General features: G+C 34.4%; 4 protein-coding genes across 5 annotated transcripts; 3 read left to right on the top strand and 1 right to left on the bottom strand.

Moving 5' to 3' along the window:
* Window positions 1-13,954: 13,954 nt before the first annotated feature.
* Window positions 13,955-25,862, top strand: LOC132183347 (kinesin-like protein KIN-7D, mitochondrial). Its single transcript, XM_059596778.2, has 25 exons — window positions 13,955-14,585; window positions 14,721-14,818; window positions 14,956-15,045; window positions 15,303-15,355; window positions 16,167-16,232; window positions 16,774-16,827; window positions 16,991-17,050; window positions 17,140-17,218; window positions 17,355-17,422; window positions 18,094-18,150; window positions 18,244-18,348; window positions 18,709-18,813; window positions 19,034-19,141; window positions 19,232-19,363; window positions 19,477-19,659; window positions 20,050-20,265; window positions 21,378-21,518; window positions 22,052-22,171; window positions 22,297-22,347; window positions 22,557-22,604; window positions 22,800-22,946; window positions 23,234-23,971; window positions 24,477-24,606; window positions 24,697-24,811; window positions 25,519-25,862. Exons 1-24 carry the CDS (start codon window positions 14,242-14,244, stop codon window positions 24,780-24,782), a joined length of 3,279 nt encoding a protein of 1,092 aa, XP_059452761.2. The 5' UTR covers window positions 13,955-14,241; the 3' UTR covers window positions 24,783-24,811; window positions 25,519-25,862.
* A 3,284-nt stretch (window positions 25,863-29,146) lies between these two features.
* LOC132166921 (B-box zinc finger protein 20) lies at window positions 29,147-30,688 on the bottom strand. The gene is made up of 3 exons (XM_059577779.2): window positions 30,160-30,688; window positions 29,626-30,051; window positions 29,147-29,524 (listed from the first exon to the last, which is right to left on the bottom strand). The coding sequence occupies exons 1-3, from the start codon at window positions 30,343-30,345 to the stop codon at window positions 29,252-29,254; spliced, it is 885 nt and encodes a 294-aa protein (XP_059433762.2). The 5' UTR covers window positions 30,346-30,688; the 3' UTR covers window positions 29,147-29,251.
* A 7,197-nt stretch (window positions 30,689-37,885) lies between these two features.
* Window positions 37,886-42,360, top strand: LOC132189725 (uncharacterized). 2 transcript variants are annotated; one of them, XM_059604514.1, is made up of 11 exons: window positions 37,886-38,046; window positions 38,179-38,270; window positions 38,738-38,843; window positions 39,290-39,388; window positions 39,500-39,565; window positions 39,716-39,832; window positions 40,344-40,418; window positions 40,801-40,903; window positions 41,536-41,583; window positions 41,707-41,828; window positions 41,952-42,360. In XM_059604514.1, exons 1-11 carry the CDS (start codon window positions 37,966-37,968, stop codon window positions 42,048-42,050), a joined length of 1,008 nt encoding a protein of 335 aa, XP_059460497.1. In that variant the 5' UTR covers window positions 37,886-37,965; the 3' UTR covers window positions 42,051-42,360. The 2 variants fall into 2 exon arrangements, with proteins under 2 accessions (XP_059460497.1, XP_059460489.1); XM_059604506.1 differs by having other exon boundaries at window positions 41,512-41,583.
* A 2,464-nt stretch (window positions 42,361-44,824) lies between these two features.
* On the top strand, window positions 44,825-53,862 carry LOC132179675 (coatomer subunit alpha-1). Its single transcript, XM_059592432.2, has 5 exons — window positions 44,825-45,040; window positions 45,363-45,579; window positions 48,584-49,078; window positions 49,354-52,409; window positions 53,499-53,862. The coding sequence occupies exons 2-4, from the start codon at window positions 45,372-45,374 to the stop codon at window positions 52,305-52,307; spliced, it is 3,657 nt and encodes a 1,218-aa protein (XP_059448415.2). The 5' UTR covers window positions 44,825-45,040; window positions 45,363-45,371; the 3' UTR covers window positions 52,308-52,409; window positions 53,499-53,862.
* Window positions 53,863-54,259: the final 397 nt, after the last annotated feature.

Below are 54,259 nucleotides of genomic sequence, written 5' to 3'. Positions count from 1 at the left end.
CCCCTCTTGTGCGGACATGTCAAACAATGAATGAAACAGAAATGAGTTTAACATTGATGAGGAGCCTCTTTAAAACACTACTTTTACAGCCCTAATCCCTAATTGACACCTAAGCAAAAAACTCAAAAAATGGACCAAAATAACATAAGTATGGACCAAAATAACATAAGTCCTAATGCACTGGATTGCTTTGAGGAGGGAAAAAAAATAAATAAATAAATAAAAATGGAAGAGCTGGTGAAGGGGTCTGGCAAGACCCACACACTGTGAGTCTGCCGTGGGTCTCACCTATCTCCTACCCTGGTTTTCGGCCTTTAGGTGATAAAATCTTTAAAGGGTTAACTTTTCACTTCTAGGTTTTAGTTTTGAATACAAAATCAAGTTTTGAGACATTATAAACAAGTTTTGAAGCATTATAAACGGATTTTGGACATTAGAAACGAGTTTTTAGGCGGATTTGAGGCGGGTCAGACCCGTGGGTCACGCCCTATGCCGTGGGTCACAGGGGTCGTGGCATGGGTTTTCCTTGGTTCGCCAGGTATTTCTCATTTTGATTTGGTGTGGGTGAGTTCATTTTCATTTTTTGCATGTTTGTTAAATGGATGATGTGACAAATGGTGATTGGGTGCTGTAAAAGGACTGATTTGCAGACCAACCGGACCATAGGGGCTCTCAACAGAAATATGAGTTGATAGCATATTTTTTCAAATTATCAATTGTTTTTAAATTTTATATATTTAATTATTTAATTAACATTGGAACACCTCTCATGTAAAGTATTTTAACTAAAATAAAAGATAAATTAAGGAGTTAATGTTTAAATTATGAATCTTTGATCTAATATATATTTTCGGTGATGGCTTGATAGCTAACTCGTTTGTCCAAGATATGCAATCATGGAGCCCATAGGAAAGGTTTGAAAAAAATTTATGCTGAGTCTATGACCCAAAAATACATGAATGCGTCATTTTGTGCTTATACTCGTTTGGTAGAGTTTCTTTATTGGCCCACAAAGTGTTGGCCCATACAAGCTTAGGGACAAGCTCGAGTCTGCATATTTGGAACAGAGTAACTATTATCTTAATGTTATCTCACCTCATTAATGTGACAGTGTCAATTAGTCTTTAATTTTTAATTATTATTTTTTAAATAATAACTGATCCAATAACCAATTAACACTATCACGCCAGTACGATAAGATAAAAGTGTAATTTTTAAAGACAAAGAGCCCAACAATTTTGTTGTCTGAATTGCTAACAATTCGAGTAATAATTGTGAGACAGTTTCTATAGAACCCACCCATTCAAAAAAGTTTTAAGCAGTTAGTCCACTTACTAAAACAGGCCGACCTCACATAAACTATTTCGTATTTGCTATTCAAATAGCTAACGAGGGAGATGATATTTAGGAGTACTCATTTGTGACATAAAAAAACTAGGCAGAGTGTGTATGATTGGAATGGAACCCACCTGAGAACTGGCACATTGCACCTGAGCCACTAGCACAACACAAATGGGAGGTGACAGCTAAGTAGCTTCTCCTTTGAGTTACAAGAATCACTGCCCACTAGGGCCATGTAAATAAAGGTCACATGTGCCAATCAAACCCTCCAACAAGTCAGTGAGAATATCTATTCTTTACTTGTACTCTTCCAAGCAGCAAAAGGCATTTGCATTATTATCTGTTTTCCCATAGGTTTCATTCTTATGGCTGTTGATCAATTAAACCAAAACTATATTTAGGATTATGCTGTTTTAAGACCCACAACAGTCCTTCATGCATCTTTTCTTTCCTTTATTAGGACGACAGAATAATTTCTTTCATTTTTCACTTCAAAATGATTGATTTGAAATATTCGAATTTTTTAAAATTAAGTTGTCCAAATTTTTTTGTGAGAAGAGTTGTAAGGTTCATGATCTCTTTGAATAAGTGAGCTTGAATCCTTAAACTATATATATATATATATATATATATATATATATATATATATATTGTGAAATTATCCAATATATCCTTCTAATCAATTAATTTAATCTCATAATGACTTCTGTATGAGAAGGTCCAGAGTCAAATATTTATAAAAAAAAATTGTGAAGATATTATGTAGTTGTCTAAGGTAATTTTGTCAAATGATGTGCATTGTTTTATAGTTGTCCATTTTAAGGTCTTGAATCTCCATCATTTTGGTTGGAGTTTGGACAACTACCGGTCGTTTCACTGGTTTATAAATATCATTAATTAAGGGATTGAACAAAAAGGTGAAAAGGAGGTCGTACGTGCACCATTTCATTTTTTTGTTCATGTTTTTTTTTTAAAAAATATTTTTTGGCCATGTACTTTACGAAGGTAGTTTTTTAAAATTTAAAAAAAAAAAATTAATAATTATTTTAAAAATAAAAATAAAAATAAATAAATCGGTTTTTTGGGCACTTGACTATGATATACCAACTGAAGGGACCAAAAAGAACATTAATGAGGCAATCGAATAGGCGACATAGAAACACTAGCAATCCCTGTCCACAGAAAAACAAACGATTGAATTATTCTCAGTTTTTGTAGAATTGAAGAGACGGGTGCTTTGTTGCTGTTCATTAAATTTTGCTAACTAAAATCCTTCGATACTGCTTTGACCGCTAAACCATTAAGAGAATGTCATTTTCATGAAATAACTAATCCTTGAATTGAAAAATAATAATTTCTTTTTTTTAAAAAAAAAGAAGAGAAAAATAGCTATTCATTTAAGAATAAACTATGTTTTCTATAAAAATAAAAAAAATTCGCAATATTTTTTAGTTTTTTTAAACCCAGTTTTTATTTATTTATTTATTTATTTATTTAAATCACTTTAATTTGTCACTAGAGTTCTTTGGAATTAACTGCAGATCACTAGATTTGCCGAATTCGTTGTCGGAATACGCTGCTGAAGTTCGCTAGACAATATTTTAGAAGCCTGTCTTCTTAAAGTAGGTATTTTTATAATTTTGGTTTCATTATAGTGAGATTATATGCGTTGTCACCAAACCGAAAAATAAGAATAACTATTCAATTTCACATTCTTTCATTCCTAGTAAAAAATATTTATTTTCTTAATAGAATAACTATTTCACGTACTCTAAATTAATTAAATTTGATTATGATTGTTGTGATAAGTATCACGTAAACTATCACATCAATATGTAACTTATCATATCATTCACTAAATAATTAAATTTAATTGTGATTATTGTAATAAGTGTCATATAAATAGTCACATTAATTTTTAAAGAATCGTAGTAAAAACTATAATACTCCGTATTTTTTATTTTTTATTTTTAACTTCTATTTCTTTTAGTAAGTGCTAGCTAAATGATGAGTTCCAAATACGAATACGTTACACTCTAATTATAACATGGAAACGTTAATTGCAAACAACCCCTTCGCGTGAGAACTATGGAGTTTAATTTCTTGTAGGACGAGCAATGTATGGAAGAGGCACGCACTTTTCCAACACAACGGTAAATGGTGGGGCAATTGTAAACGAGTGAATATTAAGCTAGAAAAAGGACCACAAATAATGGTCCATATGTAAGGAAGATTATTTTTTTTCACAAGAGTCCCTACGTACGTTGTTAGTAATTTGACTCTTTGAGTAGCAAATGTGAGTAAATTCTTGTAGAGTTTTTTTCTGTCCAAACAGATTTCGAGCAATCTACTCTGAAGTAAATCCTATAAGTATTTGTTGTCCGCATATTCGGATTGGTAGCAAATGTAGTCATAGATGTCATTCAAATAAGAGGGGGGCCATAATTCAACATGAATTGGTTGGGGGAGTTAAAAATTAACCTTTGGGGGCAACCTCATACGAAAATACTAACATTGTTAAATGACTTCATTAGACTTTGGGAGCCAAAAATATTAAAAAATAAAATAAAATAAATAAAAGATTATAAAATATTGAGGAGTCCTGACTCGTAAGGCACAATGTAGGTCCACCCTTGAATCAAACTCTAAATTAACAAATTCAAAATCCAACTAAACCAAACCAAACCGGCATTTATCAATGATTATTAGTTTTCAATAGCTAACATTCATTGATGCTAGTCTAACAAGGTTATGCCAAAGATTTTAAATTTGCTGACATATAAGATACTTCATTTGATGCTTCTTGCTCTTTATTAGTGTGGCCTTTGAGTGATCTTAAATCGTAGATAATGTGTAATCTCAAGTAGGAGAAGTCAATGACCTTTTTTTTGGTTAATTATATAAATAATAATGGCTTAGAATTGACTCTAGTAGTAAATATGATAAGAACGACAAGGACTTTTTTTCGGTTGATTGAATAAATAATAATAGGTTAAGTATTGCCACTAGTAGTAAATAAGATAAGAAAGGTATATGTTGATGCATTTTTTGGATCTAACAGTTTTCGTTTGGTGTAATTTTCACATTCTTCGAGGTGTCGAGCTCCCACAAAATAATAAGAGCGTCAAAGGGGTCTATGGGAAGGTCCCATAAACTCTCTGATGCTTAAGTTAGCAGTCGTATATGGGGTCAAAATGTAGCAGGAACTAGCAATGTATTGAGAAAATAATCACCCATCTTACCGATGTCTTTAATTCCCTTTTATAAAGTTTTTCTGTATAACTGCTTTTTTGATCTTCTCATTTCAGATGATTGAAGAATCATTTGAAATAGTAGAAAGATAATGTGAAGTAGTTGAGATAAGATAGGACCTTATGAGATAATGTAGGACCTTATGAGATAATTAAGGGTTGTTGAGAAATAATGGAACCCATAGTAAATTTTATCCCCAACAGTATCAATGCTTCTTCTTGATATACCGAAGATTCACCCGGCTAGCCTAGGTTAAAAGTGTGGGCTAGGTTTGGATGGTTAGTCCCAAATTGCAAGTTTCGATGAGCCACAAGAGTCGACACAACATCTACTTAGATAGCAACAAGTAAGTAATGCAGATGATAGATTCCCACCACTTTGTCTTAATTGTCTCATTATTTTTGAAGATGAATCAAACAACGTTTTTAGCCTGCCAGTGAACACGCAATTCAGCATGACACCTTCTAATAGTTGCACCCTAACAGCAGGCAAGGAATTTGCCCCCATGATCGACTAGAGTCGTATCCTATCAACAAGTGATACCCTCTGGCCAAAGGCATTCCTTGCTGTGAGACATGAATTTGATGTCACACTTGAATAAGGTCATACCTTATCAGCATATAGCACTTGGTCGATGTCGTGCATTGTTTACAGGCGCTTCGCATAAGAGGGGCATGTCACTTATTACCTATCTAGGTAAACACACACGATCATCCGCCCCGCCTTTTATTTGAACCCTTTCTCATAAATTTTTTTTCTTCTAACAACCTTTGTTAAATTAAACATTTCTGCACTAGGACCATGTTCGAGGTTGACCATGTGATCAGCTGCTTCTTCACTTTTATTCTCTTATTTAGAGCATTCTCAGCAGTTTTTTCGTCATTTTTTCTACATTTAAAGGATCCAAACTACTTTTTACTTTCCTATATTAAAATGCACCACAATAGCTTCCCTTAATCATTCCATATAACATTGAAATACTTATTTTTTTTAAATTATATTATATATATGAGAGGAGAAATGAGAGAGAATTGTGAGACATAAGAGGAGAGAGGAGAGAGAATAGTAGAGAGAAAATCTTTTTTTATTATTTTTATTTTAATAATCATAAGGATTGCAATAGTGGAACCAAAATATTGGATTCTACTGTAACAATCCTAATGTTTAGGGTTCATTTAGAGAATCTGTTGTGAAATTTTTTTGCGATTTTTTAGACATATTCTCTAAACTTAACATATTCTCTAAACTTAGGGAACAGACTCCTTTATAGAGAATCTGCTGAGAATGCTCTAAATAAATTATAATGTACTTATGTACATACATATATAAAATTGATTAGGATTATTTATATTGAATTTGAATAAGTCCTAACTTAATTGTGTTTGGAATGCATGATTTGAGTTGAATCAGAAACAAACAAACAAACAAAAAAAAGATGTGATTCACTTTGTAGATAACCATCAAGGTAAGCCGTATGATTGATAATTAACAAAAAATCAGAAAAAAAAAAAGAAAAAAAAAAAAGACAAAAGACAAAAGAGAAAAGATCATTAGTGATTAGTGATTAGTGATTAGTGATTACCAACAAGTTAGGGTGAAAATTGAATCAATTGATTGTCCATTGAAACTTGCGTAAGCGACAGCTAATCATTGACAATAATTTTGATTGGTCAATATGCCGTGCCTATTAACCATCATTACTGGTGACCCTAAAGTGATCGTAAGAGTGATATCCGTTGCACTTTGTCAATAAACTCAAGTTTTCCCCATCATTAATATTGCATATTCATGTTGTTGTTACCATGGGAATTGGGAACCAGATGCTCAAATCTCTATCCTATTACTATGCGTGTTTAAAGTGACATGTTATTTCTCCAATCTTTGTCTAATTTTTTTTTTCAAAAAAAAAAAAAATTACCAAATGAGTCTTACATATTTAATAATAAATTTTAAAAAATATAAATGAAGTTAGACAGAAGATGATGTGACATGCTATATATCATTCTTTAAGTCTTTTTTTCATCCTTCGACTTCTTAAAGTTATTATTAGATACGTAAGATTTATGTGGGTCTTACACATTAACCCATATATCAAATGATAATTTTGAAAAATAAAAATATTAGAGAAAGACCAAGGGGAAAAAAAAAACCTTATAATTTCTCGAAGGAAGAATAACATTTTTCATGTTTAAAACGTTGAAAATGCTAAAAGCACAACTATTTTGTCTAATTTTGAGCCAATTTTTACCTTATTTTTTAATTTAAAAAATAACAAAATTAAAAATCAAAAAAGTTTCTCAAGCAATAATTTTTATGTTGGTTATTATTTTTTTTTTGGTATTTAAAAAAAATAAAAACTGTATTTTGCTTTAGAAACTTTTTTCTTATTTTTTAATTTAAAAAATTAAAAACATTAAAAATTAAAAAAGTTTTTGAAGCAATAATTTTTATTTTGGTCATTCTTTTATTTGGTATTTTTTTAAAAAAATAAAAATTATATTTTTATTCATAATAATGATCAATTTTTTTAATTTTTTAATTTTTTAATTTGTTTTTTTTTTAATTAAAAAAAAAAGTTGGCCAGAAGTTGCCCCAGTATCATTCCTCTTAGAACATATCCTAACAAGATAAAACATATCTAGTCTTAAGATCGTGTTAGAGGCCGTACGCGACAAAGTTGGAAAGTATTAAGTGTAAGCGTGAAAGCAGGGCTCCTAATATCACTTTTTCCGCTGTAAATTGCACCGAGTACTACTGACTAGTGCCATAAACATGAGGAGACATCTTTATTTTATTGTTAGGCTATGCGATGGAGTAATTTTCGGTGACTACTTGTGTCTTACTAAGAATGATATAGCTATTAAAATTACTATTGAGATTGTGATTGATCATTATTGAATTTTGATCAAAAAGTAATTTTAATAGTTATATCATTCTTAATAGAATACAAGTAAACCTTTTAAAATTATTCAATGTATTGTGATTGTTGAAATTTTATTTATATAATTCGGTAAAAAGTAAAGAAAAAGTAACATACAACAATACACAAATAATTTCACTATTTTGATAAAGAATAAATTAAGTAATTATATAAAACACACACAAATATATATATATATATATATATATATATATATATATATATATAATATTGCTAGTTAAAACCCTAGCTTAATACGTTAAAATTCTTAATATATCTTTATCATACCATATGAATGTCTAAAAGCTAAAAATTATTATAAATTTTGCATCCATAATAAGGAGCAGAGACGGACCCATGTATAGATGGGGGTAAGCTATGGCCACCCCCATGTTTTGAAAATTTTCTTTAAATGTGCCTTTAAATTTACATCTAGGCCAAGATTTTCATTAAAATGTCTGTTAGTCAATAGTCATTAAGCATGAAATAATAGGGTGCAACTAAAAGATGGGTTACGTACAAAATAAGTATAAGATGTATTATTTTTTTCATTATTAAATATAATAATTTTAGTATTGTTGTGCTAAATTTTTGTTACGGAGATCACATGACTTTGCATTTTGTTGACTATTAATTATGATGTTTCGATTATATTTATTTGAATGCCAATTAAAGAAACTGCTTTTTAACTTTAGTATTTTTTTTATTTATGTTTTGACCCCCTATTTTAATATATTTCCCATTCTTGCTTTAGCCCCTATCGATACAAATTCTTGGTTCCGTCCCTGAATACAAGCCACAATCTCTAACACTTTGTTTCATAGGACATATAGAAAATGGGAGATAGGAGTGAAGATAAAAGAATGATGGAAAATAAGTAGAAATTGATTTTTTTCTTCTTCCATTTTATGGATTTAAAAGGAGGGATATAAAAGCAAGATGATGAACAAGTATCTTATATTCAAATCTTGTCACTTCTTTGTGTCGAATTGTTTTTTATTTTTTTATTTTTTTAACATGTCCATACAAGGAAAGAGAGAATGGTGATTCGAACTAGTGACCTCTGCTTCATGAGACATGGTTCACAACTGATTGAACTACCCCTTGGGGAGTTGTCAAATTGTTTTTAATAGAACACAAGGGTTAAAATTATTGAGTCATATGTGTACAACATTTTGTCTCCTCTTTTCCTTCTATTTTGAAAGAAAATAGAGTATAGTTTGAATTCAAAACTTTTGTTTTAATCATGCTTATTTAAAAAATGTAAATTAATAGAAAAAATTAATAATTTAATTATTATTCTAATTGTTGTACGCCTGATAGACCACGCGTTCACATGCGCGATCAATAATAAATTCACGAGGGGTAGATATGGTAGTTGGTCCATCTATCAACCCTCGCTCGGTCGCTCCCCTCTCTAGGTCGCGTGTCCCGGTGCGCAATGCACCCAACGGAGAATGCAAAAGACGAAACTGGCCCCCCACCGGGATGTCAAGAAGTCATACGGCGTCGATGGTCATATCAGCTCTCGAGTTTATGTCCTACGTGTAAAGCCCCAAAAAGTAGAGATCCATCACATGGGAGAGTATCTCCCACATCCCCACCGTCCGTTGACAAACAAATATGAATCTCAACCCTGCGCGTGTCTCACACATTGTTTATGCTTCGAAATTGTAGCAAATTAGCTTCTTCTTTTTTTTTCTTCAATTTATTCTATCAAACTGATATATATATATATATATATATATATATATATATATATATATTTAAAATGCATGATGATGCATAAATTAACACTATCAAGTCCACGACAAAGAACACTTGAAATTAAGAGACAAATTAGCTTACAGATATGTGACATGTCGATGTAATTTAGTCGGGACGCGTTGGTTTTGCTGACAATTGGAGCGGGTGTTCTGGCTTTACACACGAGTAACGACCGTCCGGACGGTGAATCAAATAAACAGTATTTGGTTGGGTTTCTGACGACGCTAGGAGCTGCCGCGCTATATGGGTTTCTGTTGCCGTTGATTGAGTTGGCGTACAAGAAGGCCAAGCAGGCCATTACGTATTCGCTGGTGATGCAGGTTCAGATAGTGATGTCTTTGTTTGCGACTCTTTTCTGCACAGTAGGGATGCTGATTAACAAGGACTTCAAGGTACGCATGTAGATCCCTTTCTCTCTCTCTCTTTCTCTCCACCTCTTGCTTGCCAAAGCGTTATCCATAAAAAAGAAAGAAAAGAAATAAGACTAATTATCTTCTTAATTTTTGTCTTCGAGTTGTGTGAATGGCAGTAAGTCAGGTAATTATATGAGACGGTAAATAAGTCCTCCACAGAGAATGAGTCAAAACAAATAAGAGTAATTTTGACCAAATGAATTCGTGAATGATTTACCGCCCACTTTGTTTTCTTTCCTCCTAGTTAAAGGTCATTATTTTTCTCATACGACTCTGCCATGCATCGTCTCTTGATCGGGGTTGCGTGTGGTTTGTTCATGGCTTACGGTCATCGGCTCTAGTAAGAGTGTCTCCAATAACACAACCCCCCCCCTCTTCTTTGTTATAAGGTAGTCGCCATTGAATGCCAACTACCACCATGCATGATTGAAGGAGTGTAGTGCTTCCTTATAGGCTCTGAAGTCCATAAATACTAGTCATAATATTGGGATTATAATTCAACAATAGGTGAGGGAATAATTGAGTGCTTTTCATTTTAGTTTTTGTTTCCCATCAGCCGCATAAATAATTGGATGCATTTTAAAACATTTATGTGAAATTTCATGTTGTATACAAAATGCATGTAATAATTAAAAATTAATGTAAAAATCACATACATTTTGAACACATGTCAATTTAATAAAATGAGTTTAAAGAATTTACTTAATCAAATTTAGAAGAAAACTTTGATTTTTTTTTTTGTTCTTCTATTCAAATGGAGGAAAGGGGAAAAAGTATACTTTGATCCTAATACATAATAGTTAAAGTTATATATATATATATATAGTTACAAAACCACATAATAAAACTGTTGTTACCGTGTACAACAATGACGAACAATAGAATCAAAAAGAGAGAGATTAAGAGATAGTTAAGACACAGATTTAACGTGGTTCGGCTTGTTTATGTCCATAGAAAGTGTGGCTGTAGTTTACTATTAATGATTCAGGGTTATATCATAACATATATATATCTATATAGGAAAATCCTAAACCCTAATTGTACGGACGTATTTTGGAAATCTCCAAAATACCCTGTATCGCACCCCACAACCTAGTCGTTCCCCCTGCAAACTTAATTACGCCTCCCGCTCCATGATCGTCATTATCGCGTTGTTCACTCCAATCCCATCTATTGGCCTTTCACTGGTGTTCTAATATAAGCCATTAGTTCCAACAAAATGTTAGTTGAAAGAGAAAAATAATTAACTTTTAAAATTTTTTAATAATTGGAATGATCATGAAGCCTGCGACAAAGTAGCTTGACTTGTAGCATGCATTGGTATATATTATTAGCATCCTAGACATTTATAATATACTGAAGTTCTTGCTTTTGATGTTGTTGTTTTTGTTTTTATCTTGTTAACTAATCGTTTTAAAATCAATCGATCATAATTGGTTAGCATATAAATCTAATACCTATGTCAAATTTTTTTTTTTTTTTTTTAAAAAAGTTTTTTATTAATTGATAATTATAAAAGGTAAATTTGGTTTTTTAATGGTCAAAATGAGAATATTTTCTAAAGATTTTGGTTAAAGGTAATTTTTCCATTCACTCTAACTTCAATGTTAAAAGATGGGCTTAGTTGCAACAAAATGATAATTTTATGTATCTAAATGTCACATTTGTTCATGGGGCTACTTTGAAAAGGGTTGTCAATTTTCCGTAATACGCTTTCTTTTTGTGGATTGTCGGACCTTGGATGTCATGGGGCGTATTTCACATGGAATAACGGGCAAGAGGGAGACTCATTCATTCGAGCCAGGCTGGATAGAGTGACTGCAAATGCTGAATGATGTGAACTACAACCTGCTGTGAATATCTCATGTGAAGCTGTAATTAATTCCGACCATCTGCCTCTTGTGTTCACCTATAATAATTTTGGCCGGAATGAGAGAAGAGCAAAATTATTTAGGTAGGAGGCTCATTGGGCAAAAGAGAAAGGGTCCTAAAAAGTGGTTAGTAAAGTCTGGAGGGAAAAAGTCAGAATTGAAGATAAGTGGAAAATATCAAGTGCAAACTTGATAAGTTTTCAACTTTTTAAAAAAAAGAGATGTGGAGAGTGAAATAGTAGAAAATTTTGGGAAATATAGAGATGTGAAAGAGAAATAGTAGGAGAAAATAAAATGGGTCCTGTGAATAGTGCGCTACATGTAGCATTTTTTTAGCTAATCCAATAAAATATCAATTTTGCTTTTTTTGTTTTTTTTTTTCTAATCCAATGTAGAGAGTTTTTTTTTACAAATTTGATTAATTATTTTAGATAAAAATATAATTTAGCTCCTCCATTGTGAGCGCTCTTGGTGGCTTATTTATTTTAGAGTTGTATTTAAAATGACTAACCAAATGCCTAAAAAACGTGTCCATTTATATTCTCTAAATCAAATGCATTTTGCATTTGAGCCGCAAATGCATAAGTATTTTAGGATTTTCTCTTTCCCACTATCTCTTTATTTATTCATTTCTCGGAGGCGATGTATTTCTCTCTCTTTCATCAAAGAGCAAATATATACCTGAAAAAAAAATATGATATAGACAAAAAAAATATAGAGTGCATTTAAAATTCATTAGCTAAAATAGAAAAAAAAATTACTTTTTGGTTAGCTATGTTAGAGTCAGTTTGGCTTTGTGATTTCGGAGCTCAAAAGTACGTATTTAAATTAAACCGGGAAACATTTTGTTTGGAAATGCTTTTGAAAAAAGTGACTGTTTGTTTCTCAAAAAAAAAAAAAAAAAAAAGACTGTTTTGAAAATGCGAAAAAACCACATTTACAAATCACGGCAATGAATGTGTTTTAAAAAACGCATAATTTTAAAAGACAAATTGAAATTAATTTTATGAAATATTTAAATGCATTTTTCAAAATCACATTTTCATTCACTATATTTTAAAATTAATATTTTTGTAAACAATATGTTTTAAAATTGCTAAATCAAATATACCCTTAAATAAAAAAAAAAAAAAAAAAGAAGAAGCAGAAAATACATTGCGATTTGCGAATGCTTTTTGGCAGGATACTTCATACTTGTCATGAATGACTGTCCCAGAGTTAGAGTTCGTGCGTTTGCCATTTACCAACAAACCAAAAAAGAAGGTCCTTATAAAAAAAAAACAAAAAAATCCTGAGAAAAAAACGGGAGAACGTGTGACCCACAAGAAGTTGGACAGATCAGTTATTTTGCAACGTGCCATCGTCTCAACGAGTACTGACAACACCACTTTTCCCACACGACGCTCCTCCACTCGTCCGCACATTTCCCATTTTTTCTTCAAATTTCAATCAATTGCTCACATTCTACCACTTTACCGCTGTCCACTTTAACCACTTTACAGTACTAGAGACGGGTGTTTGGTTAAAATGGGCCTTTTGACAAATAAACAAAAAGAGAAAAAGTGTTTTAAAAATATTTATTTATATGGAAAGGGACAAATAAATATTGCTTATTTCGACTTAAGGATATTTTTTTCATTATAAAAAAAAATGAAAAAACATATTTATTTAATTTAATAAAAAATTTTAGAAGACAATTTGAAACCTAAAGGGTGTTATAGCCCCCGAGTCCCCGACTTATATGTAGTTCCGTCTTTGCATCTAGACGTGAGTTTTTAAGGAAGTTATATTAAAAACTATAGTATTACAAGCTTTTTTTTTTATTATTAATAAAAAAAATAGTAATTTAAAACACGGTTAATGAAAATATAATTTTTTTTAAAATATTGTGAAAATTACCATTAAAATGATAAGTCTTAAAAATTCACCCACTTACATGCCGGGCAAAGGCGTAAATTTTTATATGATTTGAAATCATTATTTTTTTAAATAGGCTCGTGTTTTGCAATTTAATTTAAAAAATAGACGTTTAACGTGTAAAATTGCTGAGCGAAATGCACTTTTGATTATAGCACAGCGCGTGGAAACGGACTTACCACCGGAGAGAGAGTAAAACTTCAAGCTCAGCATAAAATTACCCAACCTACATTTTGTCCTTATATCGACTCTATTCAATTTTGTCTGGGTCGGCGGGCACTGTTATTCCCGCTCAAATTCACGCTTATTTTTCAAAGCTCTCTCGTGCGCGAGGCGGTTCCACCAAATTTAAACCCCCCCACTCATCCACGTCATCTCCACAGTAAAACAAAAATTCAAAATTTTAACAGTAACTAAACCTAAACCAAAATGAAAACAAAGCTCAAGCTTAAACTTAATCAATAAACCAACCTTCCATTTCTCTCTCTCCTCTCTCTGCAACTCTTTGTCTTAAAGAAGACGAAACACTCTCTCCCTCTCTCTCTCTCTCTCTCTCTCTCTCTCTCTCACACTGAGAAATAGCTAAAGCGTCGAAGAGAATAGAAAAAAGAAAGAAGGCAACGTTGTTCGCTTTTGATTCCAAAGCCATGTGAGCAATCTGACACATTCTCTTCATTCTTCTTCTTCTACTGCTGCAGCTGCTTTCTTGTATTGCTTTTGTGTTTCTTTGCGCGAATCACCGACTCAGTGATTCGAAGCAATGGCCTCGTCCTCGCGAGCGAGGAGCAGCTCGCCATTCTCGTACCGCAAGCCATCGACGCCGTACGCGTCGTCCACGTCGTCGTCTTCATCCTTCATGAACGGCCGTATCGTGCCGCGTTCGTGTTCGTCTTCTGCGGCGTCATTTTTCAACTCTGGAGGTGGACTCGGCTCCCGATCCATGACCCCGAGTCGGACCCGCTCGGATTCAATGTACGGCGGTCCACGGGGGTACAATAGTCGCTCGCCGGTCGGGTTCCCAGCGGAGGAGTTCATTGCGGATCCGGTCGATGTGCCAAGGTCTGGGGATAGCATTTCGGTGACGATTCGGTTCAGGCCGTTGAGGTAATGGTAGATCTGAGCGTATTGGATCAGATCCGTTGGCTTTTCAATTTCAGCAAATGAGATCGTTTGGTTTCTAGGATTGTGATTTTAGGCGATGTGATTGATATTGTTTGATTTTGAGACCTGTGGTTGCAGTGAGAGGGAGTACCAGAGAGGAGACGAGATCGCGTGGTACGCGGACGGGGATAAGCTTGTGAGGAACGAGTATAATCCAGCTACGGCTTATGCGTTTGGTATTGATTTTCTTGGATTTGGCGATTTGGAATTTGAAGTTTTAAGCTAATTGGTGCAATGCAAATTTGGATGAATGTGCTTAAATTGAATTTGCATTTAATGTAGGAATTTGTGGGTTTTAATTTTGGATTGGCAGATAGGGTTTTTGGACCACATACGACTTCAGAGGAAGTGTATGAAGTAGCTGCTAATCCTGTAGTCAAGGCTGCCATGGAAGGTGTTAATGGTATGTAATTCTTTTAAGTCAATTGACCGTTTTATTTCTAAGCAAAAATGGAATTTGGTATTGAAACATTTGAATAATTTTAGTGAACAGCTATTGAGAATGAGTGGTGAGTTAGTTTTAGTTCATAGACTAAAATTGACTGAATTGAAGTGGGTGTTTCGTGATTGAATCAAATTGTTTGCCGCAACTGTTAATGCAATGGTACTAATTGGGAACGGAAAATTGCTCATGTTAAACGTTGTGTTCTGACAATGCAGGAACCGTTTTTGCCTATGGTGTTACAAGTAGTGGGAAGACACACACTATGCATGTAAGTGTCGTTGTTTATCATTACGAACTGCTTTAATTTTTAGCTGTGTCTCAACTCTGTTTGTTGACCAATCTTGTTGAGTAAAATTTTACTTATGACCGATTGGTTAAGTTGATAATGTTTAGTCATTTGTCCACGAGTTCCCCTTTATCTATCAACTTAAAATTTCCTTGGCTGGGTAATCAGGGGGAAAAATTGCAAATTAAATGAATTTTCGTGATTTTATTTGGTGATGATTTGTTGGAATTGCGTTGTAGGAGTAAATATATTATGAAAATTGAATCCTTGGATATGTCAATGTTTCAATTTCCTTGAGTTTGCTGTAGAGTAATGTTAACCATCAGATTTCATTTCTGGCCTTGTGCTTACCATCAAGAAAGCCGATATTAGTCCCTGCCGGGATCCCTTTGATGGATTCTTATAAGTCTAAGTTAAAGTTGTTATTGGGGATCTATATGCTGCATGGGGGGATGGGGTAGGTTTTCAGGTCTGAACATTGCTTAAAAAGAAAGGAAGAAAAAAAAAAAGAAAGCTAAGATTTTTGACTTTAATATGGTGATCTGTATCAAATATGCTTTGTTGAAGTATGTCGGAATGTCATGCTTAGCATTTCTGATCTTGTGGTGATGTTGTAATTCTGCAGTATGCTCCTATCATAAGACATTGTGTTGAAGTTGCTTTGATTTTAATAGTTTTCAACTTATGTTTTCACTCTGTTCGATGTTCAGTGTACCCATTCCCAAGTGGTACCACGCAAGATATGCTAACATTAATTTTTTGTTGTGAAATTTCACTTATATAATTTGTACAGGGAGATCATAATGCTCCAGGTATTATACCATTGGCTATAAAAGATGTTTTCAGCATTATCCAAGATGTAAGTGTTCTTAACAATAGGTAGAATTCTTTTTGTTTTTTGTTTTCCTACTTTTACCCAAGATCTCTTGTTATCATTGGTTCTAATAGGGCACGTTCTCCTTTCACGTATTGATTTCTTGAATATCTTCCTTGAAATATAGATTCATTTAGTGATCTGCATTATATTTTAGTATTACACTTTGAAGTATAATATAATTAACTGAAGTATGGTGTTCTACTAGTTATCCTCAGGAGTAGTCCCATTCCTGCTAACATAGGAATTATAACTGGAATGGGATGTTCGTTTATTGGACTTCACCATTTTACTTTATTTGAAGAACTGTAATTGTAGGTTCTGGTTATTGAGAATACTGTTTACTTTGTCCCCACTTTTCTTTTGATATGTTGTTTTATCATTGTAGTCACTCGCTTTGTCATTGTATGATTAGGTTCATTATTCATTGATCCGACTACTCCTTTTCTGTCGTAATTCTTTTTCTTTAAAAAATATTTGCAAGTGACCATTTATGAATGGATTACTAACCACACTCTCTTTTCAGACTCCAGGAAGAGAGTTCTTACTCCGTGTGTCATATCTTGAAATCTATAATGAGGTCAGTAGAACTAAGATGAGTTTCCCAGTTTTGTCATAGGATGGCATTTGACTTTTGAATTTTAAAATGTCTATCATCATTTGCGTGGAGTAATCCTTTTGAAAAATGTTTTTTGTACTTCAACGTATTTGATATATGGTGCTATTTGTGCTTCTGATATCAGGTGATAAATGACTTGCTTGATCCAACAGGTCAGAATTTGCGTGTTAGAGAAGATGCACAGGTTTCTCAATTATACTTTCTTTAAAAAGTTGTTATTTCTATTCACGATTTATATTATAAGTTGGTCTCATCTGAGTATTATTTTTTTAGGGAACCTATGTTGAGGGTATAAAGGAAGAAGTTGTATTGTCTCCTGGGCATGCACTTTCTTTTATTGCTGCTGGGGAAGGTGCCTACACCAATTACTCCAACTATATTCATTGATTTTTCCTTCATTTTTTTTTTTTTTTTTAAATCTTTTGTGTTACGTGAGTGACTGGTTAGTCTTTTATTTGACACTTTCAATTGGTGCATGGTAATGACAGAGCATCGTCATGTTGGATCAAATAATTTCAATCTGTTTAGTAGCCGAAGTCACACCATATTTACACTGGTAAACATTCTTCATCAGTGTTGATATGAACTTAACAGTAATAAGCTGCTGCTTTTGTTATCTATTTCTTACATTGAATTTTAGTATTTCTTTTTTCTATTGATAAGTTAGACACTCATTTAGTGGGTCTTGAACCCACGACCACACCATTCACCTCATTCTTGTGGGGAAAGAGGGTGTTGATTAAGCTAAAGATTATTGACAAATTAGTATTTAGTGTTGTTTCTTGAAATATTAAATGATTAACTTGTTCACACTCTCACATATGCCTGCACAAACACTGCCACACAGGCATCAATTCTTATTACTTGTCAATATCCTGAAGTTCAACCTTTTGTTTTGTTTCTTAAAGTTCTTGTAAGCATCCTTACTGTTACCCATGTGGAATTGAAAGAGTACTAGCAGCTTTAAAACCTTGAGGTGACTATAGGTTCCTGTATATAAATGTCACAATTGCTTTTCCTTCCCCAATATGACCCATTCATCCCAAATATAAGATAGTAGGGATGCCCTGTGTAAAAATGATTTCTTTTTATACATTGGTTGGAAAACTTGGAGGGTAATACTTTGGAATTATTAATGATAGTTTGCATCACTTCTATTTGTTAATCGACTTGATTCAGAAGTTTGAATTCTTGCTTTTTGTCTCTAACTCATCGATGCATTTGCAGATGATTGAAAGTAGCGCCCATGGTGATGAATACGATGGAGTGATCTTCTCTCAACTTGTATGATTAAAATCATTTGTCATTCAACATAAATAAAATGTTATTCTTAAGTACATGCTTTGGCTCACTGGTTGGTTTATCTCTTTTTCCTAGAATTTGATTGATCTAGCCGGATCTGAGAGCTCGAAAACTGAAACAACTGGACTGCGGAGAAAGGAAGGATCTTACATAAACAAAAGCCTTCTCACCCTTGGAACGGTTGGTGCACTGCAGTTTTTAGATGTTATAAAGTATCTCTTAAACTTATTCTTAGTGTTTATTTCTGTTTAGTCCATTAAATGCATAAATTGTAGTCTCTATTTCCCCTCATATAAAAACCACGCCAATCCTTCATACACACGCGTTTAACCATTTAAGAATACTGTTGCTGATAGGTTTATATTTTCTAGCTCACCTAAACAACTAATACATGTACTTGTAGGTGTGAGTGCAAAAAGAAGTATGCAATTTGGACTTTTAGCTGAGAGGAAGTTTCCATTTGTTCTGCTGTAAATTATTCTATGTGTATGCATCTTGAATTTAAAGTTTTTGACTTGATTGTATGGTTTCAATTTGAAGGTTATTGGAAAACTGAGTGAGGGGAAGGCATCTCATGTTCCTTATCGAGATTCTAAGCTTACCCGCCTTTTGCAATCTTCACTGAGTGGGCATGGACATGTCTCTGTAAGTTTAAGATGCAATGTTATGGTATTGATATACAACAACTTGAACAATTTTAACTTTTTGCCGGAAACTTACATATACTAGTCTTTAGGAATGATGTTTTACACCATTATATGAGTTGAAGTATAGACTGACTACAGAATTCCCATTTTCACCACTTCTCCTGAATCATTATGTAATGACACTAATAGAACCTTTTCTACAAATGACATGTCCCCAGCTTATATGCACAGTAACTCCTGCATCAAGCAACATGGAGGAAACTCATAATACACTGAAGTTTGCAAGCAGGGCAAAGCGAGTGGAAATATATGCCTCACGTAATAGGGTGTGTTGCAACTTCATTGTGATTTAGAAGAATTTAAATGCAATTTCCAGTAATAAACAATTCAAGCTCTTTTTGAAAATAATATTCCAGATTATCGATGAAAAATCTTTGATTAAGAAGTATCAAAGAGAAATTTCAAGCCTCAAACAAGAACTTGATCATCTAAAGAGCGGGGTGCTTGCTGGTGTCAATCATGAGGAGCTTCTGACCTTAAAGCAAAAGGTTTCCTTCCCACCCCCTCTCCCTAATCATATGAATTTTATATGATGTGGCACTTGCTAAATATGATCTTATGACAAATATTTACTGGCCATTTTCTATTCTTGATTGACTAGTTGGAAGAAGGTCAAGTGAAAATGCAATCAAGATTGGAGGAAGAAGAGGAAGCCAAGGCTGCTCTAATGAGTAGAATCCAGAGACTAACCAAGCTCATACTTGTCTCTTCAAAGAATACCATTCCTGGATGTTTGAGTGATATTCCCAGTCATCAAACGAGTCACTCTGTTGGTGAGGATGACGTGAGTTCCTTCTCTCTCAATATTAGTCATGTATATGAAAGCACCGATTTTTTTGCTTGTATGTTCAGTGTTCTTCTTTCCAATCTAAGCTTGTGAAATAGTTTGTTCAAATCTTAATAAATATTTGTTTCTATAAAAAAAGAAGCCACGCTAATTTCTTGTATTGAAAATTTGGCGAGTAATCTTAAGGTTTTGCTTCAATATTTCCTGTAATAAATCAAGTTTATGTTAACAAGTGCTTAGTTACTCAAACAAGTCCTTCCAGAATAGTAGTTCCCACCACCCCCTTTAAAAAGAACTATATTGTCTTTGGCACTACATAATTTGTGGTTCTTGTTTTCCTGTTTGAAAACATGAATCCAGTCTCATTCTACATCTTTTCTTTCTCAGAAGTTTGATGCTTTGCGAGAGGGTTCTTCGCATCTAGAAGGTGAAAATCAGAAGGATTCTGCATCATCTGTCTCCGCAGCTTCAGTAGATGCACCTTATGATTTTAAACACAGGAGATCTTCTAGCAAGTGGAATGAAGAACTCTCACCATCTGGCAGTGCAATTACTGAATCAAATCAAGCGGGTGAACTTATCAGTTGTTCAAAACTGCCAACAGTATGTTCTACTATGTTTTGTTTTATTTTATTGTTTTGTTATCTATATAGAACATAAAGCATATAATTTTGTTGATGTATTTTATTTTTTTGCTATGTGCATATAGTTTTCTCCCTTGTACACTGATGCAAGATGGGCCAATGGGTCCATGCCGTCTGTTTTTGTGGGGGTCAAAATTTGGCAACCTATTTGTTTATCTCGGCAGGTTTTAGGTTGGAATTTAGAAGGCCTTTTTTTTGGGGTATCTTAAAATATTACCCTATATCTTTGGAATTTAAGTTTTTATTTTTTAACACCCTTTATTTTTGGTCATGTGCTTTTATTTCTTTTTTGCGATTAGTTATCATAATTTTTTTGTTTAGGTGACTTCTCTTGTATACTTATTATGTAGTTGGGTGAGCCTTTTTAATGATATCTCGATTTCTTATAAAAAAAACAATTCCCCTGTAATCAAATTCGTTTTTGTTTTGCCCTCTTTTATATTAACCATATTGTCTGTATATTGGCCTTTGGAAGAATTATTGAGCTGGACAGGAAAGGATTTGTTGTATAGGCAAAATAGATTTCTCTGGAATTCCTGGAGAGATGATTCTCCTTGACATCTTGGTGTCGAGACTCCGCTAAATTCCTTTATTCTATGGTGGTGAAAATTTATTTGATGGATGGAAGGCTTCCACAGCCTTTTCCATTTCTTTCCTATTTCTTCTCCTTTCTTTCTAGTTATTCCTGTTGAGGAAACTTCATTAAAGTTCTCCCCTTTTGGTAAATACCCTATAACAAATCTTAACTCTCTGTCTCTCTCACTCACATAATTTCCAGAATATCTCAGACTTTCCTTCTTTCTTTGCTTCTGTCAGTTTCAATTATCAAACCAGGAAATCTTGGGTCCTTTGCAGAAATTCTTCTGAAGTTTTTGGGATAGACATTTTCCCGTGGATTCTACCTCATGATGAAAGAACATATTTCTAAATGATATTGGTCAAGTAATTTATTATTTCGTGGGTTTATTGCGTCTATGCTTGTTTTGATGATGGGTATTTCATATTTGTGTCGACTTTTATCTTATTTGAAGTTAATGTATGAATTTGTCTGCTTAATGTTTGGGATTATAGGGAGGGATGACAATGTCAGATCATGTGGACCTTCTTGTTGAGCAAGTCAAGATGCTTGCTGGGGAAATTGCATTTAGCACCAGCACCCTTAAGCGTTTGGTAGAGCTGTCTGTAAATGACCCTGATAGCTCAAAAACACAGGTATATCTTTATCGTACTCCGGCTTAGATCCACGCTGCATCTTATTGCAATTAAGTTGGTTAAAAAGAGCTCTATTGAATGTTTTCAAAAAATTATGGCAGCAAACAATTTATGGCCCGTTTGTTGCATTGCTCTCTCGGCATTCTGGCATAAGAGCTCCATCCTTTGTATGATATCAAGAAAATATTGCACTTTGCAATGAACATTATGTTCTCCAATTCATCCTACCTTGATATTTTGGCTGTCAAGTGAATCTTTGTTCAACTTAAATTTGAGTTGGCTTGACTTATCCCATATATTATAGTTTGTCTAGTTCCATGATTTCCCAGCAGTTGCGTGTTATTTATAGGCCAGAAAGCTGCCTAGTTTACTTTGATTCTTTATTTTTGCCCCAACATAGACATTGTTAGACCGTCTAGAAGTTAATTACTGAAACAAAAATGTAGTCTCTCCAAATTCTTTGTATTTTCTCGTCTAGGAGCATCTTTCTTTCCCCAAAGGCCCTGATAAAGTTTGTGCTTTCTTTCATATAGATTCAAAACTTGGAACGTGAGATCCAAGAAAAGAGAAGGCAAATGAGGGTCTTAGAGCAGCGTATCATTGAGAGTGGTGAGGCTTCAATTGCTAATGCATCATTGGTCGAAATGCAGCAGGTATAAGTTTTTTCATCCTTGTGGTTATTGTTATCCTCTCAAATGCTGTTTTATTTATATGGTTATTTGTTATGTTATTGCTAGCAGATAGTTAATTATATCTGATTCCTTTTGTGTTGTGACAGACTGTTATGAGATTGATGACGCAGTGTAATGAGAAGGGTTTTGAGCTGGAGGTTAGTATGTATGCAACTATATATGGTGTTTGAGGACATCGAATAATGCTGTTTTATTCTAAAACTTGTTTAAAGCTCATTTATATGATTGTATATAGTGTCGGTTTTTGTTCATCCGATATATTCTGATGGCATAAATAGGACATAATTAACCATGCTATTTCATGTTTGTCACTTAATTTGAAATGATTTTTTTATTGATTCTGCAGATAAAATCAGCAGATAATCGTATCCTCCAGGAACAGCTGCAGAACAAGGTCAGAATGTTACTCTCTGTTTCTATTAGTTATTTAAGTTGATTTATTTTCATTTCATTCTTACTAATGCAGCTTTAAATTCCTTTGCTTGAAGATGCTATTAAGCCCTTTAGTAAATAGAGATGTTGACTGCACTCACTCTTTTTCTTCTTTGTATGCTCAAGCTATTGAACTTTATTATCTGGTAATTTTCAGTGTTCAGAGAACAAGGAATTGCTGGAAAAAGTGAATTTCCTTGAGCAGCGTTTGGTCTCAGTCACTGGTGATAAATCATCAATCTCATCGGAACAGTCTGTGTCTGAAGAATATATTGATGAGTTGAAAAAGAAAATACAGACTCAGGTGATTACTCGATATTTCTCACTTTTGGATCATAATAGCTTAATGGATTAAAAGGTGTTTGCTGTTGATGGGTTGGCATATACAAGTATTCTGCCATTATTGAAGTCACAATTGTATGTATCGGTTTGTTTTCCTTGGTTCATATATAGTTTCACGTGATAGTAGTTTTTGCCGGTATATGACTTGCCTGTTGCATGGTAAATTCTTTATTTATTTATTTATTTTTTCGTTCTTTCTTTTTTCCATGCTCTTGTGGAACTTATGGTTATCTTTGTTTGTTTGGACAGGAGATTGAGAATGAGAGACTTAAGCTGGAGCATGTTCAGCTTTCAGAGGAGAACAGTGGGTTACGTGTGCAGAATCAGAAATTGGCTGAAGAAGCTTCTTATGCAAAAGAACTGGCATCTGCTGCTGCAGTCGAGCTGAAGAATTTGGCTGGTGAAGTGACAAAGCTTTCATTACAGAATGCAAAAGTAGAAAAAGAGTTGTTGGCTGCTCGAGACTTGGCCCATTCTAGAAGCAATGCTATGCAAACTGTGAATGGTGTCAGCCGCAAGTTTAATGATGGAACAAGATCTGGAAGGAAAGGGAGGCTACCTGGCCGTGCTAATGAAATTTCTGGAGTGGATGATTTTGAGTCGTGGAATCTTGATCCAGATGATTTAAAGATGGAATTGCAGGCAAGGAAACAAAGGGAGGCAGCGCTTGAGGTTGCCTTAGCTGAAAAGGAGTTCATTGAAGATGAGTTTAGGAAAAAGGTTGAAGAGGGGAAGAAAAGGGAGGAGGCTCTGGAAAATGATTTGGCGAACATGTGGGTGCTTGTTGCTAAGTTGAAGAAAGAGGGGGGAGTTACCCCCGAGTCGAACACTGACGAGAGGCATAGTGAAGGAACAGAATATATTAATGATCCCAAAACAAATGAAATTGAAACCAATACTGTCCTCAAAGAGAGACAAGTTTTGGATGTTTCAAAACCAGCTGATGAGATTCCTAAGGAAGAACCCCCCCTGGTTGTTCGCTTGAAGGTAACATTGTACTCTACTTTTATCTGCTGACATTGTTGTGCTAAACTTCTTCTTCCCCTTAAAATCTGAACTTGGAAATTCTATGTTTGAAAATCAAGAGTAAGGTAAAGTTTGTTTATTAACAGAATACTCTGCCACCTGAAATACTTCTCTCATGTAAAGTCCTTGCATCCCCTCAGACGCTAGGCTGTGTAACATCTTCAAATTAGCCTGTGAGAGTAGCCATGAACTAGGCTTATTAACTTAGCATGGAAACTTAAATAATTTTCATACTGGTCAACAATATTCCAAGCAAGAACTTCTAAAGAAAATTAGAGGTTGATGAAACTTTCTGAGGCTATTTCCAGAACATTTGGAGAATATCTTTTTATGTTCCATTATCTAGAGCAGCCAGTCGAAGTAGAATCTGCTTGAGCTACAGAGGTGCTTTGAATGATAATTTTCCTTGAGATTTTTTGCCTTGGTGGGATGCTTATATTCTGGATCGTTTGTTTTACTCTTTCAGGCACGAATGCAAGAGATGAAGGAAAAGGAGCTGAAGTACCTAGGAAATGGAGATGCCAATTCCCATATTTGTAAAGTATGTTTTGAATCACCAACTGCAGCAATTCTTCTCCCTTGCCGTCACTTTTGTTGTAAGTGATTCATGCCTCCACGAGCCCCCCCTTTCCTTTCCTTCATGCTTGTCATTTTTTATTATAACCTCTATTGCACCGTTTCTGCAGTGTGTAAATCTTGTTCGCTTGCTTGTTCTGAGTGCCCACTTTGTCGCACAAAGATTGCGGATAGACTTTTTGCATTTACTTCATGACATACTGCTTTTTAACCCTCCAAATGAAGGTAACGCAAATTTGTTCAGTTTGTATTTTAAATCCTGATACGTGGATCAATTGAATTAAATATGATTTTCATGGAACCTCTTCATTTTATTGATTAGCTTAAAGATATAGATATCACTTACACAAATAAGGGATAAGTAGCTAGTTTTCTAGAAATTTGTCTCCATGAAATGGCTTAGATTTTCTTTCCGTGCCAATACATGTGTGTGTGTTTTTTTTATAAATGAGTTTCTTTAAATATTTAAGAAAAACTTCACTTATTCTCTCTAAACTATCAAGTATTTTTTAATATTTCCTCTAAAATTTAGAAATTTGTAATGTGGAGTTATGATCTTTCAATCACTTTAGCGTTTAATTTTTTTCGTTAACTTACACTGATAGCATGTAAAATGTCTTTTTTATCCCATAAAATTTCTAAAAACACAATTATGCTCTTAGTTTCAAAAAAAATTAAAAATTTTAAAAAGGATGACCCATTGCCACTTTCTTCAATTTTTTTTTTTTTTTTTGAATTTTCCATATTGTTAAATTCTAACAGAGGAGGTAATGTAACGGGGCTTAAAAGAGTAGAACCTTACATAGTAAATTTTTAGGAAGACATTGAAAAATGCTTGCTAGTTTAAGCCTTGGGATAAGTGAAGTTTTTTTGAAATATCTACCTTGGTTTTAACACGTTTTATTTATCCCAATTCCATTTTCTATTTGCAGGTTTGTCATCATTTATATGCTTGCTATTTTCCGTGCAAATACGGTGCGATTCTTTTATTAGTTTGCCTGTTTGTAACTATCCAAAAGGTATATGCATATTTTCTTTCTACATCCTTCCTCTAAAGGCTGTAAAATAAGAGGAAGGAAACAGATGAAAAGAAAGACAAAAACGAATTAAGAACGGTAAATTTGAAGTTTCAGAAGCAGGATCTTGCTTGGTTTTTAGCAAGTACCGCAATGTTGTTATCTGTCTAAACGCATTGCTTTGTATATATAAACGAACGTTAGCTTCCATAAGGAAGCATTTTTTCCGTGCAATGGCAAATTGTGTAGTATTTTGCTTATTTTGGTTTCAAATCATTAATTCCTCAAACAAAGACTTGCACAAAACAATGCACTAAAAAGATGGATTCATAGGTGATATTACTGAAGTTGGTCAGAGAGAGACAATACTTCTCCCAGCCTAAACTGTTTGTTGGCATTTGAGGAAGGAAGTTTATGCGACCGCAGGAGGCTTCAAATGGACACGATTAATATTAAGAGTAATGCTAAGTAGGAAACTCTCATTTCATTGGGTTTATGTGGTAGTGTTCATCATTTTTCGGATGAACTCTTATTAAAAATAAAAAATAAAAAAAATTCAAGGGTTGATGGGTGCCCTTACATCAACTTAGTGATATAAGAGTGTACTATTACTAGTATGTAATATTAATTGAATGTTAAATTCATTATTTTTATTGGTTTATGTTTTTTGGGATACTTGGTGATTAGACATGTTATTAGACTTTATGGGTTATCTTTTATTTTAGTTAAACTTATTTGATGTGCTTCATTTATTGAGAAAAGTTTGAATTTATATGTGGGAAAAAGTGTTGAATTCACATTGCCCGTTAACTCAAGCTTCTGAGATAATTAGTGTTATGTAAAAGCTTTTAATACCCTGTTCTATTTCTTTCGGATCTAAATGTCTAGCAATCTGTTGTCAAAATGGTTAGTCATTTTAATGGTATATGTGAGAGTTTTTTATAGGACTTGTCCAAATAGGTAAGTGAGAATTGCTAGCTCTCTCATATTTAGGATTGCTAACAATTTAAGCCACAAAATTGTTAGGATCTTTATCATTTCTTGAGGCAACTCTTTGATACTAGACTACAAAGGGGTGACTCCTCTAGGCTATTGTGGCACTGCTTTGGGGATCAAGTAGAATCACAGGACTAAACTAGCAATATCATCAGAGAATCGAGGATATGGATGCTCTTGCCTCGGAAAGTAAGTTGGATAATGGATAATGACCAAGGCATCTAACTCCACCACTACTATGAGCTTATGAATGGATGGACTCGGACCCACCTCCGACACATAAACTGCCAAAGTTGAGAGGTGACAAGCAGGCAGGAATCATTTTCGATAGTGTTGGTAAAGTTCTCCACTTTCCACAGGATAGATAGATAGATAGATGGGGGCAAAAAGATGTTCTCTCTACAGCGTCGTCTCACGATTTCCATAGGTTGAATTTTTGCCATTTTCGTATTGTGATGTGTTCAGTTGCCACATGCACGCCCCTAGTACGCATTTGTGCTCATATACAGTGCTTGGACGTTGATGGGATCCGGGGCACAGGGAGGATCTATAGAGTTTTTGTACTGTCCCTCCATCGTAGTTCACGCACCTAATTATTACAATATTTATAGGATTCACCAACCTACATAGGTTTTAGGCAGCCCCCCATATCTTTTGGGATAGGTAGGCCTTTTCATAAGAATTCTCTCACTTTTTTTGCTTAAATTGATAGCAATTCGGACAATAAACATTATTGGAGATCGGGATCTAGATACTTATCTTTTTATGATTTTTTGTCTTTAAGTGAGTGGGATGTAAATGTCCTTATAACAAATTTATTAGGGGAAGCTTCACTAAGCCCCCTTGAACTTTCGGCCGATTTTGCAAATCTCCCTGAACTTTCAAATCTCTTATTTTGAATCTTTGAACTTCCATTTGCTCTCACTTTGGATCCCTCCGTCAGTTTTCAACGTTAGATTTAACGGTTTGACTTTTTTATACCCATTATACCCCAACGTTAAAACTACACCGTTTTGGACTTCAAAATTACAAAACACACTCCAGCCCAAAACGGTGTTTTGGGCATTAATTATTTTTTTTTCTTAAAAAAAAAAAAAAAAAACTGGAGAAAAAGATCAGGGTGGCTCTAGCCACCCCCCGGCCGTATGGGGTGGCCAAAACCACCCCCAGCCTCTTGGGGGTGGTCCGACCATCCCCAAATGCACCCGATCCCCCGGCCCCCCTGTTTTTTTTTTTGTTGGCCTTTTGGGGGTGGCCGGACCGCCCCCTTGGCCATGGGGGTGGTTGGAGCCACCCCGATCTCTTTCTCCAGTCTTTTTTTTTTTTTTTTTTTTTTAATATTTTTAATATTTTTCATTTTCATTTTTTTTAAAGAAAAAAAATATATAATTTTAATGCCCAAAACGGTGTCGTTTTGGGCATTTTTGGAATTTCAAGTGGGTTGGGTAGGGGTATAATGGGCATTTAACGTTGAAAACTAACAAATGAGTCCAAAGTGAGAGAAAATTGAAGTTTAGGGGTCCAAAATGAGAAATTTGAAAGTTCAAGGGAAGTCTGCAAAATCGGCTGGAAGTTCAGGGGGGCTTAGTGAAGTTTCCGCAATTTATTACAAGTTTTTAATAAATTAATGTGGCAGTCCATATGGTATTCATGCGAATTACCATGTTTGCTACAAAAAAAATTAAGGAAAAATTACAGTTTACCCATTTAAAGTTGATAACGTTTTTCAATTCGAACACCAAAGTTTCAATTTTTGCAATCCACCCCAACAAAGTTTCAACTTTTTTCAATTCGACCAATATTATCTCAAAATTTTCATATTGCCCATAATTTTTATTTTTTTATGAAAAATAAATAAATTTGAGAGTGCAAAAATGGCCAAATGGCCAAAGGGGTGGCTACGACCACCCCAATTTTTTTTTTTTAATTTTTTATAAAAAATAAAAAAATAAAAATTATGGGCAATATGAGAAGTTTTGGATACAATTGGTCAAATTGTAAAAATTTGGAACTTTGGGGGGGTAGATTGCAAAAATTGAAACTTTGGTATTCGAATTGAAAAACGCTGTCAACTTTGAGGGAGTAAACTGTAATTTTTCCAAAAATTAAATTTATATGTTAACTTTTTTGCTTAACCTTTTTAGGTCATATTGTGTCATGTGGCATTCATGTGTGGACTAACATGCGAGCTTGTAAGAAAGTTGAAGCACTTTTCATTTGTAAGAGCAACTCTATCAAGAATGATACTTATCCTTTCACCTATAACTTACATCTATAACATGTTTTTTCAAAAAAAAAAAAAAAAATTGTGCTTTTAGTTAGAAGGTGTTGTCTATAAGTTATTAGACAGTCCTCTTGAAAACTCCAGTTGTGTACTGATCATGGAAAGTTGCTTATCTTATTGTTCTCACCCATGAAAGGAAGGCATCTAGCCTTTTCTCTCCTCATTGACCACAGGCATATAACTTACAAAGGAAAATGATATAAATACTTGGATCTTTTTTCATCTTAATTTGTAGTGTTTTGCATGATTAAAAAACAATCCAAGTGAAGAACAGCAAAACCATTTAACAAAAACACACAAAAGAGACGATATACAGATCACAAACAGATTGAACAAGAACTGACAAAAACAAACTTCTAATGCAAAATTCTACCCAAAATGTCTTGATTTCTTGAGAGATGGAGGGCTGATTTGTGGCACTGTAAAGCCGTCATCACTCCATTTCCGGGTTCTTATTTTCACATTAGTTGCCTCTGCCAATTCGTTAAATCCATTCAGAAAATCAGTCTGGGGAAGACACAGAGGAAATGGAGGGGATTGAGGTGAAACTTGAGGAACCCAGATTGCCAAATCTTCTGCTGAAACAGAACTCATGTTTCTTTCAAGATCTTGATCCACAAATGGGAGAGATTGATCATAGGTCTACACCAATCAAGTAATTACTAATATCAGTAAAAAATAAAAAACAAAAAAACTTGATGCTTTTAAAAAAACTAGAGAAAAACAAGGGGTGCACTGCAAACCTTACAGAAACCATTGGTAGCAATTGACGGTTCAAGAAAGTCTTCAACGCGCCAACCCGGCAATGTTTCCATCAAATACTCTGAGATGCTGCTGGTTGAAAGAGGAACCGAATTACTAATCTGATTTTCTTCATCCTTGTAAGTTGGTGTTATTATTTTCCCACTTGAAGAATGGCTGACCACTTCATTGGGAATTGTTTTTGGCCTCTTTATTGATGAACGGGAGCTTGTAATCTCAGCATCGATCTTTGCATCACAGCCATTAGAAGAAGAAGAAGAAGAAGAAGAAGAAACATGGAGTTTAACACCTGTGAGAAGAAACCTATTGTGTTTCTGGGTATGTTCGTTGGCTTTGTGGATTGGAACGTCACATTCTCTGCAAAATATGGCTCTATCTTCTTTGCAGAAAACAAAGGCTCGCCTCTCCTGAAAAGACAACCAATTACAAAACCCATCAATTTCATCTGCTTGTGTTTCTTTCTTTTGTTATTGATTAGGAAAAAGGAAGAGGAATTAATTACTGATCAGTAGTACCTGGCAGATATCACAGAGAGGGGCTTCTTTGAAGGATGGATGGAGCAGAGAGAAGCGTGTGTGTTGGCTGGCAAGTTTGTTTGCGTGGTGGATGCTGTTGTCGCAGCCTTCACAGAGAGCGGCTTCATCTGCAGGGCAGAATACATTGGCCTCTTCTTTCTCACAGACGTCGCACTGGATCTTCATTCTCTTTCTCTGCACAATCCTCTGGCTCTGATAAGGTAAACAAATATACTCTAGAGAGAGAGAGAGAGAGAGACAAAAGTGTTATGGGCAATTCAGCATTAAGGAAGAAGCTCTGGAGACTGCTGGGGCCATATCTCTCACTCTCTCTCTCTTTCTTTGAGTAAAGAGAGGAAACAACTTGGCTTTCTGGGCTATAAAGCCATCACTCTCCTCCTGAGCTTGTCTGAAGTTGGAGGGATGGCAAGCAATTATCTGAGTATTTTATTCCCAGCTTTTCTCCAAGCTGAATAATATAATCAAAGCTCTATTGAGGTGGAGGTGGTTGATTAATTTCTGTCTTTGTGGGATGGGCCGAGACTCGTATTATATTATTTCTCAATGATATGGAATCTGGATGGGTGTTTCAAAAGTCAAATTTATTGTGATTGTTTTCTTGATAAAATGCATTATGAGATAATATTTTCTTTTGCATATTCTTTTTACGTTCATGCAGATTGAATTTTAAGACAAACATCAAAAAAACAGAACCATAAAACATAAGAAGAGAGGATAGTTATTAGTTAAGATCATGTTCATGGAGGTGGAGAACCTCCACCAATTTTGCCCAAAATTGGAAGGGCTTTTTCATGCTATATCTTCCAAATTAGGAGCTTTTACTCTCTCATGAATTTTTGCCTTCCAATTAGAGTTTGTTCCAAGCTTTTGTGTGGAAGGGATTCTGATGAAGGGTTTTGTCCTGAATCAACAAACTGTAAGCAGATTTGACAGTAAATTTTATTTCCTATATGGAGCCCAAATAATAGTCTTCTGCCGAATTAATGGTAACATGGATGCTGAGGATATCCACAAACCAATACGCATGCACATCCACAGTATGCCTAGCAGAAGTACAACAATTAATAGCTAGCATGTGCTAGTTCACATTTACTATTATTTTTTTTTCTAATTGTTTAGGGGAAAAAGGAACAAGGGAATCTACTAAGCTTGTAGATTGCGTAAACATCTTTCTAAACTACTAAAAATCTAATGTCCTCTTAATGACAAAAAGACCTCATAAAATTTTTTTTAAAAAAAAACAAAATGGGTCTTCACCCACATCTTTTTTTATTATTATTCAAATTTATAGGAGTATTTTGAAAAATTGTTAAGGATATTTTTGTCTTTTTCTGGACAAATGGGAATTTTGACAATTTAGAAAAATATTGTCGTAATCTTTAATTTGGAAGGACATTTACACTCAAATAGTAATTTGAGAAAGGGTATGCATACTTTTTTTCTCTTGTCTATTACTAGGCTTAATGTCTATGATGATTGGAAAGAATAAAATAAAATAGAATAGTCCTATCTAGCTTTGCTTTTTCTTACTTATTGGAGTTGGAATCAATTTAATTTATATTTAGTTACTATTAGAGGTATAGTCCTATCTACCTTTGCTTTTTCTTACTTATTGGAGTTGGAATCAATTTAATTTATATTTAGTTACTATTAGAGGTATAATCCTATCTAGCTTTGCTTTTTCTTACTTATTGGAGTTGGAATCAATTTAATTTATATTTAGAGGTATTATAGCTTTTACTATAATTTCTTTTACAAATTGAAGTCTCAATTCATAAGCAGTGAAATAATTAAGCAAAAAAATTTGACATGTCAATTTAATTAATTATTAAGCTGACTTATCAACTATACACTTTTAATCATTTTATCAATTATAAATTGGCACATCAATTTGTTAAAAAAACATTATAATACTCCAAATATTTTTTCTTTTTATTTCAGAAGTAAGAAAAGAAAAGTATTCTCAAAATGTTCACTCAATGACCTTCTAGAGATCAAGAAGTTTGAATAAGTTCCATTTTTCTTGAGGAGTCACCATCATGAGTCCTGACTTTAGATTAATCAATTTGAATTAGGATAAACCAGGCTATCTCTTTGGCTATAAAATTATGATGGAGAAAGGTGTCCTTGGCTTGTTATTTTATTTTATTTTATTATTCCTTATTGTATTAAAAGCCAGTGCCTGTGGTCTATGATGCATTTGATTAAGCCAGCAAGGAAGCACACAACCACCAAAATAATTGGATTTTTGGCTGTTGACAATTAGTCACTCATGCTTCAATAAATAAACATCACATCATTATCTTGCAACAAACTCTTGATCTAATTCCTTTTTCTTTTCTCCCTTTTTGCTGGGAAAAACATATAAGAATTTATATATTTTTTTTTTCTAAGCAAATAACTAACAAGCAAAGGGAAGGGCATTTATACTCGGCTAACCAAATGTTATTTTAGCTAGCCATGATGCAAATTTGAATGTGAAAAATCACATGCATTCGGCCAGTTAGTTTGATAAAAAAATTTTGGTAATTAAGCATCGTAAGCTTACCAAATGTTAATTTTATTTTTTTTTTAAGAAAAAAATTATCAATAAAGAATAAAGAAATTATTGAAAAATAATATTTAAATAGAATGTTGAAAGTTAATAACTAAAATAAAGCGTGAGATATAAGAGCTTTAAAAAAGAGGATAACAAAAATAGAAAAAATGTGATTTTTTATTTATTTTTTATTTATTTTTATTTTTTATAGCTAAAATGGAGAAAAAATTTACTGAACCGAAAGTGATTGCTCACGATCCTAATTAAGGGTTAACCGAATGGGTATCTAACCGTCTTAACATCTTTGAATCAATAGTTATGAGAATGCATGATCGTGTATCTTCATTTTATTTCAAATTTGTTTGTCTTATATATTTATTGTTGTTACTGTTTTAAGGGTTAAGCCAAATCAATATAAAGCAAGGTTAAGGCTTTTGGATCAATTGTTAGGTCATTAACAATTGATTAGGCTCTGATGCCGCGATGGTTAGGTCCTTAACAATTGGTTTTCCTTGCAGCATTTTTGCATTCGAAATTGTCAAATATTTTTTTGGCAAAAAATGAAGAAGAGGAAATTGTGAATTTGTTTGAGGAAATGGTCAATTATTTGAAGCAATTGCCCAAAAAGATATATTTTAAAGAATCATAGGTAATAAAAAGGACCAATTTAGTCAAATACATTGGGTGGTCCCCACAAATTTGGTACTAACATTGTAACAATGTGCTCAGCCCACACGTGCGTTCTATATTAATGAAATAATTGCATTTTTTTTTTATTAACTAGCCTTTTAAAATAATTGGCAATTAACAGTTGCAATCAAATTTGAGTAGCCAAAACTCTAGCAAAATATTAAAAATTACTTTCATATTAGAACATTTTTTCAAGCAAGAAAAAAAAATCTTTAAAAAGTATTAACAAAACAAATTTCATATCAATTGATATGAGGTGTTTTTTTTTTTTTTTTTTTTACATGTATGCATAAAAGGGGAGAGAGAGATTTGAACTAGTGACATCCGCTTCATTAGACCTGATCCCAGCTAATTGAGCTACCTCTTGAGGACATGAGGTGTTTTAAGTGTCTTTTCATGTTAGCTATTTTTTTTTAAAAAAAAAAAAACAAAAAACAAAATAATGTCAACTAATTTAAATAAGTATAATAAATAAATGTGAAGAGTCCCATTACTCGTTTTAGTCTTACTAAATAAGAATTATGTGATATGGGTTCCGATTCAATTAGAAAAGCTGATTTGGGAATAAAATGAACATGATGTTACATGCCATTAGATTAAGGTTTTTTTTGTGTGTGTGTGTTTTTTTTTAATTTAAATTTGATTTTATATGGAAGGTGGTTATTCCTTCCATCATTGCATTGACTAAGGCACGTTAAAATGAGAATGGGAAAGCAAGAAATTTGCGGAGATCTTGATGAAGAAGGTCGGTCGGCCAACTGGCCAACAAAAGAGGACAAACAGCACCTTTTCATACCCTAGATAGGGATGATATTTTGAGAATCATACAACCAAAGAAGAAAGAAAGTATATATATACATATGAGATACGGAAGTTGCAAGCAATATCAGAAAGGTAAGCAGATAAGAAAGGAACACTGCACTTTTAATTACTGTGTATTTTGTATAGTTCCAATGCTTCTCACATGGGATTGGGGTTTTGCACGAGATTTATGTACTTTTTTGGATTATAAAGTAATGATGAAGCTTCACAAGACGTTTAGAATCATGTGTAAGCTAACTAGACCAATTCTTCCTACTCAAGTGGGTGGGTGTGGGTGGATGGGAGTCTTTGAGAAGAAACCTTAGTGGGACTTGTACAAGGAGTGAGAGGCTTTGATGCACATCAACTAGCTAATAATTTTAGGGAAAAGTTTCAGAGTGAGAGCGAGTGTCCAATTGATTGTGAGACGTTGTTCAGAAAGCATCAACTGATAGTTCGTTCGATTAAAGTGATGAGATATTTTAATAGTAAGTAATTTTCAAGAGGTTTAATCGATAGTTTAATTGATGTTCAATCGATCGAAAATGCAATGTTTAGTTCGATTGATTGAACTTGTGATGAGGGTTATTTTGTAATTGTTCCTTATAGGTTTGCATCTTACTTCTATTTAAACTCAATAAGAATTATTTGATTAATCAGACTTCATATTTTCTATTTTTTATCAATAAAAATACAGTCGGGGAGTGATTTTTCTTCAATTTTTAGGTAATTCTTTGAAAAAATCAACCTCTCATTATGCCACACTAATCAGATTTAGGCCGGTGGAAAGAAGCATCTAACCTAAGCCCACCTGAGCTTAGGTTATCAATCTGAGAGTTGCTTGTTGACATTTTTATGTTTGTAGTTTGGTTGATGAAAATAATGAGACTTTTGAGCTGGAGTCCAACGTTGTGAATAGACATGTAGGAGACAAGTTGATGGTTGAAGTGTGATTTTAACCCATGTAACCAAAAACATGTGGCATCAAATTCCGGGCTTGAGCTCCTTTGAAATGACTCATACCCACATATTCGGCTTCCCTCTTCTACTTTTAATAAAAGGAGATCTTATGTAGTTTAAACAAACCATCAAAATTGCAAACCTCTTCGAAATCTAAATAGAGACACGTTTTTTTTTATTAAAAAAAAATTTACCGGCTTTTTTGGTCACCCTCTCTTCCCATTGGCTTCACACCCTCCTTTCTTCAAATCCATTAATCCGACGATAAATTTGTAAGAATTGAACAGTAGAGAACCAATAACAGCCGTCATATTCTCTTCAAACAATAATAAGATACAAAGAAAAATCGTGACAATCGTGGATTGAATTGAAAATATGTTAGATGCACATGTCATTTTTATTAGGAAATTAAGAAAATAAAATTATAGTCAAGTATGTCGGTGAATTAGTGACACACTCAACGGTAGAGAACCAATAACAGCCAACATATTCTCTTCAAACAATAATAAGATAAAAAGAGAAATCGTGACAATCGTGGATTGAATTGAAAATATGTTAGATGCACATGTCATTTTTATTAGGAAATTAAGAAAATAAAATTATAGTGAAGTATGTCGGTGAATTAGTGACACACTCAAAACCACCTTTTCATAGGTGTTTACTAAAAATAAGGATGGTGCCAAAAAGCTTGGAAAAGATGTTGGTAACGTGTAACATGTGCTTCACTTCCCCATCCATGACTTCCGTCTTCCCCCTTCTCTCTCTCTCTCTCTCTCTCTCTCTGTAGCATCCGTTGAATATCATCATCTGCTCTGCTGGATTAAGGATTGCAATAGCGGTCACCTTCTTCTTATATTCTGTATCAAAAATTTTTATCGCTTTTAGAATAAGTGATGATTTAACACAATGGTAAAACTAAAAATAGTAACACTGTTTGACGACGGGTAAAAAATTTAAATTGTGACCATTTAGTATAACTGAACGAAAAGAGCCATCGCTTAGCAGAGAGAGGACGTAGAAACTGCAGGGATGCATTTGGGAAAATGCATCAAACCATGCAAGGAAGGTGAAGGTGAAGGTGAACGAAACAGTGCATTTCCCCAAATGCATCCCCGCAGTTTCCACGTCTTCTCTCTGCCAAGCGCATTCCTCCATGTTACGGATCTGGCTCCTTTCGTTTCAGCCACAATAACTGGCCACAATTTGAATTTTTTGGCCGTAGGCAAACGGTGCCGGTGAGTTTGAACTATGATTAAATCAATTCACCTAAATTTAATTAAATATTTCACATATTGAGCCTTACCTATTAAGGGGTTGTTAAAATATAAATTACATGATTAAATTCATTATTTTCTATCAATTAAATACCGATTTCATGCTTACTCGGAAAACCTAATATCAAAAAGAGAGGTTGCATACAATACAAACATTCTGACGTGACAAAGTCTAATAGATATGGATTAACCATTTTTGAAAAAAAAAAAAAAAATTAATGACTACTAAACTTTATAATGTTAATTTTGTGAGATATTTATGAAATGTTTATGTTGTAATAACATTTTTCTAACCAAAAAAAAAAAAAAAAAAATCCTCATCCCACACAAAATGTTCGGCCTCACGCTGGGCCTTGTGAATTAGGGTGATTTTGAGTGCAATCAGGCCAGGCCCATAAAATCCATGTTTCCACAATGTGTGCAGGTTAAGCTCAAGCTATCTTGTGCACCGCAACCCTCAACAGGTTTGCTGCAGACCAACCCAAGTTGGGCGTTGGCCCAATGAAATTTTGTTTGGGCAATCCACAATCTGAAACGAAAGGTCAAAGACTAAAGAGTTTTTAACTTCATCTGCATAATGATCTAATGTTAAAAATTATATTTTTATTTTGTTGACGTAGTAATATTAATTTGGATTTTTTTTTTTTAAACAAGGGTCGATCATATGATTGATTGGCAGTGCCACACTAGCAAAATGAGATAATGGTGTAATAAAAATGTTGTTTATAGTATTATTGAATTTATTGAGGCTATCATTAGATTTGATATAATTATTCGTTAAGTGCGTAGGGATTAGTCGAAACGAAATCTTGGACACCCTCATCGTTTAAAATCAAGTGTTAAATCTAAAATTAGACTTTGGGCTTTGGGTGTATATCAAATCGGTCCTTATGGTTTTTAAAAGTGATAAAATTAGCTGACATTTCTTAAACGCTAAACCACCTACATTTACGATGACATGGCGGTATTGATGTGGACGTACTAAGCTAGATGGGATGCTGACTTGGCATCGCGTAGGCAAGGCTTACGTAGAAATAATACATGCAGTGCAACATGATTAGACTAACTAATTATATTTTTGTACACGTGACAAACGACTACATACGAAAGCGGATCGAATGAGTAATTTTATGCACACTAAAAGTCTAACAATTAATTTTATCATTTGTCTTTTTAAAATTTCAAACCAATTTTAGATTTAACCGTAAAATAAAAAGGAAATATTCCCAAGAGATAACTTAATCGGCTAGGGACCACGCCTCATGAAGCGGAGATTAGTAGTTCAAATCTTCTTCCCTTCTTGTACGGACATGTTAAAAAAAAAAAAAAAAAACAAAGAAAAAAAAAGGGGAATTATATTTGGGCTTTCAGGCCCAAAGCCTTTCTATCAATTTATGTGGTTGCTGCAAATACAAAAGGCTAAAAAGATTGGGTTGCAAAACTTGAACGGTCGTTACTCTTTGTTGCCCTCTCTCCCGCCACCGCAAGTTCGTACAATCGTACTACTTGGCTACGAACCAAATGGCGGCGTTCTCTGCCACGTCAGCATCTCCACGAGCCCTTCTTTGCTTCTCTTCCGCTTCTCATTCCCACCATAACCCGGTAAAATTCCTCTGCGATTCACTGAATTCAAAAACTAATCGCTTCGTTTTCCTCATCACCCCGTTTGGTTGCCGAGAAAAATGTAGATTTTTAGTTTTTTCTAAATAAATGTTCATTTGCCCTGTGGTATAGAGCTCATTGTTCCAAAGTTGGAGAGCTGGGGTTTTCAAATTGCGGTGGCTTAAGCCGTTTTCTTCAACCACTTCAATGAATTGGAAGAGGAGGTATATATATATATATTTTAAATTTTTAAATTTTTTATTTTATTTTATTTTATTTTATTTATTTTTATGTTCTCTGATATTTCGTTTTGACTTGCTGAACGAAAATAGTAGAACAAGAAAACTATGTGAATTGCCCTGATTTGGATTGGTAACAAGCGTGATTGATGATAAAAGAATTTGTTGGAAATATTAATAGCTTAAGTAGAGTGGATTTAGTTTTCTTCTTGTTGGTTCAACTTTTATATTGATTTCACCTGGGAAAAGAGTGACATTGGACTCATGCTGCGATACTAGGTGGGAATTGCAGTTTTGGAGAATTAAGTGGAATGGCATGAATCATTCACTTATGTTTGTTCACGCTGAAATGATTTTTGTTCAAGTTTTGTGGTTCTATGGTTGTTGTATACTTTTATCTGATTGATGGTGCTATCTGTAGTAAAGTTGCTTGTTTGCATCTAATAATACAGGAGAAATTTGATCTATGCAGCCAGTCAAGCTGCTGAGGAAGCTTTCAAAAAGACTGTTGAAGTGGACAGGCTGATAGATACACTGAGGGATGCAAATCCAAAAGAAGTAAGTACACGGTACTTTCCTGGTGCAATGCAATTTTTTTTTTCTTGTTTCACTTCATTTTAGGTAAAATGTCTCTGTTAAAATTAGTTTCAATAAATTTGGTAAGATTACAAATTATTCTTATGTTGTGAGGACTGTTTTGAGAGCACTGCTCTGTTTATGTATCGAAGGAATAACGAGATTAGACCATAAAAGGCAATGCTTTCAGTCATTTTCATGAGAACATATCTCGGACATTTCCTTTATGTGAGTTTCTGATGTTATAGATTAGGGTAGAAACTCTTTCCATTATGTTTTCACATGCATATTTTAAAATTTCTTCAGAGTATGGGGTGTGATATTACACTTTGTATGAGTAAATGTGGCTCCATTCACTTGAAACTGCAAATATCTTTTATTATATATTTCTGTGACCTTATTATTGTTGTGTTTTTGTCTATGAACAGCTTCAGAAGCTTGTTGTTGAGAATGTCCTTGCTTTCAATGAGAGTTTTTGGATACGCCTTGCAGCAAGAACTGAGACCTGCAAATCAGAGGATGATAAAGCATGCTTTTTGACTTAGTTAATTCTAATATTTGATTACGTTCTAATGTTTGACTTCTTTCTGTTTCCTGCTCTGCACAAGAAATACTGATGCATAATGTTCTTTTTGCAGAAAGATTACGAGGAATTGGCTACATCTGTAATGAGCATAGTGGATTGCCTCGTCCATAAGACCAATGTACCTCTCTCTCTCTCTCTCTCCTTATCATCAATGAACGGTTATTTGATTTTCCAGTGTGCTTCATTTATATTACTTCGTCTCCCCCCTCACCCCACTGTAGTTCTTTCATTTTTTTCTTCTTTATATATATATATTTTTCTCATGCAGGAAAAAATAGAGTCTTCCACTGATGTTCTCAAGGATATATTAAAACCAGTGGTTGATGAAGTGGAAGAGGTTATTTGGCCTCCTAGAGACCCTGAGGCCCTCAAATTAATGGAGAAAGTAGGTCTTTTATTCAAGTTGGCTTAAAGTTAATATTCATTCTTCCGTTGGATACTTTCTGTGTCTTCATGGGAAGTCGTTTTTATACCTTTTCATGTGCTCCTTATATTATCTTATCTTGTGAGCTGAAGATAAAGTTCTTATTGACCAAGCTTGCAAATCACTGCTCTTCACTTATAGATGCTTTGCCCACATCACAATTGCATCTTGATAATTATAGCTTTTATTTTTGACTTGTGTCTATTTAAAAAAGGCCGTTAGTCATGACTATTTTGAAGAACGGAAATAATGCCACCAGCAAAGACAAGAAGCAACTAAGAACTTGGAGATGGTTGCTTCTTCTACTTTGTTGTTTTATATAAGGTACACATAGAAGCAGCTTGGACAGCCATGTTGCTGGAAGTACACAACAATTTGTTAATGTGTTGTCTTTTTGCCCAAGCAAATTTTGAGTTATAATACTAACTGAGATGTATTTACGCAACTTATAATTCCCTCTTCTGATATTTAGGAGATAAAGCAAAGGGAACAAGAAGGGCAACTAGATGAAGGCTTTCTTTCAGAGGTTAATGCGCAGCTGCGGCAAGTGAGTCTGTCTTGTGCTTTCTATTATTTCCTGCATGAATTAGCTTTTGTTGGTAGCCAAAGAGTGTTGGGCTAGTACTACTGGTGTAGTTACATTTTACTCAATCTTAACAGTAATAAGAAATCATAACTTAAATTGGGGCATGTTTTCCACTCTGTCTTCTTGCTTGTTCTAATCTCTTACTTTTTTTGAGCATCAAACTAGCCACACAGTCTTCTTTCTATATATGTTCAAAGTCATCAACATTCATTAATTTCATGTTCCGCGTGGTAATGTTTGGATTTTCATATTTTAATTTTTTCTTCCAACATTTTTCAGATTCTAGTCCTTAATGAGATCTTAATAAATGATTTAGTTACTAAAATACATTGGTCATCTGCAGGCAAAAGAAGATGGGGATAAGCCGGGACTGGAGGCTATGTTGCAAAAGGTTTTGCAACTTTATGCTTCCATAGTTCTCTCCAAACGTAGTTATGCAAAGAAAGGTATTACCCTCTCTGAGCTTACTCAGTTATCTTTGCAAACAATATGATTGTAGGAAAGGAAATACCAAAAGCTAAAGCACCTAAATTTTGGACAATGACTAGGATTGGATAAGGCTAAATGTTTCCAGAACAACCTCAACTTATTAAATAGCACGTGGATATTCATCCAGATAGTAAAGGAAAAGTAAAATGTTTAGTTTTTTTTTTTAAAAAAAAAAAAACACTAGGCTATTCACAAAATTATGTAGGTTGAATGATGCATGTTGGTCTTTCACAGTATTATTAGTTTAAGATTAATCCATTTAATCTTGTTTTCTGCAAGTTATATATATTTAGCGTAAGATAAATTTGAAGTTTAAATTCATTATGCTTATATGAGTATTGCTTAATATGTTAAATTCATTACCCTAATATGTGACAGCAAGTTCTAGTTATATTAACAAAATAAAAATACGTGACAGTATAACTTCTGAATATCTTGGACGTAAAATTTTATTTATTACACCTATGTATTTTCCCTCATTATTTTTTTTATCTGTCTTGAGTAAATTTTGTAGTGATTTTCCTGTGACTTGCTTTCGCTTAAAAGTTGATGCTTTAGAGACCAGTCCCTAGTGATGTTTCTGTTGCAGGAGAGGAAGTTTTGAAGGCTGAGCAGTTTCTTGAAGTCATTATAAAAGGTGTTGCACTTAAAAGAATACAATTATCTGTGTAACTGTGTTAGTAAACTACTTCTTCACTCTTCCTGGAGAAGAGAGAAGTTTGCTGATCTGCGTTACTAATAGAATTTATATGGATGGCAGCTCCAGAGGAGGAATGGAACAAACTTTTGATCAACGGAATGACGGTTGGCAAAGGGGAAATTTCACCAGAGGAGTTTTATGCTGTCATTAAGAAACGGATTGAGCGTACTTTGATCCGAACCGTGAGACACCCATTTGGCCTTGAATTTCAGTCATCAGATAAATTTAGTTTGAGTCACTTCTGATTTATTCCTTCTCTTCTCTCTTTGATGGTATCCATTTCATTCTCTCTCTCTCTCTTTCAGGAAGGAGGTTCTTACCAGCAGCGCATTCTTACTGAGTATTTAAAAGGCATTCAATCAAGAGCCGAGGAGATTGTCCAAGTCCTTCAGGGGAAGCCATAATAGTAGCCATCTGGAATTGAAGATGGCTTGTTATTATAAGGTATGATAGTCAGGTAATGTGACCTGTGGTTCCTCTTGTGAATCAGGAAATGAAGAAAAAGAACACCTTCCAGAAGCTGAGAAATTTTGTTTTGACGCGGATATGATGTGCCAGCCAACAACCACCACTCCTATACGGCACCTGGGGATCTTTTTGTTGAAACCTTATTCATGTAGCATTGATAGTTCTTCTCATTTTGATCACTCTTTGTATACAATATCTCAATTTAGGCTCATAGATGTATATACTAAATGCACCAGAACAAAACCATGCTTTTGTAAGCCTATTGCGAACCTAAATATTAAGTCGTATCGGGATAAATTTGGGTAGATGCTTAGAGGTTTCCTTCAAGAGTAAGGCTAAAATTCTTTTTGTGTCTTTCTTATGTCACTCCAAGAATTATGTCGCTTTTAAAATCACTATTGGACATGTGACCGATTATAATTGAATTTTGATCAAATGGTAATTTTAAAAGTCATCTCATTTCTTGGAGTGAGACAAGAACATATTGACATAAGAGTGACTTTTAGAATTACGATTCCTTCTAACACAAGTTTGGAAATAAACTATTCTCCATATATCATTTTTATTTATAAACTTGATTTAAATAGGCTTACAAGGTACAACCATAGCAATTGCTCGTAGTGCAAAACAACTCAAACTTCTCGACCCACAATATAAAACAACTTACAATGAAAGACTCCTATTACAATTAGAATACTACATAATAGAATACTAAAGAGGCAGACAGTTTATAATGTGAGATCAGCTGACCATGGCAGATAAGCTTCACAACCTCTCCCATTTTTTTTTTAAAAGGAGAAACTTCACTTTAGTCTCATGAATTTTCACTCGATTTTACAAACTCTCCCTGAACTTTCAAATCTCTCATTTTGAACTCTTGAACTTTCAATTACTCTCAATGTGGACCCCTCCGTCAGATTTTAAACATTACATGATGTTTATACCCCTGACTTTTATGTACAATTTCAACTTCTAAAACGTTTTTTTATTTTAAAAAAAAAATGAAAATCAATGACATCTTGGTCTTTTTTTTGTATTTTTAACCGCTAAAATTAAACGAAGGGTTATAATTGAAAGTAATTGAAAGTTCAGGGGTCTAAAATGATAGATTTGAAAGTTCAAGAAATATATAAAATCGGGTGGAAGTTCAGGAGACCAAAATGAAGTTTTCAAAAAATTAAAATAACAAAAAGGCTGGCCCAAACAAGTAAAGTGAAACTCAAAACCCAACCCGATAGTTAAATTAGGCTCGATCGGATTTTTTGAGGATTGATTGGTACAATTTAGTGAGCATTGTACCTCTTCCTTTATGTTGAGGGCATTGTACACCTTCCAATACGACAAGAGTTTTTAAATAGTTTATGTTTTATTGTCTCGATATTTATTATTTATAGAGGATCATTAATCTTTTCTTTGATTCATTCTATATTAGAAATTTCTATACTGAGGTGACAAAATCTACATCGTTTTAAAAGCAATATCTAAATTTTTAAGAATTATATGACGAAATTACCGTAATAAATTTAGAAGACTTTGATACTTCTATTCAATCTGTAGTCCACGATCCTCTAGATTTAGTAATTTTGAAGAAATTATTAAAATAATTTTCTATAAGATATGAACGGACACTCGAGTTTGTAAAAAAAATAATAATAAGAATAAAAATTGTCACATGGTATTTTACATTTTAGTGACTAATATAATTTATGTCACATGGAGGGTTACTTCAGTTTATAAGCGTGCTAACTGTTATGTGGACTAACGTAATAGGTACCACGTAAACAAAAACATTGATTTATTAAAAAAAATTGTAATAAAAATTATAATATCCCTATCAACAAACACTCTTTAAATAAAAATCTTCTAAATTTTGGTCAATTTTATTCGCACCAGATTCATTATTATTTATTAACCTTACCTGTCAACAACAGGTCGTTGGACCTCTGTGATGGTAAATCTCATTGACCACCCAAAATCATCATATCTAGACCGTTAATTGACTTCTTAATCTTGCTTAAGATTCAAGTCTAGGACTAACAATGATGCCACCTCCCAAAACATCACAATCATCTGAAAGACTGAATCCCAATCCAACGGCCATATTGCCATTTAGCACTCTTATGACCAAATTACCAACACATCTACCGGAATATTTGTGTTTTAAGTGATTTTTATTTTATTTTATTTTTTAAAATATATTAAGCAATTTTTTTTTAAAATAATTGATATAAACAATTCACTTAAAATACGCATATAAGCTAGTATGGCATAATGTTATGTGATAAATGGGGTGGAAGATTAGAGTTGAGGTGCGTTTGGGATTATGATTTTATAAGAATAATTTGTGTTTTTAAAAGATATCGTAAACTTTAAGGTGTTTAGCATTGCAATTTAAAAAGTACTTAATCTAAAATATAAAAAAAATAAATAAATAAATAACGATTTTTATAAGCAAGTTGGGAGATACTTATTTGAAAAAAGTGAAAATTTAAACCAAAATTACGATTTCGTATAACAAATATTTGATAAAAAATATTTTTTAACATGTTTTACGTTTTTAAAATTGCAATTGTCAAAATCGAACTTATTGAAATCGCAATTTCAAACAGATCTTTCCTATATTTCATATTCTCCTCCCTACCCTCATGGAACTAGTTAAATTCCCTCTCTCTCCTCTCAGTCTTTCTCTCTCTCTCTCTCTGTAAAATTAACTCGCACACTCTCGACGAAGAGAGAACTCTAATAAACCTTCTCTCTCTCTCTCCCCCCCCCCCCGCCCGCGGATCTACCTCTCTTTCTCTCTCTAAGACTCTCCCTAAACCTCTCTCTCTATTTATATATACACAGATATATACGCATCTGGTAGTTTCGGTGATTGTGTGGATGCCACTGAGCTTGATCCTTTCCCATACTGATCAGATCTGAGGTGAATTTTCGTATCCTCATTCGAATCTCAAATTTTTGAATCGAAATGATGACGTAGCTTTCTGTTTGGTTGGCGAGAAATGGTTGGACATGCTGTGAAATTTTGAATCTTGGTGCTTAAACTTCAATTCCTAAGATTTCGTTCGTTTCCTATGGTTTTTTTTTTTGTTGGCAATTAAACAGAGTGTGATATAATTGCGTACAGGAGTTATTGATTTGAAATTCCTATTCCATTTGATCTGGTGTCTTTGTTCTGCTCTGGGGAGTGTGCGGTTTCATAGGGAATTGTGTGAGGGTTTTGATACAATTCGGTTTTTAGACAGTGATTGAAGATGTTGACAAAGTTTGAGACGAAGAGTAATAGAGTAAAGGGGCTGAGTTTCCACACTAAGAGGCCGTGGATCCTCGCGAGTCTCCACAGCGGCGTGATCCAGCTATGGGACTACCGGATGGGGACTCTGATCGATAGGTTCGACGAGCACGATGGGCCTGTTCGTGGCGTCCATTTCCACAAATCTCAGCCGCTATTCGTGTCTGGAGGTATTGAAACTGTAGCTGCTTTTGGTTTAGGTTTGATATGGGATTGCAGATCTTGTTGCCATTTTAATAATTGTTGATGATTCGTAGATTATGCTTGTGATTATATAGTGTTAGTGGTATTTCCCGATTGAAAATATGAAGTTGGGTGTTTCTTTTGGTTGGTTGCTGTTGAATTTGTATAGATCTAGGCTTGTATTCACGTTAGGGGGCCAAGCGAAATGCTTAAGTGAGAAAAGAAATGGAAATTTGAATTTTGAGGGTCTGGGTTAGGGGATTAGGAAAGGAGGGATTTGGATCGTAATCTCTTATTTAAATTGATTGTATTAAGTTTTAGCATTATAAAAAGGTTTAAAGTTGTGGGGAAAAAAGAGTGATGAATTAAATTAAAGTTATTTTGTTTCAACAAAGTAAATCAAAAAATGAAATTGAAATAAGACATTCTGCTTAATCATTTACTAGCCTCTTTGAATGTGTTTTGTGCATGCTCAGAGGCTTTTTTCTTTTTCTTTTTTTTTTGTTAATATCCTAAATTGACTTTCTAAATATTCAATATTGCAACACTAGATTTTAATGCGAAACATTAATTTTATTTATAAACACACTGGCTTCACTACATCATAGAGTTAGTTTTAAATGAAAAGGTTCAAAATTTGTCTCAGTCTAGCAACATATGGAATAAAAATCTTATAATGTAAAAGATGTGTAAACTTTTATGTAGTGACATGAAATTTTTTCTAAGATTTTCCCTATTCATGAATCAATATTACACTTTTGTAAATATTTGCAATTTCCATTGAAAAAGGCCGACAAACAAATTATACCTTGTTCTTACATAGTCAAAGATGACCAGATTTCACCAATGAACTTTAGCTGAAATGACATTTCCTCTCTCCATAAGTATGAGGTGTGAAATGAAGTCACGGATTGGAGACTCTCTATGTGCATGTTAACCTCTCAATCAAAATAAAATTATTAACATATTTCTTTTCTTCCTTATTTTTTTTTTTTTATTTTTTTATTTAAGCTGGTCCCCTTTTGACAATATGATTGCCATCTATAATTTTTCTTCTCACAGTAGTACCCCTGTTAAAGATCTTTTCCATGTTAAGATTTGTAACCAGGGTTGTCTAATATTGAGTAATTTCAACATTCAATGATGTCTTTTCAAGCAAAACCTGATCGATTGATTGAGTGTATATATATGACTAAATCAACTATCAATTTTTTTTCCGAAATGCCAAACATGTGTACCTCATATAGACATGGCATAATCTAATCAAAATTTTGAGGGCAATGCAGTTTGAAGTTCATGTAGATGAGAGAAAAGTCAACTCTTCATGTTGGTCATTATATGCGTGAACCAGTCGACATAATTGAAAGGGAAATAAAGATTTGCAAATCTAAATGGATATTAGGGACCACCATACAAAAACTTTAAATTGCAAAAGCAAGAAAAGAAAAGAAGACATATACGTAAAAATTATAATTAATAAACCTTCTGAAGTGCTTGATGACGGCAAAGTAGTAATGATAATTATTTGTGTTCTTCTAATAGGTTATCACTATTTTGAAATAAAATTTAACTCTAAAAAAGTAGTATGCGTGTTGTTTGTGGTAGGTAGTTATTTGTTCTTGGATTAATTCCCCATCGTAATAGAAGTTTTAAATTGAGGGGGAAGTTGAAACTTATAGGGATAAGTGTTTTGATGAAGTTTGACTTTGTATTTATCCTCAATATTTACTATTGTTTTTGCCTTTGCTTTAATTACAGGGACAAGTCATGAAATATAAAGATAATACCCAACTCAAGAATTCCCCGTTCTATTAGTAATAAGATAATAAATACTTCCTCTGTCTCACGATAGATGAAAGTTTACAAATGAGATGCATTTGATCGAAACACTCTTCTTGAAATGCCATTAGATGTGCTAAGAAATGTGAGTTAAAATTTAATAAAAAGTGAGTTCAAATTCAAAAAACGATAGGTCAAATTGAAGGCTAACATGGAAAGTTCAATTGATTAATGTTTTGATTTTCAGAGCCTTTCATTTATTTTGGGCAGCCTGAAAAGAAAGCACGTAATCTACTTTGGAGTGAGGGAATAATTCACATACTCTGAGGGCTCCAAGTTGTTTGTATATTTTTTTAGCAACTTGAAATATTAATGTCTTCCATACCTTAGTTGAGTTCATCATTGCAATTCAAATCTCTTCCCCCTGGCTCTTTTATTTAAATGCAACTTATTTCATATGCTTTTCAAGTTTCACTATAGTAACTTTTCAAAAAAAAACAAAAAGTTTAACTATAGTAGAAAATACTTACTTAAAATTATCCAAATGGTTCCATTGGGGTTTTGAATCAACTGATTACAACAATCAATTTTGAAGTCGAAAGGATGAAGAATCTAAATTTTCTTGTCTGTTCTGAGCAGCCAAACAGAGTGCATCCTATTTCCTGAAGGCTTATCTAGTCCGAGGCTGACTTCATTGTTTATTATATTGATCTGATGCTTTACTGCCTGAAAGTTTGATTTTACTTCAATACTCAGATTATTATTGCCTGTTGTTCAAGTCCCTTCAGATCTGAATGAAATTTCTGATTTGAGTTTTTCATTCACTTTTTTATGAAAATTTTTGATAGCATTAAACAGAATGACTAACAAAGGGATCTTGTTTAAATGCTAATCTTGTTAGAGTGTGATTTCTGCCTGTGTTACTCCTCCCGTCAGATCTGAATGAAATTTCTGATTTGAGTTTTTCGTTTACTTTTTTTGAAATTTTTTGATAGCATTAAACAGAATGACTAACAAAGGGATCTTGTTTAAATGCTAATATTGTTAGAGTGTGATTTCTGCCTGTGTTACTCCAGATGAGAGGGCTCCTCATGCATAGATGTAGTTAGTTCTAGGAGAGGAGGTTCCAGCACCGTACATTTATTAGTAAAGTTACTTATTGATGGGATTCGGTGCAGTACATGTGCTAATGAAGGTGTTGGCTTTTTTCAGGGGATGATTACAAGATTAAAGTTTGGAACTACAAGTTGCATCGGTGTCTTTTTACTCTTCTTGGACACCTGGATTATATACGTACAGTGCAGTTTCACCATGAATACCCATGGATTGTGAGTGCCAGTGATGATCAGACTATTCGTATTTGGAATTGGCAGTCACGCACATGTATATCTGTGTTGACTGGCCACAATCACTATGTTATGTGTGCCTCATTCCACCCCAAAGAAGACCTTGTTGTGTCTGCCTCCCTAGATCAGACTGTTCGTGTTTGGGATATTGGTGCCCTCAGAAAGAAGACAGTTTCCCCTGCGGATGACATCTTGCGGCTGAGTCAGATGAACACGGATCTTTTTGGTGGTGTTGATGCAGTTGTTAAGTATGTCTTGGAAGGGCATGACCGTGGGGTCAACTGGGCTGCATTTCATCCCACCCTGCCTCTGATTGTGTCAGGAGCTGATGATCGCCAAGTGAAGTTATGGCGGATGAACGGTGATCCTTTTTTATTCTAGTATATATATATTTTTTTGCTTGACATTGTTGGATTGTTGTTTGGTTAACACAGCATTGAATTATGAGTTTTAGAAAGATTTCTGAACTTTTTTTTTTCTCTGTTGAGTTTGAATTGTAAGTTCGGTGTTCTGCAATTGGGACAATCTTGTTTCTGCTCCATTTTTGTGGCTTGAAATGTGAATCTTCTTGTGACTAAGAAAAAAAAGGGAAACTCCTAATGATCATTTATCATATTATTGTTCATTTGTTTTCAGATACAAAGGCATGGGAAGTGGACACTTTGAGAGGGCACATGAATAATGTTTCATGTGTTATGTTCCATGCCAAGCAGGACATAATTGTATCCAACTCGGAGGACAAAAGTATACGTGTGTGGGATGTAACAAAGAGAACTGGAGTGCAAACTTTCCGTCGGGAGCATGATCGATTCTGGATTCTTGCATCTCATCCTGAGATGAATCTGTTGGCAGCTGGTCATGACAGTGGTATGATTGTTTTCAAGTTGGAGAGAGAACGGCCCGCCTTTGCAGTGAGTGGTGATTCTCTGTTCTATACCAAAGATCGCTTTTTGCGATTCTATGAGTTTTCAACTCAAAGAGACACACAGGTAATTCCCATTCGACGCCCTGGTTCCACTAGCTTGAACCAGAGTCCGAGAACTCTTTCTTACAGTCCAACTGAAAATGCTGTTCTTGTATGCTCGGATGTTGAGGGGGGATCTTATGAGTTGTATTCCATACCCAAAGATAGCATTGGTAGGGGTGATAGTATGCAAGATGCAAAGAAAGGTATTGGAGGATCAGCTGTTTTTGTGGCTCGTAATAGGTTTGCCGTGGTCGACAAGATCAACAATCAAGTCTTAATCAAGAATCTGAAAAATGAGGTTGTTAAAAAATGTGGCCTGCCCATAGCTGCGGATGCAGTATTTTATGCTGGAACAGGTAACTTGCTGTGTAGGGCTGAGGATAGAGTGGTTATATTTGATCTCCAGCAGAGAACTGTTCTTGGTGATCTTCAAACCCCATTTATCAAGTACATTGTTTGGTCTCATGACATGGAGAGCGTTGCTTTACTCAGCAAGCATGCCATTATCATTGCCAGCAAGAAGCTTGTGCACCAGTGCACTCTTCATGAGACAATCCGTGTCAAGAGTGGTGCCTGGGATGATAATGGTGTTTTTATTTATACAACTCTAAATCACATAAAATACTGCCTTCCAAATGGAGATAGTGGGATAATCAGAACTCTTGATGTCCCAATATACATTACCAAGGTTTCTGGGAATACTATCTTTTGCTTGGATCGTGATGGAAAAAACAGGTCTATAGTTATTGATGCGACAGAATATATTTTCAAGCTTTCTCTTTTGAAGAAGAGATACGACCATGTTATGAGCATGATAAGGAACTCACAGCTTTGTGGTGAGGCTATGATTGCTTATCTTCAACAGAAGGGTTTCCCCGAAGTCGCTCTCCATTTTGTGAAAGATGAGAGAACTAGGTTCAACTTAGCTATAGATAGTGGGAACATCCAAATTGCTGTTGCGTCAGCAACAGCAATTGATGAGAAAGACTATTGGTATAGATTGGGGGTGGAGGCTCTTCGCCAGGGCAATGCAGGTATTGTGGAATATGCCTACCAGAGGACTAAAAATTTTGAGAGGTTGTCGTTTCTTTATCTCATAACTGGTAATAATGAAAAGCTGTCTAAGATGCTGAAAATTGCTGAAGTTAAGAATGATGTCATGGGTCAGTTTCATAATGCTCTATATCTTGGTGATGTCCGAGAACGCGTTAAGATCTTGGAGAATGTCGGTCACTTGCCGCTCGCTTACATCACAGCTTCGGTCCATGGGCTACAGGATGTTGCTGAACGTCTAGCAGCTGAGTTGGGAGATGATGTTCCCTCTTTGCTGGAGGGGAAAGCAGCCTCCCTCCTGATGCCCCCATCCCCTATTATGTGCAGTGGTGATTGGCCACTTCTCAGAGTCATGAAGGGAATATTCGAAGGTGGGCTGGATAATATTGGTAGGGGAGCTGCAGATGAAGAGGATGAGGCTGTTGATGGTGATTGGGGTGAGGAACTGGAAATGGTTGATGTTGATGGCTTGCAGAATGGGGATGTTAAGGCAATTTTAGAGGATGGGGAAGTGGCTGAAGAGAACGAGGAAGAGGGAGGATGGGACCTTGAAGATTTGGAGCTCCCCCCTGAAGCAGATACTCCAAAGGCATCTGTCAATTCTCACTCTTCGGTTTTTGTTGCCCCGACTCCTGGCATGCCTGTAAACCAGATTTGGACCCAGAGGTCGTCACTTGCTGCTGAACATGCAGCTGCTGGCAATTTTGATACTGCAATGCGGTTACTGAGCAGACAACTTGGAATTAAAAACTTTGCTCCTTTGAGACCCATGTTTCTTGATCTTCACACTGGCAGTCATTCTTATTTACGTGCATTTTCATCTGCACCAGTGATATCACTTGCTGTTGAACGAGGATGGAATGAGTCTGCAAGTCCGAATGTGAGGGGTCCACCAGCACTCGTGTTCAATTTCTCTCAGTTGGAAGAGAAGCTTAAGGCAAGTTACAAGGCGACAACAGCTGGAAAATTCACTGAGGCTCTTCGGCTTTTTATTGGCATCCTTCATACTATTCCTCTTATTGTTGTTGAGTCGAGGAGGGAAGTCGACGAAGTCAAGGAGTTGATCATTATAGTGAAAGAGTATGTTTTGGGTTTACAAATGGAGCTAAAGAGGAGGGAAATTAAGGACAATCTAGTACGCCAGCAAGAACTTGCAGCCTATTTCACTCACTGCAACCTTCAAATGCCTCACTTAAGGCTTGCCTTGGTTAGTGCAATGAGGGTTTGCTACAATGCAAAGAACCTTGCCACCGCTGCTAACTTTGCCCGGCGGCTTCTAGAGACCAACCCCACCGTCGAGAACCAAGCAAAGACAGCCAGGCAAGTGCTGCAGGCTGCAGAGAGGAATATGACAGATGTGGCCCAGTTGAACTATGATTTCAGAAACCCATTTGTTATTTGTGGGGCTACATATGTGCCGATTTACCGAGGACAGAAGGATGTCTCTTGCCCGTACTGTAGTTCCCGGTTTGTGCCAAGCCAGGAAGGGCAGTTATGTACTGTTTGTGATCTTGCAGTTGTTGGGGCAGATGCTTCTGGGTTGCTCTGTTCTGCTTCCCAGATAAGATGATCAAGATATTAGAACAGTAGCATTTTTCAATCTTTTTTTTTTTCAACATCCTTTTGGCAGCAAAAGCGACCATGTTGGTTGATTCATATCTGCAGGTAAAAGGTAAGAAATCCTAAAGAAAGAGTTAAGTTCTTAATGAATTGTTTATGCTCTCTCCTTTTAGCATCTTTTTCTCTTTTTCTTCTCCCTTTATTTAGTTAATTATGATTTTCAATGTAATAAAAAAGAATTTTACTACTAAAAAAAAAAAGGTGTCAGAATTTTGGCTCGAGCTATTCTTGTTAGTTGTTCATAGAAAAGAATATCTAAGGGCCCTTGTTAAATTAGATGATGGTCTAGGCAGGTTATGCAGATGCCACCAAAACTTGCGAGGAACTCTTGTTTATGCTTGAAGTGCTGACACAAAGATGTGTTGAATTTTGATCAGATGATACCATGGTGGAGCACAGAAATGTGTTTTGGTCTGATATATGCCCGTTGTAAAGGGTAAAACAAATAGCAAGTGGCAGTTGTATCGAAGAGTAAATTTTTTTAGTATGGTTCATGTGATTGCTTGAGATTTGACATTACTTCTCCCCTCTGGTGTACCTGAAATCATTTGTTGTGCTAGAGTAGTGCTCTAGAGCAAACAGATATGTTTGCTGATATTAACTTATTGTTTTTGATGTCTATGAACATATATTATGAAGCAACAAAGTTATAACCTGGAATGATAGTTGAATTTTTCCTTGCCTGGTTTTTTTTTTTTTGGTTTTTGTTTTTTTGTTTTTTTGTTTTGTTTTTTTTTTTTTTGGCTCCCAGGAAATTATTGTTTTTAGCTAGTTCTGATCGTAGGCAAATGTATGGGCCTCTACATTTCTTATTATTACCTGTGGGGATATTTTTTTTTTCTTGTTGATTGCGGCTATATGATATGATATAGTTTTGGAGTGTTGCTAAGGGTATTATGGCTTTTACTACAAGTTCTCTTACAAATAGTTAAATGATTAAGCAAGAAATTCAACTTGTTAATTTAATTAGTTAGTGGGTGACGACACCATACACTTAGAATTATTTCACTAATTACACCAATTTGCAAGAGGATTATAGTAAAAGTTGTACAAATCCTAGCTTTTTTCAGTAGTCTTGACCTTATATTGTTTCTTTTACCCCTTTTAGCCACTGACCTTATTTTGTTGGTCTTTGGTGCAGTTCATGCGTAGCTGATTTAATTTTCCCCAAGGCATGGGATCGCGCTTCTGCTGGCCAAAAGAAAAGTTTGGAGTATGAAATAAGTTCATCCTTACGGTGTTATCTTTGAGAGTTATCCTAGGTAATCTATTTCTGGATTTGTTTTTCTCTAATTTTGAAGAAATCTAGTGGAACGATTGTAAGAGTATTGATGATTTTTGTACAAGAATAGCATGTCTTTTCTCTCAATGGCTGCTCCTTTTGCTTCTTCTTCCTTTTGTTTGCCACAACATTCTGGCTCTTATTGTTAGTACATAACCTTACGAAGACAATCAAGTGAAGGACTGATCTGTTAATTCTCTTAATATTTCAGTCCATTGCTACTTTTGCTATTGTCCAGGAATTTGTTAGTGTTATTTATTTATTTTTTAAATCTCCTCTCCATTATTGGTGGACAAGATGGAATATCCTCTACATTTTATTTTTATTTTATGATTCAAATTAAATTTTACGGTGTATATGGTGTCACGTTGTTAAAACTTTTTAAATAATGTGGTAACCTATGTTATAGGCTCGAGTCGGACATCCAATTGCTTCGATTTGAATTATCCGGAGGATGCCTTATATATATTATATCAAAAAGATAGACAATCAAACCTATTTCTCGATTCAATAGAAGCCCAAAGAGATGAATAGGGTCCCAAATAACGAGAGAGATGTAAAAAGCAGGTTCGATTACGCCTATTCCTAATCCTAAATGGAATGTAATGACGTAGGGATCC

The sequence above is a fragment of the Corylus avellana genome, chromosome 2, assembly GCF_965113065.1.
Source record: "Corylus avellana chromosome 2, dhCorAvel1.hap1.2, whole genome shotgun sequence".
NCBI classification, from domain to species: domain Eukaryota; kingdom Viridiplantae; phylum Streptophyta; class Magnoliopsida; order Fagales; family Betulaceae; genus Corylus; species Corylus avellana.
Note: the sequence above shows the minus strand (reverse complement) of the source record. Positions and strands in the feature narration are given on the sequence as shown.

Bases quoted from the DNA above. Each gene is read 5' to 3' on its own strand.
- LOC132183347 (XM_059596778.2), top strand. From the start codon at position 14,242: ATGGCCTCGTCCTCGCGAGCGAGGAGCAGCTCGCCATTCTCGTACCGC. The intron at 15,046-15,302 runs GTATGTAATTCT...CTGACAATGCAG, and splicing joins TGCCATGGAAGGTGTTAATG to GAACCGTTTTTGCCTATGGT. The intron at 16,828-16,990 runs GTCAGTAGAACT...TTCTGATATCAG, and splicing joins ATCTTGAAATCTATAATGAG to GTGATAAATGACTTGCTTGA.
- LOC132166921 (XM_059577779.2), bottom strand. From the start codon at position 30,345: ATGAAGATCCAGTGCGACGTCTGTGAGAAAGAAGAGGCCAATGTATTC. The intron at 30,052-30,159 runs GTACTACTGATC...TTGTCTTTTCAG, and splicing joins CTCTCTGTGATATCTGCCAG to GAGAGGCGAGCCTTTGTTTT. The intron at 29,525-29,625 runs GTTTGCAGTGCA...TGATTGGTGTAG, and splicing joins CTACCAATGGTTTCTGTAAG to ACCTATGATCAATCTCTCCC.
- LOC132189725 (XM_059604506.1), top strand. From the start codon at position 37,966: ATGGCGGCGTTCTCTGCCACGTCAGCATCTCCACGAGCCCTTCTTTGC. The intron at 39,389-39,499 runs GCATGCTTTTTG...TTCTTTTTGCAG, and splicing joins GCAAATCAGAGGATGATAAA to AAAGATTACGAGGAATTGGC. The intron at 41,584-41,706 runs GTGTTGCACTTA...TATGGATGGCAG, and splicing joins TCTTGAAGTCATTATAAAAG to CTCCAGAGGAGGAATGGAAC.
- LOC132179675 (XM_059592432.2), top strand. From the start codon at position 45,372: ATGTTGACAAAGTTTGAGACGAAGAGTAATAGAGTAAAGGGGCTGAGT. The intron at 45,580-48,583 runs GTATTGAAACTG...GGCTTTTTTCAG, and splicing joins GCCGCTATTCGTGTCTGGAG to GGGATGATTACAAGATTAAA. The intron at 49,079-49,353 runs GTGATCCTTTTT...ATTTGTTTTCAG, and splicing joins GAAGTTATGGCGGATGAACG to ATACAAAGGCATGGGAAGTG.